Below are 72,089 nucleotides of genomic sequence, written 5' to 3'. Positions count from 1 at the left end.
AAAAGTCAGGACGCGAAGAAAGACTCCAGAGGATCCATGAGTTATCCTCATAAACCAATAACTAACAGTGCACACAATAGCATTGTAGGAGAAATTCAAAACCGTTCGGCTCATCTGTTAGCAGTAAGCATTGCATTTAATTGTGTTAACGAACTTTCAAAATTGTTCTGTTAGTCAATGAGTGAGGGCTGATAAGACTGACCATTGTTTCTAGATAAGGTTGGACATTCAAACAAAAGGAGAGTTCATTAATGAGCTTATTAAAAAGGTGGTTGACGCAGCCTATGTCGATATTGAAGACGTCCTCAAGTTTGTTGATTGGCTTGATGGTGAACTATCTACTTTGGTAAGTTTCTGCCAAAGTTATTTATTGGTGGGCCATTGATGCAATCAATTCGCGTCTTCACTCTTCATAAGATAGATAGTTTTGAAAAGTTTCTTATATCTAGTTTTTATACAATAAAAGATAAGATCCTTTTCTAATTAAATACCGTTTTCTGAGTATAACTATGCATTTGACATTGTACATAAACGATAAGATGTATTGTGCAGGCTGATGAGCGCGCGGTCTTGAAGCATTTTAAGTGGCCTGAGAAGAAAGCCGATGCGATGCGTGAGGCTGCAGTTGAGTATCGCGAGCTTAAAATGTTGGAACAAGAGATTTCATCGTACAAGGATGATCCTGACATTCCATGTGTAGCTAGTTTGAAAAGGATGGCAAGTCTATTAGACAAGTAAGATTATTGTGACAATGATTCTATTTATGAACTATAGATAATTAGATATGATAGATTTACCGGTGGGAGAGGCTAATTCTGTTCCGCGTTGTGGTAGGTCTGAGCGGAGCATACAGAAGCTAGTCGTGCTGCGAAATTCTGCCATATGTTCGTATCAAGTTTACAATATTCCAACTGCATGGATGCTTGATTCAGGAATAACGAGCAAGGTATAAACAGTCACTCGGTACCCCGATTGGCCTTTGAAAAGGCTTATTAGAACTTGAGTTGATTAAAAATTCACCATTTACGCAGATAAAGCAGGCTTCTATGACTCTGGTGAAGATGTACATGAAAAGATTGACAATGGAGCTCGAATCCATTCGAAATTCAGACAGAGAATCCAGTCAAGATTCTCTTCTACTTCAGGGTGTACATTTTGCTTACAGAGCCCATCAGGTAATTCTTTAGCAACTTCTAAGGGAAGTAAATGAAATCTGTAACCTGAAATTGTTCAGAAAAACGAGATTTGGACGTATCCTATATTGAAGCCTTAAATCCGAACCGTGTTTTATTTGCTGTTTTGAAGTTTGCTGGAGGTTTGGACTCAGAAACATTGTGTGCATTTGAAGAGATAAGGCAACGTGTACCAGGAAACCTAGCAGGGTCTAGAGAACTTTTGGCTGGCATAGCATCATCATGAGAAGTCACTGATTTTTAACACTACTGCTAATGGTTACAAAATGTTGGCTACTAAACATTTGTTATTATTCTTAAAATATCTTTTCCAATGCTCAATGCTTACTACTAGTATGAAGTGTGAAGTCCCTCACTCAGAAGATTTTGTGAAGAAAGTACACTCCAGTCAATAGATGTTTCTGCTATGAAATTGTAACAACCTGTCTCACAATGTAGGAATAGGATCTTCAGTTATGAGTTGTTGATTTCAGTAGTGAATTTTTTTGAGATAGTTCTCTCTAATGTTGTAACTTTGCTGTGTGTAGCTGCATACATATATTTAACAATTTACAAAGTTAGTTTAATAATGTAATATACTCATGTTTCATGTCAAGTGTAGTGTTTTGTCCAATACATATTGAAGCTGTCTATACTGTGCAAGATTTGGATCCGGTATCTTTAATTTCCGGGATTGTTCTTCCCATTCTTAGCGGTGAAGAGTCACCCTTAAAAAAATAAAAAATGTCTTTGAAATAATACGGAAGTTAACGTTTGGATACCTTCAAAACATTTCGCATGCGGGATGACATCGGTTCGAAGAAATGTGAGTGTCCTTTTAAGTTGCATGAGTACTTGTTCGCATGTGTTTTTAAAGAACAATCACGAGTTTAATTAGTTTGTGAGATTAACTCAAAAAATCTTATAATCAATTTTTGTATAAAACACGTGAACAAGAAAATATGTGCGAAGTGACTATGAATGTCAACACGCAGACGAAGCGAAGACAGACTTTAATAATTTAAGAACTTGAACTAAAGCAAATGAAAATCAATAAATAGAATTAAACAAACGCAATAAATAACAAGAATAAAAGAGTCTTTCAATTAAGGAAATATAAAGACAACGAAAGAAAAGGACGTAAACTCATACATGTTGTTAGTGCGTGAAACATTTTTAGTGAGGAGAGAAAAAGATTATGAAAATAAAGATTATATTCTTGAAGAATGATTGTATTGCAAATTGATTTACATATGTATGTATTTATATACAAAGTTACTTGACTACTAAATAACAAATATAACAAATTAAATAACAAACCCTAAACCCTAATCAGCTTTGGGTTTTGGCCACACACAATTTGGATTATATCTTATATCTCAACATATCCCCCTATAATCCAAATTGTCGAACATATGTTAATCATAGTCGATCTGAATTATTTCTAATTTCTTTCTCAAACTCAAGAATTTGTCGATCTTCAATTCTTTGGTGAAAATGTCGACCAACTGTGCTTCACTTAAGCAATGTTTCACTTCAAATTCACCTTGATTTATCTTCTCCCTAAGGAAATGAAATCTAGCTTCAATGTGCTTACTCCTTCCATACAAAACTGAATTCTTCGCAAGATTTATGGTTGACTTGTTGTCGATATGCAGCACCAGAGATTTCTTCACTTCGACCTCCATTTCTTCAAGCACATATCTGATCCAAATTGCTTCACACGCAACATAGGATCCTGCTATATATTCAACTTCCCACGATGACAATGCCACCACATGTTGCTTTCTCGAGTACCATGATATTGGGGCGCCAAATACTTGAAAGAAAAAATTAGTTGTGCTTCTTCGATCTTCCTTATCTCCACACCAATCAGCATTTGAATAGCAAGTAACCATAACTTCTTTGTTTTCAGAGTCTCGTCGAAATAAATTTGCATAATTTATCGATCCTTTTAAGTATCTCAGGATTCTTTTTGCAACCTTCATGTGTGACACTTTTAGTTCACTCATGCATTTATCTGACTAAGAAACTTATATCAGGTCGACTGTTGTACATATATCTCAAAGATTCGAAAATTTATTTGAACAAAGTTGCATCGACTTTGTCTTCCTCTCCATGCTTCTCCAACTTCAAGTTTGGTTCAACAAGTGAAGATGTAAGGGTCGAATCATCCATTCGGAATCTATTGAGTATCTATTTTACATACTTTCTTTGATCTAACACCATATCTTGCTTCGACATTTGAAACTCTATGTCTAGAAAATAAGACAAGTTTTCCAGATCCAACATTTCAAATTCCCTCATCATCAGCTATTGGAACCTCGACAAGTTCTCCAAGCTACTTCCAGTTACTAACAAGTCATTGGCATATAAGCAGATGATTGTTATCTCTTGTTCCACAACCTTAACATAAACACCATACTAAGACTTACATTTAATGAATCCCAATTTGACCAAGTATGAGTCGATCTTCTTATTTCATGCTTTAGGTGCCTACTTGAGACCATATGGCGTTTTGTGCAGCTTGTATAATTTCCTTGTTTCCTCCTGAATCAAAAATCCAGGAGGTTGTGTGACATATACCTATTCATCTAGAGGACCATTCAAAAAAGTTTATTTCACATCTAAGTGAAATGTCAACCAACTTTGCTTACATGCCAAGGCGACTACTAGTCGAACAATCTCCAATCTTGCTATAGGTGCATATACTTCAGAGTAGTCGACTCCTGCTCTCTGAAGAAAACCTCGAGCTACCAATCTTACCTTATGTCTTGCTATTGACTCATCAACATTGTGCTTCACTTTGAACACCCACTTCACTTTGATAGCTTTTGTATGTGCTGGAAATTCGACTAACTCCCATGAGTTGTTTCTTTCGATTGCTTGTAACTCTTCGACCATAGTTAACTTCCACTTGTTATCGTGTAAGGTTTCACTATAATTTATTGGTTCAGCGCCTACAAGTAAGGAGAAATGAACTAATTCTCCATCTGGTGTGACTTCATCATCACTAGTCACTTCATAGTCTTGTTGGACGAGCTCTAGTTCTTTGAGGTCTTTGACTAGCTACACCATCTTCGACTTCGACTGTGTCGGGCATGTCAGCAACTTCTTCAACGTCGACAAGAATATTGATAATATCTTCGATTTTGACATCTTTACTTGCTTCGTCGAAATCACAACTCATTAATGGCTTGTCAATTGAATTATTATTCTAATCTCAGGAAGAATTTTCATCAATCACAATATCTCGACTCATCATAATCTTCTGATTAATTGGATTGGACAACTTGTATGCACCTATTTTATGATATCCTACCAGAATCATAGGTTCACTCTTGTCATCAAGCTTCCTTATTCTAGCATGAGGAACATGCTTGTAACAAATAGAGTCAAACACCTTCTGATGACTCACTGATGGTCGTTTTCCACTCTAAATTTCTCCAGGAACCTTGTTCTTCAACTTCTTGGTACGATATTTGTTCATAATATAAACAGTAATAGACCCCATAAGAATTGTTTGGCAAATTCTTCTGCTTCAGCGTGCATCTCGCCATGTATAATATGATTCTATTTCTTCTTTTTTCTATTCCATTATGTTGTAGCGTGAAAGGATTAGTTACCTCATGATCAATACCCTGTTCTACACAAAATTCTTCAAACATCTTGGATGTGTATTCTCCACCTCCATCTGTTCGCAGAACTTTGATCTTCTTCCCACTCTGGTTTTCGAAAAGCATCTTGAATCTCTTAAAGATTTCAAATACTTCATTCTTTCGCTTGATCACATAGTTCCACAACTTTTGACTAAATTCATCGATAAACGAAACAAAATACATGTTTCCACCAATGGTATGCTCCTCAAAAGGGCCACATATATCTGAATGTACAACTTCGAGTATGCGGGAGGATATCATTGGCATAGTCGAAACGAAAGACTTTATGGATTGCTTTTTGACTAGACAACCTTCATAGAGTTTGTTTGGCATATCAAGACTTAGTTTACCAATTACCATATCTTGAGTAATAAGTTGATTGAGTGATCGAAACTTCAAATGTCCAAACCTCAAATGTCATAACCAACTATTCTTATGGTCGACCAATAGTTTTTAGACATTGTACTGCAGACGAACTGATCATGGTCTTAAATGTCATGTTCTTCGACATAGGAGATTTTAAGACCAACTCGTTTTGGGTGTCAAACAATTCTAAGGCTCCATCTTTCTGAGAAACCTTTTTCGACCAGTTGTACAACAATTAATAGGTTGCACTCCATTCCAGATACACATAGTACATCTTTGATCATATCTTTTCCTCATTGCCCCTTTGAAAAACTATGTCGTTAATACCTTCTGTTTGTAATGTGCTATTATCAGCAAATTTGACCTTGCTCTTCTTCGATGATTCGCAATCTTCTAACCATACTTTTCGACCTGTCATGTGATTCGAGTATCCCGAGTCGAGGAACCAGATCTTGGATTCGACATGGTCATCTGCAACTGCAGCCATAACCACCATATCTTCATAATCATCTAAATCTTAGTGTGCAAGTGTCGCTCCTTCTTCATTGCTTTTGGTTGATCCCTTGTCTTTATTGTACCAACAATTCTTGGCCACGTGACCCCATTTTTCACAGTTATACAACTGCACACCTTTTTTCTCTTTGTCTATCTGATAGGAGTTTCCTCCTTCTCTTTTCGAGGATTCATAAGCCATATCATCGACCTTGTGCTTTTAAGGGTTCAACCAAGACTTCTTGCTCTGAGTCTTACCTCATTTGCCTTTTAACTTGTCAGAACCACCACGTTTCTTCCAAGCCTAAGCATGCAGTGCTTGTATAGAATCTTGAACCCATTTCCTTTCGACAATCCTAATCTCATGCGCCTCAAACGAACCAACCAAATCTTCCAGTTTCATGGTTTCAAATTTGTTGGATTCTTGAATAGCTACGATAATGTGATCAAAGTTAGAGGTCAACATAAACATTACCATATCAACTATTGTCATACCCCAAAATTTGCCCGTTGATATTACAAGGCATCTTTCGAGGCATCCCGACTTATTCTGCAAGGCGCTGATCTTAAAGGAACAAAAGCCCAGCTCACAACGGACCCAACCCAGAAGAGGCCCAAACTAGCTTGCTCGCTAGGCGAGCAACTCCTTCGCCTAGCGAAGCTCGCAAGTACCAGAATGGTTGGGCTTCATTCTGAGCCCATTAGATCATAAACTGCATGCTCGCTAGGCGAGCAAATCCTTCGCCTAGCGAACCTTCGCTACAGGCTCGCCTAGCGAAGCTTGCGAATGTTATAATTTTCGGGCTTCAGTCTGAGCCCATTAGGTCACCACTACCACTATAAATACCAGCTCTTCAGCCACGAAAATGGGGACACAAACAGAGAGACCAAGACAGACATAGAAGGACAGAAACCCTGCTAACCCGGAGAATTCAGAGTAAGGAAACCCTGAAGGAAGCTCGTCCGCACCGAAGCTACCGCCGCCCTACTCAAGCCGACATCCAGAGTGATCAGTCCCTTTCAACATCGCAATTGCACACAGGTTTGCGTATCACCACTGTTTTATGTTTCCAATCGACATTCTTTACATACATGATGCATTACGATTAAAGTTTTGATATGTAATTTGATTTCACATGTGAATCCAAGTATGTCTGAACATCCTGTATAATTGTCTATGCTATGCCTGTAATCCAATGCCATGAAAGTTCAGGTTTCCGGAGATCATGCTGCCATCAAATCCAAAACCCGTGGCCACTCGCTAGCACATCGCTAAGCGAGCCTGCAGCGAGCATTCGCTGAGCCTTCGCTAGGCGAGGCAGGAGCGAACGAAACAGTGGCTGTTTTGCTTCTTTGCTGCGGTGCCTTATGTTTGTTCGATCAATATTCATGATAATTCTGTATTATTTGGTCTGATTTAGGGACTGTTATGTTGTGGTGCAATTTCCAATTGTACTTTACTTCGGTACTCTAACCCGTGTGTTGAATTGTGTAAAGGCTACAGATTCTCGAAGAAACGGCTGGCCAAGTGTTCCACCCTATGTGTGGGATACCCTTATGGAAATTCACTCTGGATTACTCAATTAACTTTAATGTAGTGCTTTTAATGTATTATTGTTAATGTATTGATTTTAATGTGGAGATTCATCCTAATTACCTAATTAACTTTAAAATATGGACTTTAAATAAATGACATCGGACCTCTCTTTGTTACCCCACGATTACGTAATATGGTCATGTCCCGCGAATATGGGGATACCCTTAGCAAAGACCCTTCGGTTAAATCATCATAAAACAAATCATGGCCCCTCGGATGTTGCCTTCGAAAATACGATTTTGTCCCTCGATGACCCTTCGGTGTAGCCTATGGCTGAATGATGATAGTCCCTTCGAATGCTAAGGTATCCTCACAACTGTTGCCTTCAATGACCAATCGATGACCCTACGATGACCCTTTCACATCCAAAGGATAAAAATACTTACTTCTCAATAGTAAGGACAGTTTTACCCTCATAAGGATAGGAAATGCCCGGAAAGACCTCGGATAGGTATAACTCTTAATTGCTTATTCACAATTTAAAACTACTTTTCACACCTTACACCTTTCAAAACCTCCATTAGAAAATCACCACTTGACATACATTCGCACTAGAATCATTGCCAAGTTATATTTTTTCTAAACTATTTTCAAAACTAAAACGAGATAACCACTTTGTATACGTTCATACAAGAATCATTACAAAGTTAAATTCTCCTTTTCAAAACACTTCCTACACATCTCTCAAACACTTTTTCAAACTAGAAAAACATAAATGATTGAGCAATTAAGAGCCCATGGATAACCATGGATACAAAGGGTGCTAACACCTTCCCTTTGTATAATGTACCTCCCGAACCTAAGAATCTAAATTAAGGTCTTTCCTGTTCTTTTCCACCTTTCCTTATTGGATAAAAGAAAAGTCGGTGGCGACTCTTGCTAACCGCGACATTGCGATTAAAAACACAATAAAGTCAGTTCACCGTATGACAGAACTGGCGACTCTGCTGGGGAATTACAAAGAGAGGTCACCTTAAAAATCATTTATGTTTTAAACTGTTCCTTCTTTTGAGGGTATTTTATGCTTGAGTGAAAGATCCTACACCCGGATCTAGTGTACCTTAGGTAAGTAGCAATAGATCATCGCGACTATCCGGCGTATACTGGAATGGTTAAAATGATGGCTACGGTTAATGTGACACTTTGGATGTCCTGATGTTCCTCATGTTTACTTGAGGAAAAATTTGGCATTCGCGTGGTGTCATCAAAGCATTAACCAGACCTTTAGAACCCTAATTGACTCATCCTAGCCATTAGAAAGTAGTGAGATAACTGACTTCGGTTCCGACTGGGGTTGGTTGAGACTCGATACTACACTCTTTGAGATTGGACTTTAGGGAAGCTTTGGTCAACCACTTGGCGTTGCACTGAAGTGGACTTAAAGAAAGGTCGATGATCTGAGATCCTTCTAGAACCCGGTTACTATTCTAGGACAGGTTGAACCAACCAAACTTCAGTGGGGAGGGTACTTACCTATGGAACTCATGCAAGCCTTAAAACCTAGGAATGATTGTTGTGTGACTTGCTTGTGCTTGTTATTTCCATAACATCATAACATCATAACATCATTGTACTAACCATTTCAAGGACTTAGGAATTTAGCTTTGCTCTGTTGCACAGGTTATGGCTTCCAGGAAGACTATCCGGATCAATCTTGTAGCAATCTCTCCTCAACTCAAGGATTTGGTGTCAGAACTTCCCGATCATGCTCAGTTCAACAAGAGACATGGTTCTCTTCTCACTCTAGTTACCACTGGTTTCAAAGAAGATATGATGAGAGTCCTATTCCAGTTCTTCGACCCTAAACATCATTGCTTCACATTCCCAGATTATCAGTTGGTACCCACATTGGAAGAATTCTCCAGACTGCTTGGGATACCTATCCTTGATCAAATACCTTTCAGTGGTTTAGAAAAGGTTCCGAAGTCTGAAGAAGTTGCCGCAGCTTTACACATGACGAAGTCCGACATTGAAGCTAATTGGGTAACAAGGAGTGGAGTTAAGGGTTTACTTGCCAAGTTTCTGATAAATAAGGCCCGAGGATTCTTAAAAGTTATGAATGTCCGTGCTTTCGAAGACATCCTGGCATTGCTAATCTATGGCTTGGTGTTATTCCCTAATCCGGACCAATTCATAGACATGAATGCTATTAAGATATTTCTCACTCATAACCCTGTGCCTACCTTGCTGGGAGATGTCTTGCATTCCCTTCACACTCGTACTATGAAGAGGCAAGGGACTCTCATGTGCTGCGTACCTTTGTTGTCTAGGTGGTTTATTTCACACCTTCCTCAAGCGGTCTTGAAGGAGGATCAAAATTTGAAATGGTCTCAAAGGATAATGGCACTCTCCCATTCAGACATCCAGTGGTGTTCTAACCTTAGAGAAAATGTTATCATTATCGACCGTTGTGGAGAATTCCCTAATGTACCACTCATGGGGATAAGAGGAGGTATTACTTATAATCCTGCCTTAGCCCTACGTCAGTTTGGGTATGCTCGAAGAGATGGGCCACATGAAATGATTATCCAAGGTATAGTGTTTGACTATGACAATGACTCTCAAGGTCTCCGTCAAAGGTTTATACGAGCTTGGGGCATGGTGAAAAGAAGCACTTTAGGACAGAAAAATTCTATTCCTATGGAGCCTTATCTCAGATGGGTACGCGCCAGAGCTCGTGAACTTGTCATGCCATATCTTGCAGTCGGACCATCGATTGTTGAATCAGAGGTCGAAGGAGGTACTTCCCAGATCATTTCTTACCCAGATATGCCTACCGATGTTGAGGAATTGAAAAGATCCTGGACCCAGTTGAGAGAGGAGAGAGATACTTTCGAAGCTCGGTTCAATGCGGAAAGGAAGAAAGTATTAGAGCTCACCAGCCAGCTTAATGAGGAACGAAGACTCAATGCATATCTTCGCCCAAAAAGAAGTCGCCCCTGGGAGACTTGAGCTTTCATTATTATTCCTTTTGTAATGAACATTGATCAAAAAAAATTTAGCAATAAACATTTCTCTCTTGTTGGTGATTTACGCAAAGTTAAATTCCACAAGTCCTTGAAAACATTTCATACATTGCATCGCATAACATAACATTGCATAACAGGTATTCTAAAGGACCATATTCTCACGGTCTGCCTCTTACACAGAAAAATGGATCTCGAACAAACCGTCAAAGATCTCCAGACTCAGAATGCTCAATTCAAGGAGATGATGCTAAGCTTATCCAAGGGGCAGGAGGAACTGAAGGCTCTTTTGGTCGAAAAGAAGAAAGACAAGAAAGCTGTGAGTTTCATTAACCCGGGAAGAAGGCGTAAAGGACAGGCTACGGGAATCAAATTTGGAATCCCGAATGGCCCAGAAGAGGGGGCGGAGAATGATTCAGAGGAAGAGAATGCTGATTTCTCCAACCCTGAGGATGATGATGAAGATTATGAAAATGAACAGTACTCTCCAAGAGATGATAAGTACAGATTGCTGGAAGAACGCATGCTAGCCATGGAGGGTCAGAAGGCACCTGGTCTGGATTTCGAAAGTTTGGGGCTGGTCTCCGATGTGACCATTCCTCGCAAATTCAAAATCCCCACTTTCACTAAGTACGATGGTGCGTCCTGTCCTCAGATGCATCTAAGGGCTTATGTGAGAAAGATTCAGCCGCATACCACTGATAGGAAGCTATGGATCCATTTCTTCCAAGAGAGCCTGTCTGGCACACAGTTGGAATGGTATTATCAGCTCGAGAGCTCTGACATCCGCACCTGGACTGATTTAGCGACAGCTTTCTATAAGCAGTACCAGTATAATTCTGAGCTAGCGCCTACTCGGTTACAGTTACAGAATATGGCTATGGGATCTAAAGAAAGCTTCAAAGAGTATGCTCAGAAATGGAGAGATTTGGCCGGCAGGGTTAAACCCCCTATGACTGACCGAGAATTAGTAGACCTGTTCATGGGTACCCTGACTGGCCCATTCTACAGCCACCTACTGGGGAGTTCTTCATCAGGTTTCACTGAACTTATACTGACAGGTGAACGGGTGGAGAGCGGCATTCGAAGTGGAAAGATACAGGCAGCTACCTCTACAAGCAGCAAAAAGTCTTACCATAGGAAGAATGAATCGAATGCTGTGTATGGTCAAAAGAATCATAATAAGAAAAATGGTGACCACGCCGTTGGAGCAGTGACAATCGCAGCCCCGCCAGCTCAAAACTTCCAGCAAAGACAAGACAGACCAAGAAGGCAGTTTACCAAGCTCAATATGACTTTAGCACAAGCACTGCAAAGTATGCTAAAGGCAAACTTAATCACTCTCAGAGGTCCTCCTGCGAATGTCAACACTGCTTCGCCTCGTTATAATCCCAATGCCAGGTGTGCATATCACTCTGATAGCCCCGGGCATGATACAAACGACTGTTGGTTGTTGAAGAACAAAATTCAGGATATGATCGACGCTGGGGAAATTGAATTCGAGCCTCCGGAGACTCCTAATGTCATCACTGCCCCTATGCCTAATCATGACAAGGCTGTTAATGCTCTCGATGACGATTCTCTCATCACTACTGTAGCGGACTTAACATCTTCTCTCCTGATCATCAAGAAGAAGTTGTTGCAAGCTGGTTTATTTCCAGGTTGTGCGGAAAATTGCGATCTCTGTCTATTCCGACCCGATGGTTGCCTGAAATTGGGGAATGGTGTTCAACGGCTGATGGACGATCGTACAATTCTCTTTGAAAGGGTTCCTAAGGCGGAAAACCCTATGGAAGAAATATCTGTGATTGCAAGGTCCAAGGTTCTAGTGAAGATTACTGCTCCCAGAGTACCTGTGAAGATTATGGCTGAGCCCAAGGTAGCCCCCCTAATCATTACCGCACCGGGCCCAGTACCGTATTCTTCAAGTAAAGCCATTCCGTGGAATTATGGAGGCGATGTCTACATCCATGGTGTAAAGCAAGTTGGCGATTCTGTTAATCCTAATGACATTGTTGGGACTAGTAAAGTCACTCGAAGCGGAAGGATCTTCTCTCCAGAAATCTCACCTCCAGTTCCTGAAAACCGAGGAAAGGAACCAGTCAACCCTTCTCAGTCAGAGATACCGATCGAAGCTACTACTGAGGACGTTGCCAAACGAGAGATGGAAGAAGTGCTGAAAATCATCCGCAAGAGCGATTTCGATGTGGTGGAACAGTTAGGGCATACTCCTTCTAAAATCTCGATGTTGTCCTTGTTGTTATCTTCTGAATCTCATGCCAATGCCTTGATAAAATTCTTGAAGACTGCCCATGTACCTCAGGAGACCTCCGTCGATCAGTTTGAAAACTATGTTGCTAATCTGACTGTTGACAATGGGCTAGGCTTTTCCGATGCTGACCTGACACCAGCGGGAAAGAATCACAATAAAGCTCTGCATATCTCCATTGAGTGTAAAGGGATCACCTTGTCTCATGTGTTGATCGATAATGGCTCTTCTTTGAACGTGCTACCAAAAGCCGTGCTCGATAAACTTGACTGTAAAAGCCTTGAACTGAAACCTAGTGACATTGAGGTGCGTGCTTACGATGGTGCGAAGAGTGTTGTCCGTGGTGAAGTGGTTCTCCCTATCAAGATAGGACCTCAGGTTTTCGACACTACCTTGCACGTAATGAACATTCGCCCCGCTTATTCCTGCTTGCTGGGTCGCCCTTGGATTCATGGGGCAGGTGCCGTAGCTTCGTCTCTCCATCAAAAGCTGAGATATCCAATAGAGGGTAAGATTGCCATTGTGTGTGGGGAAGAAGAATACATTATCAGTAGTGTGCACACCTTCAGATACATTGAGATGGATGGTGAATTCTTCGAGACTCCGTCTTAATCATTTGAAGTGGTTCCTCCGCCCAGTCCTGTCCTTAAGCCAACTCCCTTTGTGCCCGAGGTTGTTAGAGCTCCTCCTGCCATGGTTTCCCTGAAGGACGCTCAAGCTGTGGTTGAAGATAGTGGCTGTACTGGCTGGGGTCAACTGATCAACATACCCTACAAGTCTGATAAATCTGGTCTGGGATTTAGCTCTGAAAAGATGGTCAAAGATCAAATCAATGCTGTAGAAGATGCTGACAGTGATTGCGACCTGGATAGCTGGATTTTCCCAACAATTGGTGACGGACTCAATAATTGGAAGGCTGAAGACACTATCCCGATCTCCTTTAGTCAGGAGTAATTGTTATTGTCCATTTAGTATTGCAAATTTTTAATTTTTCAATTGAACTTCTTAAAGCATTGTGTCTACGCCCGAAGCACAATAGCTAATTTGTTAAGGGTTTTGTCATTTCATAAGCATATTCATATTCAATAAATCAATGGACTTTGTTGCATTCAAATATTGCGCTCTTTATCTTTCCTGTCGTCTTACAAACAAGCTATGCTTTCTTACACACACTCACGTAATAAATTGCAGATCCGTATCCACTCTGGATCCTATTGATAATAATTCCGCTACTGTTCATTATGACTTTGAAAATCCGATCTACCAAGCCGAGGATGGAAGTGAGGAAGATTGTGAAGTACCTGGAGAGCTTGCCAGACTATTACTGCAAGAGGAAAGGACTATACAGCCGCATGAAGAGTCACTCGAAATCGTAAATCTAGGTACTAAAGTGGACAGAAAAGAAGTCAAAATAGGAGCAGGCTTGGAAAACAGTGTCAAAGAAAGATTGATTCAGATGTTACATGATTATGTAGAGGTTTTCGCTTGGTCTTATGAAGACATGCCCGGATTGGATACTGGTATAGTGGTGCATCGGCTGCCGATGAAGGAAGATTGTCGTCCTGTTAAGCAGAAGGTTCGCCGCATGCGTCCTGAAATGTCTGAGAAAATCAAAGCTGAGGTTATGAAACAATTCAATGCCGGTTTTCTAGCCGTTACTTCTTATCCTCAATGGGTTGCTAATGTGGTACCAGTGCCGAAGAAGGATGGTAAGGTGCGAATGTGCGTAGATTACAGAGATTTGAATAAAGCGAGTCCCAAAGATGACTTTCCACTCCCGCACATTGATGTTCTGGTGGACAATACCGCTCAACACAAAGTATTCTCCTTCATGGATGGATTCTCAGGTTATAATCAAATTAAAATGGCACCTGAGGACATGGAGAAAACTACGTTTGTGACGCAATGGGGCACTTTCTGTTACAAAGTAATGCCATTCGGTTTAAAGAACGTCGGGGCAACGTACCAGCGTGCTATGGTGGTTTTGTTCCATGATATGATTCATCATGAAATAGAAGTATACGTGGATGACATGATAGCCAGATCTCATACTGAAAAAGAACATCTCGACCATTTATACAAACTGTTCGAGAGGTTGAAGAAGTACAAGTTGAGATTGAATCCGAACAAATGCGCCTTTGGAGTAAGATCCGGTAAACTCTTGGGCTTTATTGTCAGTGGTAAAGGAATTGAGGTTGACCCGGCTAAAGTGAGAGCTATTCAAGAAATGCCAGCTCCCCGTACGGAGAAAGAAGTCAGAGGTTTCTTGGGACGCTTGAACTACATTGCCCGATTTATCTCCCATTTGACCGCTACCTGCAAACCCATCTTCAAATTACTGAGGAAGAATCAAGAGATGATGTGGAATGACGACTGTCAAGAGGCTTTTGACAAAATCAAGAAATATCTCCGGGAACCTCCAATTCTGATACCACCAGTTGAAGGAAGACCTCTTATCATGTATTTGACCGTGTTAGAAAGTTCAATGGGGTGCGTGTTGGGGCAACATGACGAGTCTGGTCGAAAAGAGCATGCCATATACTACCTGAGCAAAAAGTTTACCGACTGTGAAACAAGATACTCACTGCTCGAGAGAACTTGTTGTGCTTTGGCCTGGGCTGCTCGCCGACTAAGACAGTATATGTTGAATCATACCACTTTGTTGATTTCTAGGATGGATCCCATCAAATACATGTTCGAGAGACCTGCCCTCTCCGGAAGAATAGCGAGATGGCAGATGATCTTAACGGAGTACGACATCCAGTATACTACCCAGAAAGCCATCAAAGGAAGCGTGCTCGCTGATCATTTGGCTCATCAAGCGGTGGACGATTATCAATCTATGAATTTTGAGTTCCCAGATGAGGATGTCATGCTTGTTACTGATTACGAAAAACCTATACCAGATGAAGGACCCGAATTGGGATCCCGATGGACTATGGTCTTTGATGGATCTTCCAATGCATTGGGCCACGGTGTTGGGGTTGTAATCATTTCTCCCGGAGGTTACCATACACCTTTCACTGCTAGACTGTGCTTTCGGTGTACCAATAATATGGCTGAGTATGAAGCATGTATTTTGGGACTCAAGGCTGCTATAGATCGGCGAATCAAGTTTTTGAGAGTGTACGGAGATTCGGCCTTGGTAATCAGTCAGATCAAAGGAGAATGGGATACTAAACATCCAAATCTCATCCCTTATCGAGAGCGGGTAATGACATTAATCCCATACTTTGAAGAGATTGCATTTGAACATATTCCACGAGAGGAGAATCAGTTGGCAGACGCATTGGCTACCATGTCATCTATGTTCAGAGTCAGATGGGGCAGCGAAGCTCCCATGATCACCATTGAACGATTAGATGAACCAGCATACTGTTATGAACTTAATGCTGATGAAGTAGAAGAGAAACCTTGGTTCCACGAAGTAAAGAGATATTTAGAAACTCAGGAATACCCTGAAGGGGCATCCATCAATGACAGAAAATTTCTGAGGAAGTTTTCCGCTAAATTCCTTTTGAGTAATGGAGTATTATACAAACGTAATCACGATTCGACTTTGCTTCGCTGTGTGGATAAAAAGGAAGCAGAAAAGATTATGGAAGAAATGCATGACGGTATTTTTGGGACTCACTCTAGTGGACATACAATGGCCAAGAAGATTCTGAGATCAGGGTATTATTGGTCTACCATGGAAGCTGATTGCCACCATCACTCCAGAACCTGTCACAAGTGTCAGATCTATGCGGACAAAGTACATGTGCCTCCTGCTCCATTGAACGTATTGACAGCACCTTGGCCCTTTGCAATGTGGGGCATCGATATGATTGGAGAGATTAAACCCACAGCTTCTAATGGACATCGCTTCATTCTCGTCGCTATTGATTACTTTACGAAGTGGGTAGAGGCAGCCTCATTCGCTTCTGTCACCAAGAACGCGGTGGCACGGTTCATCAAGAATAGCCTTATTTGTCGATACGGCATCCCTGAAAGAATTATCACTGACAATGGTACTAATTTGAACAACAAGATGATTACTGAACTCTGCACGCAGTTCAAAATTAAACACCATAACTCTTCTCCGTACCGGCCAAAGATGAATGGCGTCGTAAAGGCTGTTAATAAGAACATCAAGAAGATCATACAAAAGATGACAGTAACGTACAAAGACTGGCATGAGATGTTACCGTTTGCTCTCCATGGTTATCGCACTTCAGTACGCACTTCGACAGGGGCAACTCCTTTCTCTTTAGTCTACGGAACGGAAGCCGTTTTACCAGTGGAAGTTCAGATTCCCTCTCTAAGGATCATGAAAGAGGCGGGTTTAGGCGAGGATGAATGGATTCAGACTCGGCTCGATCAGATAAATTTGATTGATGAGAAGAGACTTGCGGCTGTTTGTCACGGGCAGATATATCAGAAGCGCATGACCCAGGCATTTAACAAAAGAGTCAAGAGACAGATGTATCAAATTGGCGACTTGGTGATCAAGCGTATCATTCTACCACAAGGGGATCCCAGAGGCAAGTGGACTCCCACATACGAAGGGTCATTTGTGGTTAAGAAGGTATTCTCCGGTGGAGCCATGATACTTGCTACAATGGATGGCGAAGACTTCCCGCATCCTGTGAACGCGGACATAGTTAAAAAATACTACGCATAAAAGAGACCCGCTAGGTCGACGTACCTAGGCAAAAGTAAGGGCATCCCGGCGAACCAAAAGGGTTCGGGCAAAAATTAGGGATAAATATATAAAGACGTACACCCGGCAAGTCGAAAACCTGAAAAGGCGGCTTGGGCAAAAAAGGGTATCCCGGTGGACTGAAAACCTGAAAAGGCGGTCCAGGCAAAAATTAGGGATTAAAGCGTATGACTACATCCCGTTCTCTGTCAGCTTCAACCAAGTTCAAGGGACTGAACAAGCCAATCACCTCTATCCGACAGCAGGAGATGAGATGCTTGAAGACATAATGACAGTAGTGAAATCAGAATCGATAGGACTTTCTCTACATAGCTTTCTCTCTGTTTTCCTGGCAATGTCCTCTTACTAGGATGTCTGTCTCCTTGTACATAAATTGCCTATTTGTAGGCCCTCTGTCAAAATCAATCCAATTTTATTTCCAAAAGATGCTTTTGTTTTACTTCCTCTGTTTTGATTGCATAAACGTCCATTGATTTAATTTGAATTGATTTATGCATTTGAATATGATCAATGTTTACAAAAATACATGCCTAAAATAGAAATAGCAATTACTACGAGACTTCAGGACCAAAGAAAAGGTCTAACCACGCTTTCCAATGAATCCGTTGCTAATCCTATTCCCCGGCAAAGCCAGTCATTCCCAGAGGAGAGTGGCATTACTAGACAAATGGGTCATCTCTTCCACCCCCAGTCAGGCTTCTGTTGAACATTTCTACCATCAGACAGAAATCAAGCATCCCCGGCTAAGAAAGGGTCATCAATACAAATATCTCCGACCAGAAGAGGAGATTTATTTCCCCAGTAGAGTTCCCTGGAAGAATGTTCAGACGCATGGTGCATTCATTACATCATTTCATATTACATACCTGCATACAATGCTCACATTTACTTCATTCCGCATCATATACTTTACATCATTTCATAGCATGTATATGCATGCCAGGTTCGCAAGCATAAAGCATCTCATGCATCATGACATTGCATGAAACTAACTTTATTTTTCAGGCTAATTATCCTCCTGATCACATTCAAGATTCGAATACAGCTCTCAGATGTAATCCATCTGACGAACGTTCTGACATCCTCCCAATGGTGGCATCTCTAAGCCCATCCCAGATATTCACTACAAATACAACAAATATTATCAGATACAGCCTAACGTACGGTTCATTCTGATTCAGCCCAACATATGACTCCTTCAGCTCAGATACGGTCTAACGTACGATCCATTCTGACTTTCAACAACTCCAATACGGTCTAACGTACGACCCATTTGGATACTCAAATCCTCAGATACTGCCTAGCGTACGGTACATTCCGGGGTGTAGTCTAGCGTATGACTACTTTCTTCAGATACAGCCTAACGTACGGCTCATTCTGCAACTCCAATACGGTCTAACGTACGACCCATTTGGACCTTCAGCTCAGATACGGTCTAACGTACGATCCATTCTGACTTTCAACAACTCCAATACGGTCTAACGTACGACCCATTTGGACCTTCAGCTCAGATACGGTCTAACGTACGATCCATTCTGACTTTCAACAACTCCAATACGGTCTAACGTACGACCCATTTGGATACTCAAATCCTCAGATACTGCCTAGCGTACGGTACATTCCGGGGTGTAGTCTAGCGTACGACTACTTTCTTCTTCAGATACAGCCTAACGTACGGCTCATTCTGCAACTCCAATACGGTCTAACGTACGACCCATTTGGATACTCAAATCCTCAGATGCTGCCTAGCGTACGGTACATTCCGGGGTGTAGTCTAGTGTACGACTACTTTCTTCGTCAGATACAGCCTAGTGTACGGCTCATTCTGCAACTCAGATACGATCTAGCGTACGATCCCTTCTGATCTTTCATCCCCAGTAAAGCCATCCGCCTAATGAACAACTCACTCTGGTATTCAGACACGGTCTAACGTACGATCCATTCTGATCCCTTATCCCCAGCAGTATATAGCACACTCTGACTCCCCAGCGAAGTCAACAGCATAATGGATGACTCACTATACGGTCTAGCGTATGACCCAGTATGACACCCATGTCTCCAGGTATCGTCTAACGTACGACGCAATCTGGAGCCCTCATCATCAAACTACCTGGATGGCATCTTTAAGCCCATCTCCATCAAGACTAATTGACAGGTGCAAATTTTTGGGGCATTCTAGTGTTCAATAATCTTTCACCTCTAGACCACGAACGGCACATACCATTCTACTCTCTCGGTTCAAGAATATTGAACAGGGGCAGCTGTCATACCCCAAAATTTGCCCGTTGATATTACAAGGCATCTTTCGAGGCATCCCGACTTATTCTGCAAGGCGCTGATCTTAAAGGAACAAAAGCCCAGCTCACAACGGACCCAACCCAGAAGAGGCCCAAACTAGCTTGCTCGCTAGGCGAGCAACTCCTTCGCCTAGCGAAGCTCGCAAGTACCAGAATGGTTGGGCTTCATTCTTAGCCCATTAGGTCATAAACTGCATGCTCGCTAGGCGAGCAAATCCTTCGCCTAGCGAACCTTCGCTACAGGCTCGCCTAGCGAAGCTTGCGAATGTTATAATTTTCGGGCTTCAGTCTGAGCCCATTAGGTCACCACTACCACTATAAATACCAGCTCTTCAGCCACGAAAATGGGGACACAAACAGAGAGACCAAGACGGACAAAGAAGGACAGAAACCCTGCTAACCCGGAGAATTCAGAGTAAGGAAACCCTGAAGGCAGCTCGTCCGCACCGAAGCTACCGCCGCCCTACTCAAGCCGACATCCAGAGTGATCAGTCCCTTTCAACATCGCAATTGCACACAGGTTTGCGTATCACCACTGTTTTATGTTTCCAATCGACATTCTTTACATACATGATGCATTACGATTAAAGTTTTGATATGTAATTTGATTTCACATGTGAATCCAAGTATGTCTGAACATCCTGTATAATTGTCTATGCTATGCCTGTAATCCAATGCCATGAAAGTTCAGGTTTCCGGAGATCATGCTGCCATCAAATCCAAAACCTGTGGCCACTCGCTAGCACATCGCTAAGCGAGCCTGCAGCGAGCATTCGCTGAGCCTTCGCTAGGCGAGGCAGGAGCGAACGAAACAGTGGCTGTTTTGCTTCTTTGCTGCGGTGCCTTATGTTTGTTCAATCAATATTCATGATAATTCTGCATTATTTGGTCTGATTTAGGGACTGTTATGTTGTGGTGCAATTTCTAATTGTACTTTACTTCGGTACTCTAACCCGTGTGTTGAATTGTGTAAAGGCTACAGATTCTCGAAGAAACGGCTGGCCAAGTGTTCCACCCTATGTGTGGGATACCCTTATGGAAATTCACTCTGGATTACTCAATTAACTTTAATGTAGTGCTTTTAATGTATTATTGTTAATGTATTGATTTTAATGTGGAGATTCATCCTAATTACCTAATTAACTTTAAAATATGGACTTTAAATAAATGACATCGGACCTCTCTTTGTTACCCCACGATTACGTAATATGGTCATGTCCCGCGAATATGGGGATACCCTTAGCAAAGACCCTTCGGTTAAATCATCATAAAACAAATCATGGCCCCTCAGATGTTGCCTTCGAAAATACGATTTTGTCCCTCGATGACCCTTCGGTGTAGCCTATGGCTGAATGATGATAGTCCCTTCGAATGCTAAGGTATCCTCACAACTGTTGCCTTCAATGACCAATCGATGACCATACGATGACCCTTTCACATCCAAAGGATAAAAATACTTACTTCTCAATAGTAAGGACAGTTTTACCCTCATAAGGATAGGAAATGCCCGGAAAGACCTCGGATAGGTATAACTCTTAATTGCTTATTCACAATTTAAAACTACTTTTCACACCTTACACCTTTCAAAACCTCCATTAGAAAATCACCACTTGGCATACATTCGCACTAGAATCATTGCCAAGTTATATTTTTTCTAAACTATTTTCAAAACTAAAACGAGATAACCACTTTGTATACGTTCATACAAGAATCATTACAAAGTTAAATTCTCCTTTTCAAAACACTTCCTACACATCTCTCAAACACTTTTTCAAACTAGAAAAACATAAATGATTGAGCAATTAAGAGCCCATGGATAACCATGGATACAAAGGGTGCTAACACCTTCCCTTTGTATAATGTACCTCCCGAACCTAAGAATCTAAATTAAGGTCTTTCCTGTTCTTTTCCACCTTTCCTTATTGGATAAAAGAAAAGTCGGTGGCGACTCTTGCTAACCGCGACATTGCGATTAAAAACACAATAAAGTCAGTTCACCGTATGACAACTATCATCTTATCAGTTAGGGTTTCACCATAACCCTTCATGAGATGGACAAGATTATGCACCTTTGACACATAGCCTATAATCTTTTCATCTTCTCCCATCTACAGTAATTCATATTGTCGTCGCAAAGTCTGCAATTTGACGACTTTTACTTTCTCACCTCGTTCATAATACTTGACAAGAATATACAATGCCTCCTTCGCCGATTCAGCATGAGAGATCTTGTCGAAATTCCCTGAATCTAACGCCGATTAAATGCAATACGCGGCCTTGTAATCTTTCTTCTTCGCCTCTTTGTGGGTGACTCTCTGAGCACCGGTTGCATTCTCAGCAAACTTATGGACGTCATTAGTAACCACTTCTTGGATTTCATGAAAGCCGAACAAGGAATGCATTTGTTTCTTCCATCAAATCCAATTCTTTCCGTCAAGAATTGTAAGAGAATTCGAAATGTCGTTGGTGTCATTCATCTTTATAGAAACGCGATTAACAACCCACAATCCCGAGAATACAATCATTGACGTGTGATTCTTGAAAACACGATCAGGAATCTAATTGAAACTCTAGATACCAATTTGTTAGTGTGTGAGATACTTTTAGTGAGAAGAGAGAGAGAGAGAGAGAGAGAGAGAGAGAGAGAGAGAGAGAGAGAGAGAGAGAGAGAATATGAAAATAATGTTTCTATTATTAAAGAATGATTGTATTACAAACTGATTTACATATGCATGTATTTATATACAAAGTTACTTGACTACTAAGTAAAAAATATAACAAACCAAGTAACAAACCCTCAACCCTAATTAACTTTGGGCTTGGGCCACACACAACTTTGATCATATCTTATATCTCAACATATGTTACTCACAAATTATCTTGCTCTTTAACTCGGGTACTCCAGTTCTATAGAGAAGTATGTGAATTTTGCGGCCTTAATTATAATATATGAACATGTTATTTATACTAAACTAAAGATAAACGTCTCCAACAGCTTATTTCTAAAAAATAGACACGTATTGGAAGCATGCAACTTAGTCTTCTAAAGCACTACGACGTTGTTAGAACTTACAAACTGTTGAAAATTATCATCCCACATTCGTAACTGCTCCAAACATATAATTGCATGACTGTCGAAGGTAGTTTTATTGCTAAACTAACGTTGAGATAACCTTTCAAGTCTCCAAAATATTCTAAGTCTTTGATGTCTAACGAAAGCTTCGACCTCGACATGGTGTCGAGTATTTGGTTAGATCTACTATTGAGATTCTTCCAAGCCATTCTCAATATTGTTTACTGGGACTCTTTTAAACCATGTCCAACATGTTAGTCGAGGCGCTCCAGTTGATGTGTTTGACCTGTCAGTGCTGGTCCTTAATTGCTAACACTTAACATTCTTTCTATGTAGCCTTCTTTGTTGACTTTTCTCTAGCTTGAAATTTAAGGCTAACAGATGCCCTCAAAAAATGTTACTTTCGATCACGTGTCAGATGAAAGAAAGGTGGCGATTTTTTTAAACCTTCCACATTGTTCAACAAGTCTGTACACGTCACATCAACTAGACGTTTTACCATTATTTATTTTATTCATGGGTCATCATTACCACTTTCCGCCAAACCATAACTTAATGCACCAATAACATAAATGAAAAAAATTCATTTAATTTCTTATTTTTTCATGTTTCTCTATAACCTCTTGGTGTCAACTGTCGACCTGCATGTGCCATGTTTCCAAAAATTATTGGAGGGAAAAACTGATATATTTTCTCCTATTTGGTTATTTAAACATTTCTTTCTCAGTTTTTATCTTTCACCGTTTCCTTCTCTGAAAAAGAAACCCTAGAGAGATTTCAGGGATTTCTGTAATCTTTTCCATCACATTTCTTTCCAAACTTGAAAATCAATAATGGCTCCCAAAATTAGCCTTGCTCCACGTGCTCCCTTATCTGCTATCATTGAAGAACCTCTATTCATCAACGATCGTGCTTACATCCCTGAACCTCCCGTGGAAGATGGTAGAAGAAATGTCGGGTACGGTTATCCATTGATTCCCTACTCTATTTCAGATACCATTTTTGCTTTCATGGGTACCTTTCCTATACATATTAAGAAATACCATGTGCTGAGACATTTCTTTCCTAGCTACCCATCTTATGAGCCCTTAGTATTCATGGATGAACCCTTTGATTTTAGTTTATTCAAAAATAAAGTATCATGTTCATCTTCTCCAACTAAGGATGACTCTTACATTAAATGGTTGGATATGGTTCAATAAAAGAAGAAGCACTTTTAGAATGATTTAGGTACTTTCCACTTAGTCTTGTGATTGACTGGTATTAGAAGCAATCAAGTCTTCGGTGTTATCATGTATTATTTCACTTAGTCTAATTAATTGATATGCTTCTAAGAATTTTTGCATCCCGGAGGTAACCCTTAAGTTTAGTCACGTGAGCCACCAGGATAGAAGGGAATGCATTTACTTTCTCAACCTCTCGCAAAGAGTTAGCATCGTTAACTTCTTCCTGCAGTACAACTAGCTTCTCCTGAAGATTAATGCACTTTAGCTCCATGGCTTCGACCTTCCCTTTCAGATTATCCAACTTTTTTAAGGGACTACCTGAGTCCAAGACATCACCCCATACAGTAGAAATAAGAGATAAAAATAGAAGCAGCTTTGAACATGATGTGAGCGAGCTCAAAAGCCATTTCCATCTTATCCCCCTCAGGGAGATTTTGGACGAACGATAAATACAACATTGAGACAATAGAATCCTCCTCCTTATGAGTGAGTGGAAGTCAGGAAGAGAAAAATATACAGTATCTTTATGAAAGGAGTCACCTCTCAAGAAGCGTCATCCTGAGCAACCCGAATCCATTTTGGAGAACATTCAATCTGAGGAGATTGTTGTTCCACTTCTCGAGCCCTTTTGGTCAAAATCGGAGACGGAGTTAGTTACCCCACTATCAAAATGGTTATGGCTTCCTCAAGAAGACCCCCCTTGAGCACAAGAGTCGAATTTGTACATCCGGGGTAGGAGAAGGGGTTGAAGCCACTACTACAAAAAACACATGTAATGACACTTGCGAAACACATATAATGATAGTTGCACGTCCTTTGTTAGGTAGCGTGTGATTCTATATATGGTGGTTTCTACAACGGGCATATGGTCATGGTTATAAGCTAGGTGGTACGCTATCTATCACACGATTAGACTAAACAACCATTGTGATATATATGTAGGTTATAGGTTTGAACCCCAACAACAACAACAATTTATTTGGAATATAATTAATATTTCACCACGGTTACAAAAGATAATCGTTGTGAAAAGTAACTGAGCTTATTATAAAATATGTAAATTGATTATTTTTCCTCACACCTCATTAAACATATACAACCATTAAAAATAATGTAGAAGATACTAATTTGAAAAACTAAATTATTCTTGAAAAACAACTTAAATGAACCACTGTTTTTCAAATTGCATTCATAACGTAATTCGTCTCTTGCTTCTTAAATCTTAGTATTTGGTTCAATGCCCCAAATTCTTCAAAGCAACGATTTATTCCTAGTTTATTTTGCAAAGCATCAATATTTTGACTAATTCAGGATCATCATCGTCGATATCATCATCATTATTTTAATCAATGGTGAAGATTATTATGATGACAATGATGAAGATGATCCAATTTATCAATGAATTTGATGTTTTGCAATATAAATTTATAGAGAACGAACCGTTGCTTTGAAGAACATGAGGTAATAAACCAAGTTCTACGTGTTAAAGATCGATATAGATGAATTACGAGATTGATGCAATTCGAAAAACATGTTTGAATCTAAGTTGCATTTTAAATATAACTTAATTTTCTAATTATTAGTTTCTAAATCACTTTAAATAAATGCATGTTCATTGAAGGGTGGGTCAAACAAACAATCTACATACATTATAATAAACACAACAACAACATACCTTTTATTGAAAAGATTCGTGAAATGATCTGAAGTTTATCTACTTTGTATTGTTATGAAGAAAAAGTACAAGGCGGATGAAGCTTCCAAAATTGCTTCATACTTCTTGTATTGTTTCTCTATAGCAAAACAAACCATTTATGAACCACACTCATATTATGAGTTCTCTTGAACCAGATTTCGAAATATAAACAACTTTCTTAATGTTAACCTGTTTTGAAAACACAAAATAGAATTAACATTGTAACATAACAAACAACAATAACCGGCAGTATATTATTAACCTAAATAACAGTGCACTATAACATAAATAAGTAGTACACTGTAACATAACAAGCAACAACAACCATAATATAACTAGCATTAACATTGTAACATAACAAGCAACAATAACTAGCAATACATTGTTATCATAACAAGCAACAACAATAATAACCTACAACAAATCATGTAAAACATAACAAAGGCCTTCAATCTTCACGCCTAGTTGAATTCGTGCAGCTCTGAAGGTCTTCATCTGATTCAGAACCAATTACATCCAAATTCATTAGGTCATTCTTAATAGCTTATACCTTCTTCATCTTTTCAGGGTTAAGATTCTTGAAACAAATATTTTTATAGCCTGTTCCATCATACAGTTCAACAACAGTAATGTGATCCCTAACATATTCATTTTCATTGACTTTGTTTAACCATAACTCCATCATATCAATAACCTCTTTTGTAACCTGAATCTCGTGGATAAGTTTGTTGCTCTCACTATTCATGTTGAGAGAATGATCTTAAATCGGAACAAGAAAATAACAACATAAAACAATAACAACAACAACATACAATAAAAAAAACATAAACTCTCGAACAAGAAAAAATCATGTGAAACATAAAAATACATACAAGAAAAAGAAAGAACAAGAAAGAAGAAGAATACATTTATGTATGAATCAGAAGCTAATGACGAAGAAGAAGAGATAAAATGTGTACTAGGATTTTGTTGTGATAGATATAACGATACTGTCAAGAAGCGAGAGTTAATTCACTTATATTATATAAGAGTAAACAATTTCACCAGGGTTGTATTCAAAAACCGTGATGAAATATAATAACTTTCATAATGGTTGACATTAACAACCGTGATGATATATATTTTAATTTTAATTTATATATTATAATTATAAGGACAACAATAATTGTAACAAAAAAGTAGAAAGTTGTTGGAGATGTGATTCAAACCTTGTCACTCCATTAATGTATAATCACGGTTTATTAGTTTAAGCGTAGTGCAATGTATTTTCGTAGATATAAATAAATAAAGTGCGTCCATAAATGAGGTATTACCATGGTTGGCAGTCAAACCGTTGTAGTATAGTATGATAAAAGGTCTATTTTTTAGTGGGGATCAAGAGCGGGGGCAGAAAAAGAAATCCTAGTATTCGCCATAACCTGAATACCTTGAGCATAGGCAAAGTTGTAAAACACGTTCAACTTTCTTATTTTATCCATGCTATTTGCAAAGTGAAATCACACATCTTAAAAAAAAGCATTAAGACTTTTCTCTCACCAAAGATTTCCTTCCTCTCCTCAAAATCAATTTCACTCAAGATAACATGAGTATCAATTCTCATATTCCTCACATCAGAAAAAGGTACCTCACCAGGGTCGAACCCGTATTCATAGCCAAACGTATAAAACCATGATCGCATTTCCTCTTTCATTGTCACCTCATCTAGAGAAAGAGAATTTAGCTTGGTACATTAGGAGAAAACAAACTGGTTAAAGTGAAGCTTAGACCAACATTTCGAGTACCTAACTCGACTAGGGAGGGGAGGATCGACATGAATGTAAAAGAAAACATAGTGAGCCACGAAAGTGAGGGGCTTCACCAATACACAAAGGTCTAAGAGTATTTCCAAGTTGAACGATATTAAAATAGAATCAAATAAGAAAAGGTCAAAGAAGGAACCACCAATAAATTTAGGTAGTGATACGTGTTTTAATACATTTTAGTTTTAATCTAACAATGTAACTCATTTTTTTATGTAATGTTATCAATGATGTAATCTCGATACAATTGTGACATATGAATGTCTATTCTACTTTAGTGTTATAGAATTTAGGGGTAAATTTTGAACAATTACTGGACAATTTCTCTATTTCTAAATTATGCACTGTATATTATAGTAGTTCTATATAAAAAATGTTCTAGGTGAATCTGAAAACGCATCTTCGGACATATCCAATTTTAATTGTAAAAAAGACAAAACAAGGGATTTTACGGACGTGCATCTCTTGTAAACACACTTATCTTGTAAAAAAAAGGTTATGTTCTGATATGCATATCTGAAATATGTCATGATGAAATGAATGGTTTCTAAGGTTCAAATTGATCTAAAACTTGCATAAATAGGGACTCTCATTCCATTTTCTTTAGAAAAACTAGAATGAATACATATCTTCATCATGCATTTGTGTATTTCAACGTGCAAATCCCTCACTTTAATTTAGGGTCTCGGAGGACATACTTCTCGTCGTTTTGAAGCCCATATTGAATACTATCCTACGATATCTGGAAAATTAGAGTTGTCAAGTTCGAGTATTGTTCATCCTTGATTAACAATGAAGGGAATATTTGGTTCACCATGCTTGAACAGGAGACAAATGAGGATTTAAAGGTTATGTGGAGTATATTTTATTGTTACTCAACAAAGAGTCTGATTGAAGTGGATGCGACGATTGCAAGATCAACCAAAGATGTTATAAGGATGTTGCAACATCCTGAGCCACCTGTTTGTAATGAAATATAATGTTAAATTTATGTTAACGTTAACGGTTATCGATATAAGTTTTTTTTAATGTTATTTTTCCATTATTGTGCCACTGTTTCCGGTTTGACCTAACATGACATATTCCAAAGATGCATCTCGAAAACACTTACTTAATATTGAATTAAGGATTGTTACGGGGATGCATCTCCGGACTCACCCTAATGTGTATACGGAGATGTATCTCCGGACTAAATTTTAACAAAATAAGGGTGTCTCAACAATTTGATCTAACGTGTGTGTGAAAAGGATGCATCTGGAGATGCATCTTCGAATTCAAGGGGTAGTTGTGACTTTTCACCGTGGTGTGGAAGCATCTTATATGGTGGGATGAGTACTCCCCAATTTTTAAGCCCCGGGTATGCCTTCTTTAAATTCCTGATTAGCATGTTAGTCTACTTAAACTTCAATGTCCTTTAAACATGTATTAAACAAGCAATCCAATTCATGTATAAATAAACTAACTAACTAACTAAAAGTTTGTTTGTTAGTTATTATCCTAGGTCCTCTTTTCTTGAAGTTAATCTTGGTAACAACCTGAGTTTTGTGTGGATAAAAAGCTAGGAAAGCCTTAACCCTTTGTTGTAGGTGGAGTATAGAGGATAGGAGTAGGATTAAGGTTATGAATGTGTTATGGCTGAGGGGGGTTGAAGAAGGTTGCTTGGGAGGTCCTCAAGGGAAATGTGTGTACGATATTTCTGTTAATAATATTATGTTGCCAAATTTTAAACAATGAGATGTTCAAAAGATAAGAGATATGTTTATCCATGATGTGACCAACGATATCCTTAAGATACCGCTTGTGGAAGACATGTTCGAAGATAGTACGTTTTGGAAAGAAGAACAAAATGAAGTTTATAGTGTCAAATATGCCTATCGGTTGTTGAGGAGTGACCAAACTAATCGGTTAATCTGTAGAGAGTAGGGACATTGGGGAAGCTTATGGAACATTAAAGCACCACCTAGAGCCAAACATTTGTTGTGGAGGATTTATAGGGGTTTCCTTCCAACTCAGAAAAAGCTCCATCAACATTTTGTTAAGTGTACTCTAAATTGTCAATTCTGTGAGAACACCGGGGAGGACGAGTGGCATGTATTTTTTGGGTGTGGAACTACTAATCAAAGTTGGAGGGCAGCATGTTTGTATTATACTATTGAACCTCGTTTACAAAATTTTAGTGATGCAAAGACCCTTATTATTGATATTTGTATTAGAGAGGATATGAGAAATTCAAGTAGGCTTGCAGTTTTGATTTGGATGCTTTGGAATGATAAAAATAATGCGATTTGGAATAATGATAGAGAAGAGGCGTCAAAGTTAGGCATGCAAGCATATCATACTTGACATGATTGGTTTAAAGCTCAAGATAGTCATAGGGGTGATTATGATGCCCAACCCGTCCAAATTAGCTGGAGCCCGCCAAATGAAGGATGGGTAAAATGCAATGTGGATGCGGGTTTCAATAGACAAAGAGGAACTACAAACAAAGGTTAGTGTGTTAGAGACTAATTGGGTAGATTCATTATGGGTGGCACTTTGTGAGATTTTGGTTCTTTCTTGATCATAGACACATAAGTTATGGTCTTAAAAGAAACGGTCCAAACAACCATCCAGATGCAATTGGATTATGTGACTTTTGAAAGTGACTCTCAAATGGTGGTTCATGTTACTCATATCGACATTGGTGGAAACTCTGAATTTAGTATCATTATTAGATCAATTAAGAATTTATTACAATATATTCTCAACTATGAGGTAAAGTTTGTTAAGCGCCAAGCGAATTTTGTTGTCCACTTGTTAGCAAAAGCGGTCAATTCTTGATTTATGCGTAGTACTTTTAATTTCATTCCTCTGTGTATTGAATTTTAATTGATAAATGAATTTCATCAAGCTTGCTTGATTAAAAAATAGTTTTGAGAAATTATTTGTTCGGGAAAACTTACGAAAAATAACCAACTTACTTTATAAGTTTGTTAATATCACTAAACTTAAACTTAATGTTTTATTTAATTTGACGTTTTATAAAATCAGACTATATAAAATATTATATTTCAATTTTAGTTTATAGTAATCTGATCTAACATGTTTAAAAAACTTTTTTTGGTCTATGACCTAACCATTTTAATTAAATAAATTTTTTAAAAATTTAGATCTTTTCTATTTTATATAAAAACTTAATTGAAATACATTTACTGTTTAAAAAGAATTTACACCGTCAATTAATCTGAAACGTTAGATGTTACAAAATATTTGACTTTTATTTCAATCATTTATAAAGTAATATAAATGAAAGATGGTGATGAATAATCGATATAAATTTTTTAACACTAAAAATAAATATTAACTAATCTCTTTATAAAAAATCAGATCCAACATAAAATTGCATAAATTCAATCGCATGACTCTCGTATTCTAAATTCAACCGATGTTCGGTGTCAAAATGCAAATTTACTCAAAATTATTTATTTTGGATTTAATTATTTTGTACTTGCTCGCACTATAATTAAATCGATTAGCTCCTTGCACACATCATCATTAGTCACAAATACTAATACTATTTAAAAAATTTAACACAAGTTTTTAATTAGCTTTCTATAAATAAATAAATAAATAAATAAATACTCATGTATTTCCAAATATGAGACGCGTTTTCTTCTACATATACCTTTGTTTCGACACGTCAACAAAAGCCTTACACGTGTCGCCACTTGTCCTTCCTCGCAACCACACGATGCATCTAAACTTCCACGAACGGCAGATATCAAACCAATTCGTAACCCCGCCACGCGAATACCGAAATCTGCCACACGCCCGCCATATTCAAACGCAAACCCCTCGCCACGTCATCAGCATCCACTCAAAAATCGCCACGTAGTTATTATATTTCAAAAAGACGATTTCGATAACACAGATAATAACAACCACCGATAACAAAAAGGAATAGAAAAAAACCTCTTTCAAGTTTCAACTTCAACCACACTCACCGCCACCGTCAGACATGGAGGTTTCCGGCACTGTTCTCCGTCAGTTAACCTGCATCTCCGGCGCTGGATGTAACGCCAATCGCCGTGGCGTGGTTCCACGGAGAGACGTCGGTAGAGTGAGAATGTCGATGGGGACTGATTTCCGTGACGAGGGTCACTTGCAGTATTACCAGGACTTGATGAACAGAGGACCTGTTAAAAGCAACAAGAAGAAGTTGAAATTGCTCAAACGATTATCTGAAAACGTTTCATCTTTCCCTCAATTAGGGTTTGCTTCTGATCCAAATCAACCTAATCTCTTCGATCATCTTCAACAAAACCTCATCACGGTACTTTTTTTTAAATTCTATTTATCTGTATCTAAATTTTACATGTTTCATGTTCTGAATTAATCCTTTTTGCTTTGATTTAAAAATCTGTTTTTTATTTTGTTTTTTTAGTTTTTTTTTTCCTTTTATACCACAAATTCTAATGATGAAGATGGTTTTTTTAATAGTTATGACAACTTTTCTTTTATTTAAAAATCTGTTTTTTTAATTTTATTTTTGTAGGGTTTTTTCCTTTTTTACCACAGATTATTATGACGAAGATGGTAACTATAAAGGCAATAATTGAATTGATGTTTTGGTAACTTGAATGAATACAGGATGGTGGTGAGGAATTACTTAGAGAGCTAGAGAAAATTAGAGCAGAGAAGAAGGAAATGAAGAAAAAAATGAAACAAGAGAAGAAAAAGGCTAAACTTAAACCCTCCAAGATGAAAACTTGTGATAAATCTGAATCTTCATCGTCATCTTCGTCCTCCGAGTCGAGTGATAGCGACTGTGATAAAGTGGTTGACATGAACACCTTCAGAGGTGTTGGCGTCGATGTTGCTACAAAGCCAGTGGATGGTTTAAAATTGCAGACCATTATTGATGTTGAAACTTCCACTCCACATCATCATGTCATGGATTTATGCTCTACAAATGATGCTTCTGTTGTTGTTGGGTTTAAAAAAGAGAGTAATGTGGTTATCCCTGCTGCTCAGAAGAGAATTGAGGTTTGCATGGGTAACAAATGCAAGAAATTAGGGGCTGCTGCATTGATGCAAGAGTTTGAGAAGGTGGTGGGAGTTGAAGGTGTTGGGTCTGTTGTTGGGTGCAAGTGTATGGGGAAGTGTAAAAGTGGTCCTAATGTGAGAATTCAGAATTCTGTGGATCATGGCATGGTTCATGGAGTTGATGATTCTGTTAAGGTTCCTAGTAACCCTCTATGTATTGGAGTTGGTTTGGAGGATGTTGATACTATTGTGGCTAGATTTTTAGGGGAGAATCACAATGGCATGAGTATGGCTGCTTCAACATAATCTTAGTGAAAAAAAGCTGTATCAATGTGTTGATTGTACATAAACTTCATTTTGAATAAATATTAGTTATCATGCATTCTGGTTTTTATTCCTCTTGTACAACTTGCACTTGGGTTTATTACCTTATGTACAGAATGTGAACTTATAATGTCATTCTCTTCAGTCTAGTTTTGTTTTTGTAATTATTTTGAAAGATGTATTATGCAGGTTCACTCATATCACTATTTGGCTAGATAATTGGTGGTGTTCCTATTGCTGGCCTGGTTGTTGTTTTTGTTTGTTGCACCCAAACAAAGAGGAAAAGCCAAGAAAAAAAAGCCCCAACCAAAGGAAGAGCTAAATTAACCTATCCGTTTTCAAAAAATAAATCTCAAAAAAGTTTTTTTTTTAAATAATCATATTTTTCAATTAAAATTCTAAAATAATCTCTCTTTCAAAATATTTATGGATTATTTCATTAAGCATGCGCATCTAATTTTCTAATGAACATGCATGCATATACTATTTTATGTCTAGTTATATTGGCGCATGCATACACTTATATGTCAATGCATGTGGTACATCCTCTCTCTCTATATATTTTTAATTTTTTAATTTTTAATTTTATATTTATAAATAATTAAATTAAAACGTAATCAAAAATAATGATTAATATTATAATATAAAGTTAAAATACATAACAATTGACAAAAATTAATGAGCTGTCTGATTGAAATGTCCCCCTGTTCCGCATTCATGTGCGTTAGTCTCTCTTCGAGGTCTCCCACGATTTCTGTGCGGTGTTTGGGGTCTTTGAGTGTTGATATGATGCAATGGTGGCTGATGTGAAGGTCCGGTGGAAGGTTCAGTGGTATTTGATAGATTTGTCATCATTTCTCTTTAATAGTTGGGGGGATTGTCGCCAACTACGCTTCCTTAATTGAGTTCAGTGTCCATGTTGTCGTAGTTGGGTCGTTGTGGTTGAGTGGTTTTTGGACGGTATGGTTGCCCGAATTATGACATTGAATCGTTTTTGAAACAAAGCAATGGTTCATGTGGTGTACTAAAGTCAAACAATGGTTGAGTGTTATGGCGATGAGATGTTTGGGTGTTCATCAGTGGGGCTACGATGGCATGAAGTTGAATCCTGTGAATCATCCGGGCTATAGATTTGTTGTAGTGGTTGCGTATGATTGTTGGTGGTTAGGGTTTGATTCCTGGTTTTGAGTTTGGGTGTGTGATATGAATTGGTTGCAAGATTGGGTGTATATGGTAGGGTGATGGTGTGAGGTTGGTCGTTGGGTTTGGGTGGGTTGACATTGTTGTGCGGGGATTTGTTGTTGGGTCTTCGTTGACGTGGATCAATCAAATACATTGACTCATACATAAAGTATGACATTGTAACCGACCTAAACCATGCCATATAATGTTGAGTTGGTCTGGCACCATGTATGACTGGTTCGTTTAAGATGTGTTGTCGTCGATTCCTCCAATGACGACACATCTCTTTTGTGAAGCCTCTCCAATTGGAATAATCCCATTGGTCATCGACTCTTTGTTGATGCTAATCTCCTAAACACGTCGGAGGTCCTGTAATTTGTTGTTGCATGCCGAACTGCAGTTTTACATGGTCACTCTGGTGCATCTCCACAGTAGTGAATCAGATGATTGGTGTTTTTGTTGTCCAAACTGCATCATCATAATCATGGTTAACCTGATGATCAAGACCCATATACGGCCTCTAGATAAACTATATAAGAATTTGACATATTAGAGGATATGTAATTGAATAGTTTTTTTAAATCAAATGTAAAGTTGTTTAGTAGTAATACATCATCTGGTCCAATGTGGTCTAAAAGATTGCGATAGACTACTATAACGTGTTTGAGACACCTATTATAGTTCATCCCTTAATTGATCACCTAGATCAAAAAGATTATAAATTCTAATAAATTAGAAGATTTAATATAAATTTACTTTGTTGCATAGGGGAATGTGAATGGCTTCTTGTTGACCGGAGCGAGTGACGACAGTCTTGACCAACCTCATGTTTGTAGCAAATATGCGCAAGAATAAAATGCTCAAGTATTTTTTTGGCCATTTTTACACAACGAACTATATAGATGAGACAAAACATCTGAACCCCAACTATATGTGCCTATTTTATTTATGTTTTGTAACAACGACAAATACATAATATTTACCGTATTACCAGTACTTTCAGGAAATAAAAAATTACCAAATAGAATCATAATATAACACCGAGCTTTAATTATTTTTTCATACTCGGTAGATTCTTCGTTTAATGTTATACTTGAATAATATTGTTCACGGTATTTTAAATTAATACCTTGACCCCTAGGTTGACCCGAAGTATGTCTCATAGTTGTATCTTCACGCAAAGAGGCACCCAACAATTCCTTGCATATATAGTTGTTTTGGTTAACTCTACCATTTACGGTCTTACCATCGATAGGTAGAACTAACAACATGTAGACGTCCTCAAGTGTGATAGTACACTCACCGAAAGGAAGGTGAAATGTGTGGGTCTCGGGTCTCCATCTTTCTAACAAAGCAAGAATAAATCTATAGTCAACTGAGTATGAGATTATGTTGAGTAGATTACCAAAACCGCATCCTCGAAGATATGGTTCTATAAAAGGATCGTGTGGTACATATTCATGTACACGACATCGAAATCTCTTTGGGTCCTAATAAAACATAATTAAGAAATAAGTAAGAATAAGTAATAAACAATAGAGACATTTTGTTAGGAAATAAGAATGAGTACTAAATAATATAAATTAAGTAATAACATACAAATATCGCAATATTATCGATTGTTCCTCGATGTTCATCACCCATGGTCAATAGAGACATATTATTGCAAATATGTAGAGTGTTGCAGATAAGTTGAGTTTTGCAGAGAGGATGAGTGTTGCAAAGATGTTGAGTGTTGCAGAGAGGATGAGTATTGTAAAGATATTGAGTGTTATAGTATTTATAGATGAGAAAGTAACTTGAAAGTAAGTTGAGTGTAAGTTTGATGGTAAGTTGCATTCACGGGAGAATGTATTTTGCATGTGATGTATGTGAAGGCGCCATCGGTAAGGGCGCATGCCTTATATTTTTGCATGCATGTGAGTATGCGCCATTGGTAAGGGTGCATGAGTGGGTTTATGCATTTGAACATGCGTCATTGGTAAGAGCGCATGCCTTGTCTTGTTAGGGCAGAGGAATCTTACAGAGAATCATGCGGGCGCATGCGTTGTCTTGTTAGGGCAGAGGAATCTTGCAGGCGCCATTGGCAAGGGCGCAAGCCTTGTCTTATCTCCTGCATGCAGGAATCAAGGCAGATTCTTAAAAAAGTTGATACGTGATAAGTGCACTTGCCTTGTATTTTGCATGTGTTGCCTTCACCATCTACCATATTTAACTGCATGCTAAAACGTGATCAATGCACTCACCATCAAACACTAAACTTACATCTTAAAAAAATATCTTCAACACCACATTACATGATCAATGTCCATACCGATGGTGAAATATTTGAGTGTCACGTATTCGGTTTTTATTTTCGCAACACAGAAGTAACCCAGCTTATAATAAATAGACGATCAAATTTTTCACATTTGAAACAAAGAATAAAAAAGAATTTTTAGTGTAGTCAGGTGAGATAAATCATCTACAGAAATCCAGTCTTTTTTGCAGACAACCAAGTAAAGTTTTATCAGTTAAAGACTCGAGATGATGACAATGTTCAGCATATGTTTATCAGTCATGAACAATCTAGATACAATGATATAGAGTTATATATATTAACACAACAAAATTAAGTGTCTCAGTTCGTTGATTTATCATAAGTGTTTTATGAAACTGATGACGATGAACAAGCTGAAGTCGATGTTGTTGACGACGAAGAAGAAGAAGCTGAGTTATTGTTTAATGAAATGGTGAATGATGAAGATGAAGAAGATCCATTACCAACTAGTCATGTATATTGTACATCTCAAAACATGACAAGCTTGAATTTAGGTACAGATGAACCTTCATTAGATATATTTTACAATCCTTATGTGCAAATTCAAGGATCATTGAAAGAAAGAGACAAATTTCGCACAAAAGAAGATTGTGTCAGAGCCATTAAAAAGTATCACATGGAATTATCAACTGATTATAAGGTTGATCGGACTAATGCAATGAGGTATAATATTTATTATCGAAATGAGCTATGCATGCTTCGGTTGTCAGCATCTTACCGGAAGAGGAATGATTCTTGGGAGATAGGTTATATGGGTCCAGTTCACACATGCTTAATCACGAACCTAATGCAAGACCATTACAAACTCAACTCTCAGTTAATATGCGATGAAATTTTATTTGTCATTAGCGAGAATCCATCGTTAAAGATGAATAGAATAATCTCGCATATTTTTATACAATAAAATTATACTCCATCATACAGTAAGACATGGATAGATAGGACTAAGGAAGTTGAAAAAGTGTTTGGCAATTGGGAGGATTCATACAAAGAACTTCCAAAATACTTGGTGACTCTTAAATATTATGCTCCATGGACTATTGTCAATTTGGAAATGTTGTCGGCATATACCCCAGACGGGACTTGTGCTATTGGTAATGAAATATTCCACCGACTCTTCTGGGCGTATCAACCATGCATCAAAGGTTTTGCTTTTTGTAAACCTATTATACAAATTGATGGTACATGATTGTACAGGAAATATAAAGGAACGATACTGATGGCAGTGACACAAGATGCCAACAACAATATTTTTCCAATCGCCTTTGCCCTAGTTGAAGGGGAGACTGCTGGGGATGGAGTTTTTTCCCTAAAAAATCTCCGATTGCACGTTTCTCCTCATCCTAACTTATGTTTGATCTCAGACCGACACCCTTAAATAGTGAGTGCCTACAAAACATTGATAATGGCTGGTAGGATCCTCCTTCGATGCATGCCTAATGCATTAGACATATAGCTCAAAATTTCATACAGGAGATCAAAGATAAAACATTGCGGAAGAAAGTTATCAACGTAGGGTATGCATTAACCGAACCTTCTTTCAAAGACTACCGCAAGACATCAGATTCTCAAACGCATATGTAGTAAGGTGGGTCGACAATATTCCATTGGAGAAGTGGACTAGGGCATATGACAACGGTCAACGATGGGGCCACATGATAATAAATATTGTGGAATCAATGAATTTTGTCTTTAAAGGAATTTGAAACCTACCTATAACCGTTTTAGTGCAAGCAACCTATTTCTGGCAAGGGGCGCTATTTGAGATCAGACGTTTCAAATGGAGTTCCGTGTTACAATCTGGGCAGTTGTTTAGTGATGCTTCAATGAAATTCATTAAAGAGGAAGCTACCAAAGCTAACACATATGTGGTCACAGTGTTTGACCGTACTAAAGGTTGGTACAGTGTTGTTGAGTCAATGGATCACAATGAAGGCATACCGAGGGGACATTATCGAGTGGAACCAGATGGAGGTTGGTGCGACTGCAGAAAGTTTCAAGCCTTTCGTATCCTCTGCTTCCATGTCATATCGGCATATTCAAAGGTTCGACGGGATCCTTCCAACTTAGTATCCGACATTTACAAAGTCATAAACCTTTGCAATATTTACAAAATTAGCTTTTCAGTGGTAGCAAAAGAGGATTATTGACTTGCATATCAAGGGGACATTCTATGGAACAATGAAATAATGCGAAGAAATAAAAAAAGGCCGTTCAAACAGCACCCGTATTCGAACTGAAATGGATACGACGAACAAAATGGTTAGATTATGTAGTTCATATCGCTAACCCGAACATAATCGTACTAACTGTCTCAGTGTTGGAACAAGCACAACAAGATAATTTTAATTATAACTTTTTTATTTTATATTAAAAACATCATTCATTTCATATGATAATTTTGTGAGGAAATACCATCACAAACAAATACAACACATAAACAACACATAAACAACAACACAAGAAACTACAACAAATAAAATACCATCACAAACAAATACAACACATAAACAACATAATTATGTGATTACAACCATCAAAACAATTTTGTGAGGAGTATACATCATCTTGTGAACGTCTCTGTCAGTTTTAATATCCACCTAGAAATGAACTTCTCCATTTTGGTTGAACATGGTATCAAGCCATTGAAATCTTCTGATCCTTTCACCATCTGCAAAGTTTTCATCTAACCAACGGTTCAAGGTACTGTTAAGATGTTCGAATGTATCTACATTCCAAAGTCGGATCTTCATCGGAGGTTGCACTGCTGAAAAGATTAAATCGGCATTTCTCTTATGAATGTATAGACACAAGTATGAATATGCAAACATTTTAAAGAAAATTGAAGGAGATTGAAGGAAAATGGAATGAGAGGGTAAGAAGTTGTGTGAAAAATTATGGGAGACATGTTGTATATATACTAGATGATTGGTGGAGCATTGACGTACACACATGGCTACTTGCATGCGCCATTGCATGTGGCGTCTTCACATGCATGTGACATTGCATGTGGGCCAGTGCATACAATATTTCAATGCATGCGCCCAAACCATTGGCGCCTCTGTTCAATGAAAAATAGATGTGTCGGTCCAACTGACACATGCTTAATGAAACGTGGTTATTTCTGTAAATATTTTTAAAAATAGGTTATTTTAGAATTTTAATTGAAAAATAGGGTTATTTTAAATAAAAAATGATTCATTTTAATTTACAATGCAATTTTTTTTTCTTTTCAGTTCTACTTTTTAATTATTACTATTTTCATATTCTTGATAATGAATATTTTGATAAAAAATGTATTTTTTCTTTTTATTTATTCATGTAAAAATTATATGGGATGGAGGAAACGACTTAGGAGTGTATTGGAAAGAAATAACTTAGCTTTTGATATATCATTAAGAATTCAATAATGTTTTCAAGAGGAAAGCAAAATGAATTTAAATATTATTGATATATTGTGATGTTATTTTTCACTTCATAAAATATGTAATTAAATGAGGGACTACTTGTACATCTTATCTTATGGAGTGCGATGCATCTCTGAACGTATTTATATTACAAATACTCAATGCTTTTGTGAGAGATTTATCCCATGTTGTCAAAAAATGTATCTGAAGATGTATCTCCGTAATTATATTATTTTTAAAAGTCAGTGAGTTTTACAAAGTTGTATCTCTGAAATACTCTATGTTAGCTCAAATCACAAATCAATAACAAACATAAATAACATAAAATATGTAATAGTACATAGATAATCGTTAGTATAAATCAAACATTACATTTCATCAAGACGATGCAACATTATTAGAATATTTTTGGTTGTTCTTGCAACCGCCGAATCCACTTCAACCGGACCATTTGTTTCATAAATGTACTCCACGTAGCCCTTAAATCTTCATTCGTCTTCAGCTCAAATTTGTTGAACTGAATTTTTCCTTCGTTGTCAATCGAGTGTGAACGATACTCGAGCTTCACAATATTTTGATTGTCCGAGTATTGTATGAGATTCTCTAGTATGGATTTCAGATCTACATGAGAGGTGTACTTTATGACACTAAATTCAAGTGAGGGTTTCGTGCTGTTGAAGTAGACAAATATGACATGTCAATATATGCTCATTATTGTGTGATGTGACTTTGTTAAAAATATGAGATGAAAGACCACATACTTATACAATTTTTAGATTAATATGGATCTTAGAAACTCAATCATGTTGCAGATGATGTTCTGGAGATGCATCTTCGGATACACCATTAGTTTTCCAAAAAATTGATGGCTACGAAGATGCATCTTCGTATCATTCCTTGTTAAGTAATTTTTTGAAATAAAATTGGGTGAGTTCGTAGATGCATCTCCTGAGCCTCCCCAAGTTGTTATTGTTCATATAAAACCTTATATGTAGGAAAATAAATATTTGCTTTAAAATTGAATATTTTCTTGTTAGTGTTCTAAACCCAAATTTATATAATTAATGTTGAATATACATTACATTTGTATTCATATTACATCATTGGCAACATTGCATTCAAAAAAACGAGTGTCACCATCTAAATGTATTGCAAGATAAAAACTAAAATGCGTCAAAATATGTGTCACCGTCTAAATATTTTATATGGATGGTTTCGCCTTTGACTTTTACCGATTTGATTCTCTTTCAATCTCGCTCAATTTAGTGAAGTCTTTCATCTTTTCCAAAAAGTTACCAGACTACGTTTCAACTTCTTTTATGGAATGAGATGTCCATTCCAGTGATGTATGTGGAATATGACAACCCAGATTCAAATAAGCTTGAATAAAACATAGAGATTTTTAAAGCCATCTGATACACATAATGTGTCCGGATGAATTTTGAGGTAAGCCACTCCGAAGTGGAAAAAATATTTTTGAAAAAACATATCTTTTAAGATCAATACACAACAAGTACTTTCTATAAGATGATCCATTTTAGGGAAGAACATCCATTTTGACTCTAGTGTCAGACCGCTAATACAAGGAATAAAAGATATATAAATTGCATCAAAATGTTCTTTTTTTCTCGTACAGTGTTGTGTATGATTCCTTATGTGTCTGTAACACTTTTAGAAGTTATTGGCAGACAAGGGTATAATTATCCTCTCCTTTACCGAGCAATGTTGAAACAACACGATAACTGCAGTTACTATAACCCTTAACATCTACAATTTGCTAAATGTATTTGTGCATAAAAAGTGACATCTCTTTTATGTGGATGATTTTTGGTAACGGTGGCGAAGGAGATGGTTTACTAATATGAGCACCATGGAAGAATTTATAACACCATCCCAGACATCCATTATGTTTTTCAATACCACACCACCTGTGACCATTTTCCAATCTTCATCCTTGGTTTTTTGGTCCCACTACAGGTTTAAATCCGTTTCTCGTATTTTTGGTTATGTGATATATACAAAGTAATGTATATGATATAGAAAACACATTTGTAACCAAATTCATCAGTGTGGTTCCACGATCGGTGACAATGATCGTTGGCTTATTTTCTTGGTCCTTCAACAAACTCTGACACATATCGAAAGCTCATGTAACATTCCCTTCTTCTCTTTTCAAAAATTCAAAACCACTGAAAAAGTAATCTTCGTAAAAGTAACACAAAATTTCAAAAGTGGAAGTCTGCACTTGCTAGTCTTATATGTTGAATGAAATATGAGCTTAGTGGCAAATGTATTGAACAACTTAATGAAATCATGATGAGTTCAAAATATATCTTGAGTGGTGACTCCATCATCACACACTTTGTACCTAGAAATATAGTGATCATTATTCAAAAGGTTCAACAGTTGTTGTATTTCCACTCGTGGTCCTCTTATCTCATTTTTGTTTACAACATGAACATTGTATATTTGCTTGATATTTGAGCATTTTGAGGTCTTTTCCATTTTAAAGTTGCAAGTATGTTTTTCAGCTGCACCATGTTTAATGTCATGTCAAAAACAAGTTCCTTTTACTCAGGATTAAAGAGACATACAAATGGATGGTCGGCTAACTTGTAACAAAAGTCATGATTATGTTTACCAGAAACCACATTAAATTTCCATGCACTATTCGCCTTACGATATCCACATACCTTAAAAGGACACCCACATTTTCTCATTATGGTGTCATCCCGTTTTAACTTTAGAGTAGGTTTTGTGTACTTGCCACTTTTTTCGTATCTCATTGTCACAAATGCATGTCTTATATCAGAACCATTATCAGGCCTCCCAATTACAATCTTGAACCCAAATTTGGTGACCTCCATGCGGATCTATTGGAGTATATGTTCATGATTATTGAACACATGTTTAGTTGTGAATTATTCATAAACATCTACCTCGACAACAATTAATTTAACATCCACCTCGATATCAACCGATTTAGCATAATCTTCGACATCATCCTCCATTTCATCCAGTTTAACATTCATATACACAATAGCTTTGGGGAAAATATCATATTGCACCATGCCTAACATCAAGCATAACAGAAAAACATATTTAATATTGAAATTCAAATTTTAAAACAATCTATATATGCATATTCAAATAACATGCAACCTACTCCGGAAATGCACCTCTAGACATAACGTTCATTTTTACACAGTTGAAACCAGATTAATGCAAGCAATGAAGAAAGAAATACATGTACATTACCTTAAATTTCAGCTTCTTTTGCTCTTTTTGATGTGATAAACACAATAATGTTATTTTTGGAGTGCAAAAGTTGATTGAAAATAAAAGATTTTTTAAGGGTTATGAGAGAACATTGGTGTTTGATTATGCAAAAGAAGAACATGCAAAGTGGTGTTATATTCAATTTCTCACTTTTACATTTCCAAAGATGCATCTTCGGAAATGTCAAAGAGTTGTTAAATAAACTAGCTCAATTAACTAAATACATCATTAATGACATCCAATGGTTATTCTGGAGATTCTTCTCAGATATTATCACTTAGTCGTTAAATAAACTAGCTCAGTAAATAAATATATCATCAATGGAATTCAAAGATTATTCCAAAGATACATCTCCGAATTAGTTTTTGGCATAAATAAGGCGTGTCTCACTTGCAACACATTTTTCTGTGTGTTGGATGCGTTTGAATATACATCTCTAAAATATAGAAAGAACAAAATTGGATTTTCAGTGTGTTCACCTGATGGCACTCGGTCATTGCATGTTTTCTGTCGAAGAAACAAAGAGAAACAAATCGAAGATGATCAAATTTGATGACTAATGGCCAAAGAACGGAGCAAAAATTACCAAGTATGAAGAATTTGGGACTTAGAGAAATTTGGCTGAAAAAGGAGAAAAATTGAGCAAGTCACTGGAATAATTACGTGTTGCATCACGCGTTATCTTGCGTGTTATAAATAAGAAGAAAAGTGGTATCGCGTGAGTGGAATAACAGTCAGCACAACATTGCACACGCGATGCAGTCAATTGCGTGCGTGATGGGCCTTTTTCCTGGGAAATTTCTGACACGTTGTGGTAGGATTTGATGGCTACAAAAAGGTAGAATTTGGACTTTTTAGGGGTTTTGTGATTGGAGATTGGATTGTATGATTTACAACACTGGAAGTGAGTTTTGGAGCGCATTCAAAGCCATTGGAGGATCTTCAAGGAATTCTTATGCAATCTTATTCTTATCAATTGATTTTATAATTTTATCAGTATGAGTAGCTAAACACTTTTAGGTTAGGTTTTGTCTAATGAACCTGTTTCGAACCTGCTGGGCATATGTTTAATTTGATGTTGCATGAACTATCTTAGTTATATTTCTATTTAATTGCTTATTTTACTTAAAGCATATTATTTGAGATACTATGTTAATGTGATTACGGGCGTATAGAGAATAATAACCCTTAGCTTATGCGTCTGATCTAGAGAAATTATCGTACTTACGTTGGTTGAATAAGGATATGAGACCTCGAGTAATGGCCTTAGAGTTAACGTATTGTATCATCGTATGATTTCACTTACGCCGGTTGAATAAGGATAAGACACTTCTAGTAGGAATCAGTAAGTTATACACCAAGGGGTTAAGTATAATGGTCTTGTTAACTCGTTGTGGAAATATAACGACGTTTGATTTATGTAATTCATTAGACGTCAACATGGGAGAAATAGGGGATTCTAGGAAAAATTTGACCATTTTCTCTAAATTGTCATAACACTTCTTTTATTTTTAACTTCAAATTTGACCCCCCCCCCCCCCCCCCACCACCACCACCACCACCAATTACTATATTTTATACTTGCACAACTATTACTCTATTAAATAGTAGCCCATGCGGATTCTATACTCTTTTTATTACTGCGACATTATCGATACACTTGTTGAGAAGTCATCAAGTTTTTGGCGTCGTTGTTGGGGACTATTGATAATTTCAACAAGGCAGTGCTTGTTTAATTATAGTGCTACTGAGGTCTTCTTGTTTGTATATGTGCAACTCAGGATCAAAATAGACACCGCTTGATCCCGAAATTGAAAGGATTGCATGTGCCATCAGGAGAACGTTTAGAGAAGTGACTCTAACTCAAAGGACGTTAGTAGAAGACAATTCACTGGTCTCTTCAGACTCCAAAGAGGAAATCATCATGGAATACGTACCGCCACCACCCTCTATGTGGGACTACTATAAAAGAACTGATGAAGGAAAAATTTCTAGAGGGTTTGTACCGGCAAACCCCGCTAACTTTGACATAAAAAATTTATGCTTTCATATTTGAGAGATAATTCGTTCGACAGGAACGCAACTCGAGACCCGTGGGAGCACCTTGCTCGCTTCTACGAAACAACCTCAATGTGCAGGCCAATTGATGTCATTGAAGACCAAGTCAAGTTGAGGTTGTTTAGTTTCTCGCTAATTGGAATAACTAAAGATTGGTTGCTTTTCCTTCCAAATGGAACTATACGGACATGGAAAGAGCTGGAGGGAAAATTCTTTGAGAGATTTTTCACCACCACTCAATTTGCTGAACGAAAAGTTGGAATCACCAACTTTGAGCAACAACAAACTGAATCGTTGTATGACTCATTGGAAAGGTTTAAAAATTTATTATGTAGGTGCCCAAATCATAACATGAATAACATGAAGCAAATGCATAATTTTATTAAAGGTATCAATGGTCAAACACACATGTTTCTAGATGATTCCTTGGGAGGCACAATAAAAAATATGACATAACCACTTGTTAAAGACTTAATTTAAAAGATGCGCTTAAATGAATATCGTTCAAAGAGTGAAAGATCAGTGAAAACTAAAACTGCATGCACACCAAAAGGTATGTTAGCTATTGACACTCATACTACAATTTTACCTCAAATTGAATTATTGAGTAAAAAGCTAGCCGAAAATAACTTGATTCAAGCTAACGTGAGTCAGGCACAAGCACTGAATTGTGATTTCTATGGAGAGGGACATGCAAATGGAATGTGCTATTTGGAAGGGTCAAGTGAAGAAGCTCAATTTGCAAATTTCCAGAGCAATAATTTGTATTCTAACACCTACAATCCCGGATGGAAGGATCACCCAAACTTCAGATGGAGCAATAATCAGAATACAAGTACTAATCGGGGTGTTCATCAAAATGAATAGGCTCCAACCCAAAGTAAACCTTCACCCCTTAATGAGACCCTTAAAACATTTAGCCAGACCACTCATAGTAGTTTTGAACAGGTAAATAAACAACATGAAACAATGAGAAAGAACCATGATGCATATATAAAAAATTTGGGGATGCGAATTGGTCATCTATCTCGGCAAATTGCGGCTTTACCTAGTTCTAGTGGAGGATCTATAGGTAACAATATGGATAATCCTAAATATGAGACATGCCAGGCTTTAGAAGCAGGTTTTGAGGTAATCACCAACATAGGTGGGGATGAAGTAGTGGAAGGGGTCTTGATTGAAGAGGACAAAATATGGTCTGAGAAAGAGGAGAGTGAAAACCATAGTGATCAAGTTGAGAAGGGGGTCATCGTTGAGAAATTAATAGATAAAGACTCCCCTTGGAGAAGGACTACGAAACAAATTCTTAATGACCATAACCCAGAGTTACATGATTACGTAAAACTGCCATATTTATTCATTAAAAAGAAACCACAACAGGGAGATGTGGTAGGGTTGTTTACCAGGTTTAAAGAGATGTTAACCAAGCTTCAAGTAAGTATTTCTTTTCATGAAGTTTTAGAGCTAATGACAAAATTTGCTAAATTTATGAAGGTGTTATTAACTCTTACAAAGCAGGAGTTGGATAAAGAGCAGATAAATATGATTGAGAAATGTGATACGCCATTGCTCCAAACAATGCCAACAAAACTGAAGGATTCGGGTAAGTTTACCATCTCTTGCACTATTGATAGGGTAGAGATCCCACATGCTCTCTGTGATTTAAGGCCAAGTATCAATTTATTGCATCTTAAAAAGGCGAAAGATTTAAATTTGGGAGAGATCATACATAGTAATATAACTCTCACCCTAGTTGATTTATCTGTTACTCATCATCATGGTGTTTTACAAGATGTGTTCGTACATGTCGACGGTCTAGTATTTCCTGCAGATTTTATGGTAGTATATATGAAGGGAGACACAGGTGGTTCAGTTATTCTCGGACACCCATTCTTGGAGACTGATAAAATGTTAATAGATTTGGAAACAGACGAACTTAGCTTGAAGTTCAATAATGAAAAAGTAGTGTTTAATGCTTATGAATGGACATTGTATGTAGATGATCTGGAAACATGTTACCAGATTGAAGACATATGTATCAAGGACGACAAAGGAAGGAATAAAGGATAATTATTCGACGTGAGGGTATCCCTTGCGTCTGACGTGTCTTAGGCATGGATCGTCAAGCTAATGACGGTAAAGAAGTGTTGGGTGGAAGGCAACCCATCAATAAGTGTTTTTTTAAAATTTTGATTTGATTTTATTTTATTAAAACATGTCGAGTTTTGTATGTTATCTAAAAAGAAAAGAACGTAGGTGAAAAATAAAGTAGAGAAGAGACAGGCAAAAGGAAAAGAAGAAAGGAAAAAAAGGAAATCCCCTGGAAAAGTCACGCAGCCTATCGCACGCGTGACATGCCTATATCGCACGCGCGATGGCTTCATAACATGCATGATAGAGACGTTGGAGAATATGGGATCCGTAAGTATCGTGTGTGATAGTTGCATGACGCACGTAATAGATACGTTGGAAGAACCGTTAGCATCGCACACGTGATGGACACATGACGCGCGCGATGAGAACGGAAATTTTCCTATAAATAGAGATTTTCAAATCTCTTATCCTCACAACCCTTTTTTGTAATATCTCTTACCCCTAAATCTCTTCTAATCACTGTCTTCTACTCAATATTTTCTCTGTGCAGTTGTTATTTTTATGTGTTATTGCAGGCATAATGGGTCAAAAAAGAGGCAGAGTTGAAAGAGGTTCATCATCATGCGCTACTCCCGCACCAAATGCCCCAACTTTTCCAAATTTGAAGTTTCTTTCTGAAACAGATGTTGAAAAATATTTAAAGTTTGTGGACTACCATATCGTGAGAGAAAGAGCTTTTTCATGCGATGATCTGAGGGGTTTCGAAGAAGTGGTAGAAATGTTGCAACAGTGATAATGGGTAAGTTTTAATGATTTAATTCAGAAACCCTACAAAACCATTGTCCTCGAGTTTTATGCAAATGTTGCTTTTAGTGATGTGGACTCTTATACTTCATATGTGTGAGGTAAGTAGATCGACTACTCTGATAGTGTTATTAATTCTATTTTGAATCTTCAACCTCCTCCAGTATGTGCTCTTAGGACTTATAGAAATGAGCATCATGTTATAAACGAAACCATGGCCCAAGAAATGCTTGATGCTTTTTGTAGACCTGAAGATGAATGGGTGATTGAGTGTGGCTTAGCGTTGCGGCTTAGAACCTCTTAATTTTTCCAAATTCTTAGGGCATGGGCCTCATTTTTTGTGCAAACTCTAGAAGCCGCTTCTAATTAGTCACAATTTATTGTGAAGCAGTGCTTAGGACTTTTGGCTCTTTTAAGGGGTGAGCCTATTAATGTAGGGTATAATTTCTGAAAATGTAAAAAAAAATATGGCTAATGTTGCACAACGAGCTTGTGGGCATTTGTGTGTTATTAATTAATTGTGCAGTAGAGCCGGTGTACCCACCTACCTAATGACGAGATGATAGGTCCAAAAGCACCTATAACCCAACAGGAGCTACTTAACAAGATCAAGAGGATAACCAAGTTGGAAGCAAAAAAGAATTCCACCAACCTCAGGTGCAGCAGCAAGCAGCGCAAGTTCAAGAAAATCAACAAGCATCAGAATTTCAGAGAAGGATAAAAGCTCGTGCAATGGGAGTAACAAGGTGGATAATAGAAGTTTCACCCACCTTGTATGTTGAACCCCCAAGATTCGCACTAGTATTCAAAGACTTCTACAACCAACAAGAAGACCACATGTCTGCCCAAAGTTTTAGAGCACGTTTTGCAAGTGCCGAAGAAATGGAGAATTATTTTAGAAATCAAGATCAAGAGCAAGAAATAAGAAGAGAGAACATGAGAGCATAATGGACCCGATAAAATAATGATTTCAACAACACTATAAATGACATGCATGATCTTTTTAGCAGTGATAACATGTGAAAAGACATGTAGCAAGTTTTAAATTCCTAGAAGTTTTTTTTTCTAATGTATGCCCAACGAAAAGTAATAGCACGTATAAGTACTCTTCCTCATTGTATAATTTTAATCATGTTTGTCTTTAATGAATGAGTTTGCTACTGCTATTTCTTTCAGATTTACAAAAAATGCAACTTAAGCATTGAACAAATGAACCAAAAGCACCATCAGATGAAACTTTATCATCAGGAAAATGACTTATAAATTGAAAGTAAAGGATGAAAAAGGAATTGACAGACTTGTACTCAACCTTCAGATACTTCAACTAGTAAGGCTTGAGGCAAATTATTTATAGTATTCTCTATTCCTTTCATTGAGTGCATCCATACATTATTGCTTTATCAGGTTTGAACTATTTTCGATTCAATTTTTTGGTTTGATTTACACACATAGAGGCAGTTGTTTGCTATGAACTCTGAGCCTTTTTAAAATCACCATGTAGTAATAGGTCAAGTCCTTTGCTAACCACTTTGAGCTTAACCCTTCTTTCGATGACTTAGCCATATTTATCAGCCATATGACTTGAAAGATTACATCTTTTCAACCTCTCTTTAGAGTTAGGTAGAAATTTTTAGTTTTGAAGTTGTATGAAAAAAAATAAGTTTGAGGTTTCTCTTGGAAGTGAGCAAGGTTTAAGTTTGGTCTAATTTTTTGAGAAAATAAGAAGTGAGTAATGTTTAAATTTGAGAAAATAAGAAGTTAAAAATAACTTCTTAAAAAAAAGATAAAAAGAATACAAAATGAATATTGAGGACCACAATAGCGATATCTTTAGTACCGTTAATCGGGAAAAGAATTGATTTAAACCTACTCTTCCCAAAATATGTCATACTCGAACATAAGCCACGTTACAACCGAAAAAAGCCCTCAAGTGTGTGTGTTTTGATTTCTTTGAAGAATTCTATTAGAAAATGATCAAACTCAGTATAAACTATTTTGAGTGTTGATTGAGAGACTACCCTATCAATTGAGTGAGTCATGATGAGATAAGAGACATGTTGAGTATTTGTCAAAGATTTAGGATGCTTTCTGAATTTTCCGCATTGCAGTTAGAATCTAGAATGGTGGTCAGGTAAAACAAATTTCATATGGTGATGTTCACTTGTTATTGTCGCAACTTGTTTTTTTGTTTGGCATTTGCAGTGCAGGAGAGTTACTTGAGGATAAGCAACAGTTCAAGTTTAGGATTGTGATGACACTCGGTCATTACATGTTTTCAATCAAAGAAACAAATAAAAACAAGTTGAAGATGATCAAATTTGATGAATAATAGCCAAAGAATAGAGCAAAAATGACCAAGTATGAAGAATTGGGGACTTAGAGAAATTTGACTGAGAAAGAAGCAAAAGTGAGGAAGCCACTGGAATAAAAGTGGTATCACGCGGTATCGCGCGCGTGGAAGAGCAGCCAACGCATCATCGCGCGTGCGATGCAATTTATTACGCGCGATGAGCCCTTTTCTGGACTACTTCTAACGCGTTCTTGTACGATTTGATGGCTATAAAAAGCAGACTTTGGACTTTTTTAGGAGTTCTGCGATCGGAGACTGGTGAGTACGATTTACAACACTAGAAGTGAGTCGTGGAGCACATTCGAAGCCATTGGAGGTCAAATCTTCAAGGAATTCTTATGCAATCTTATTCTTATTTAATATTGTAATTTATCAGTACGAGTAGCTAAACACTTTTAGGTTAGGTTTTGTCTGATGATCTTGTTTTGAACCTGTTGGACATTTCTTTAATTTGATGTTGTATGAATTATCTTAGTTATTTCTTTTTAATTGCTTCTTTTACTTAAAGCACATTATTTGATATACTTCGTTAATGTGATTATGGACGTACATGAAATACTGACTCTTAGCCTATGCGTCTGGTCTAGGGAAATTATCGTACTTACGTCGGGTGAATAGGGATAAGAGACCTTGAGTAATGACCTTAGAGTTAACGTATTATATCATCGTCTGATTTCAATTACGTTGGTTGAATAGGGATATGAGATCTCTAATAGGAATGAGTGAGATATACACCAAGGGATTGAGTATAATGGTCTTGTTAACTTGTCGTGGAAATATAACTGACACTTGATTTATATAATACATTAAAAATCAACAGGGAAGAAATAAGGGATTCTAGACAAAATCTGACCACTTTTTCTAAATTGTCAGAACACTTATTTTATTTACAATTACAAACTTGAAACCCCCACCTCTCAATTATTACTTTTTATACTTACACAATTATTATTTTGATAAATAAATGTGGATTTAATACTCTTTTTATTACTGCAAAAATATCGATACACTTATCAAGAAATCATCATCACCCTTATTCAATTAGGTGAATAAAATATTCCCCTTAAATGATTGAGCTGAAACAGCTAATAAATTTGTGTTATAATGATACTTTTGACTATATAAAATAGGATAATATTAATTTATGCCCTTTAAACAAAAGATAACAAACTCACTTATAAAAAAAAGTATTTAAAATAAAATAAAAATAATAATTTTATTTTTATTAAAGTCAATATACAAGTTTTTTATTTTAGTTTTATTTTAGTTTCTTCTGAAAACAATTGGATTAACATAAAAAAAAATATACTTTCTAATTCATAAACACTTATCTTTTACTTTTTAAAATGCGTATCATCCTCTTGATGATCAGAGAATCTTTTTTCTTGAGGTTAAATAAACACAACAAATTATAAATCATAATTAACACATTCTTTCTACGAATTTCTCCCATGCGAGCACTGAGAAAAAATAATTAACATCGAAGAGAATATAAAATTTTACATTTTCATCAAAAAATGTATTCTCTAGTCCTATTTATAAGAGAAAATTGACTTTTTAAATTCATTGAATAATCAATATCTCTGATGCATTATAGAGTCTAGATACATTGATTATACAATCTAGATACATCAGATTATAAATAGGACCAGAGATAGAACTATGTACAAGTCCCACACACAACTATAGGGGGGACAAGTTGTTAAGCCATACAACCAAAATCTGTTGGCTAAGACTTCACATAGCCATTGTCATACCAGCAGCATCGTTTAGAGTTGCTACTTGCAATTCTAGCTGTGCTGACCACCTATTTTAGCTACTATGTCTTTCCCACTGAGCGAGTATCAGTGTCAACATGCGATCATATTCCACTATGAGAACCTGTTGTTATGTCAAAATTCCAAAGTAATATTATAGGGAAGCTTCTAAACAATAAATATTGCTGCAGCATTCTACATGTTCTCCGAGTAGAGGTGAGCATATGCTTGCAGATATACAGCAGTTACGGATTTACTTACCATTTCACAGAACTTATGGGTCAGTACCGGGGACGTTTGGGGGATGACTGATGTTCCAATCCACTCGTGCTGTTGTCACATCTCCTGACGAAATGATCAAGAGTTTTCTGCTTTGCAGGGCTTCTCGATGGCGGTTGATCATCCGAGACCTTTAAGGTGTTCTCATGACCATCAAGCATCTGATTTTTTTTCAATAACTAAAGTTCAGAATTCGTCTTAAAAACATAAAACCCACATTACTAAAAACTACTTGAGTATAAATCTTCTCTAAAAGATATAGACACAAAAGCAGAACTGAACCTCTTAGCACCATACTGTGCAGAAACTGTTTTTACAATTACTTTCAAATTGCACTAGATGTGACAGAGTTCCCAAACAAAATAGAGATATACCTGTCCTAAATTGTCCAGTTTGCTTTGCACTACGTCCCTGTGATGTGGAAAATTATAAGATCATCAATGCATCAAAGATGTCAGGTCAATTAGAGGACTGCTAAAAAACACAACCTACCACATGATATCATCAACTGTGTCATTTGCAAGCAAGTAGTATATATTTACTGAAGACACCTGAAAACAAAAGCGAGAAAGTCATAATCATTACATCACAGATTGTCGTTGAAACTGAACTACCTATCAGCTAAGCTTAGCAATGACATATTTTCATTTAAGAGATGTTTTCTTTAAAGAGATAATCTATCACAAATTTTAGGATATCACCACAATTTCTAAAGCAATACCGTGCTTGTACTCTCTTACTGTTGATGCTGATTTTTATTTAAACTACAACACAGCATTTAAGATCACTCTTTTCCTTTCTTTTCAACTTAACAGCAACCATGTTTGAAAATATACCTGTCCAATTCTATGAACACGGTCTTCGGCCTGAATTAGATCACCAGGAGTCCAAGACAATTCTGCAAAGAGGACGGTGCTGGCAGCAGTCAATGTTAACCCGACACCTCCAGCTTTGATAGATAGCTGCAGGACAACAAAATCAACAGGAAATTATCATCTCTAAATTGAACCACATTTTACACCAGAACTATAGTCCAAACTAAACAGATCAAACAGAAAAATGATTACAACAAAACATAGGAATCAAATTGCAATACCACTGCTGCCTTGATAGAATCTTTTTCCTGAAACTCTGTAACCAACTGTTGCCTTGATCCAGAAGGTGTACCTCCATCAATCCGGATACAACCAACCTTTTTTTTCTGGAAATTTTGAACAGTTCTCGTAAGTGTTTATCATCACTTATTTATGAAATGTTTAAAATTTAAGGGGCCTTACAAGAAGAAACTCGTGTATCGCATCAATCATTGATAGATGGTGTGCAAATATAAGAAACTTGCAACCTGCCTGCGGCAATCATTACATACATAGAATTACCACATGTTATGGTGATCAACAGCTTGGTTGAAAGTATTAATCTTCAATTGCTTTAAAGAGAAGAAGCTGCAGCATACCTCGATTACAGTTCCAAGATAATCAAGAACAGCTGGAATCTTGGCTTCAGCAGAATCAGTATAAATCTGGAATTGAATGAATCAGAGGTTCAATGTTAAATCACACAACAGTCATAATGTTTAGATTTGCTGGCATACATAAGGGATATGAGCAGGCATTGCAGTTAACTATAAACCTTTTCAAGTTCTAGGAAATAGTAACAATCTCTAAAACAAGTTGTGCACTTAATCTATGAGCACAACTGCTTCCATTAATACCTTGTTAATAAGATTCTTTTCGGCAAACTTGAGTGATTCAACCTCCTCTTGTGAGCTAGCTGCCTTAATTTTGAGTTTTACCCTCTCCAACTGCAAAACAAAAATCAATACAGGTCAGCTTTACCACCTTAAACTGCTGTGCACAACAAAAATATTACTGTTTTTAAAATAACATATTCTTGGTAAAAAAAACAATTAAAGCCACGTTTCTAGATAAAAATGCCTAAAAGCCCATTCCAAACCATTTCAGAAGTAAAAAAATCCAGTCATCTCTTCATCTCTCACAAGGCTAAACTACAATTCATTTATTAACAAAAACAAGTTAAATAAAATACGTGTGATATGAATACCAACCAAACATTCCAGACAAAGTAAACTTACTCGTTTGAACATTGAAATTCAACAATCCTATGACAAATGCTAGACGCAATAAAATAAGCTAAAAGAATATTGCAAGGAATAAAGACACATAGAAACTGCATTTCATAACTAGTTTGAGTTATAACCTAACAGAACTGAATGATACAATCCTCATCTCAAGATGAATAACAAATATGTTGAGTTACCTCGCGAAATAGAATATTAATTTGCTTCATGTCCTTGTCAGCCAAGTCTAGGAAGACCTAAAAATCAATTATAAAACAAATACAATAAAGAACTTTGAAGTTGCACCATAAGCTACACGCGTTGAAAAAAACATGGTCAAAGCGTGCACTATATAAACCGATTGCAAAGAAAAATGGGGATGATGAATGTACGCACTTGTTGCCTACGCTTAACAGGAAGTTCAGAAAGAACATCCTTTTTAAGCCTTCGAATCATCGATGTGGCCTTCATCAAATTGTGCAATTCTTCATGATTACTTGCCCCTTGATAAAGTCCAAAAACTCCCTGGAAAATCCATGCAAACGACAAGCTGGAATACTTATCCAGTAAAAGCAAAAGGAGAGTGGCTAATTTAAAAATCATACATGTAACAAAGATGAGATTACTTACACCCTTGCAATACCGGTTACCATATTCATGAACATTCTTATACACATCAGGATACAAAGCTTCCAGCTATAACAAAGTTTCAAAGAGATTATCAAAATGTAGATTCCTCCATCAATGTTGAGCATTAGTGAGGTATTAGACTTACTAGACATGAATAACTTACCTGTTTGAATAGTTCAATTGGTCGGGATAAAGCAGGAGTTCCACTAAGCAATATTGCATATTTAGCTTTCTGAAATGGGCGCATAAACTTTAGTTTTTAAGTGATGAAAGCATGAGAGAATTGAATAGGTATTATTCAGGAGCTATGCAATCTCTACAAATTGAATAATAACAAAGCTAAAATACTATCCAATCAAAATGTTTCACATTTAGCACCAGACTTCCTTTTGGGGAAGAGGGGAAGGTAATCAGGGTTCAGAGGACAGGCCCTTGGCACGTGCTTTGCACACACCAGACACCACAGATTTTTTTGTTTGTATTCCTTTTCTTTTTTGGTTAAATATCTTTCTGATTCTCAGTCTTCCTCTTTTATCTTTTGTTATGTGTTTGTTTTCTACGTTTTATAATACATGTACTCGCTTTAGACCCGAGTATAAGAGACTAGAAGCAAGCATGTGATTATGGCTTTCAAGAATGAGTACCTTTATAACTGGAAGAGAAGTAGTTGTCCTCTTTGCCTGAGCATTTTTCAGAAAGTGTGACTCGTCAGCAATTACAACCTGCATAAAAATAGTTTGAAGCTAAGAGTGTGATTTATAAGCATCAATTAGTGAAGTACATGCACACAGGTAGATAGAGACGCGGTCATCTTTTCAGGGAAAATATCTGATGGTAAAGTACATATAACCCAATAATAATAAATCCTCCACCTAATATGTACTCTGTAGCCTTCAACAATCTTTACAACATTTTCACAATTCATTTTTCAGCGAACACGTTTTTAACAGCCCTAGCATAATGCACCATTGTCTGTTGAACATAACGACACTAATTTACAAACAAAAAGTACTTTATCAACTTTCATATATTTAAACACTTTTAGTCATAATATATAGACGACTTACTTCATTCATTGTACTCACTGCCTACGATTGAAGACTAACAGCATATACTGACATATGGTTAAAGTCGGAACTTAGGAACTACAATGAAGTTAGAAAACTAAGAAAACTGGCAGCACTAACCTTAAAATCAGACTCCATAAGCGTATTTTGTAGCTTTGCCACCATATCATATGAGATAATGTTGAATAGTCCATCCAGATGAATGCTGTTTTTGACACTTGGAGGAGATACTACATTGAAACCCCCTCTATTTGACCCACCACTTTGAGATAAGACAACCTAATCATGATGATTGGGTAGTGTAAGAGAACTTACAAATGGTAAACTTAATCAGAACGGGAACATACAGAACCAAAAATAAATCTCTGAAAGTTTTAAATACCAACCAATAAGGAATAAACAAAAAGAATAAAAGTCAATGAAGGGATTGTGGAAAACATACAAGTATATCTGATGAAGGAATATTCAGCCATTGTTGAATCATCTAAATCAAAGCAAAACAATAAGGACATATGTTACCAAGTGTGTTACAAAAAATTATGAAAATATAGAAATAAAACCCTTACAGAAGCCCATTGCAAGCGTAATGCAGATGGCGTAAGAACAAGAACAGGCCATGAATCCTGAACACATGCAGCTACAGCAATGGCCTGCAAAAACCAATAGAAACTATACATGTAACTCTTCTGTAATATGGTACTCCAACAGAATAAACATTGCCAAATTTTCTTTTAGAATGAAGAACAGAAAGACAGACGAGGCCACCCAAACCACAAGTTAACTAACAATAAACAGAATTCCTTCCACCATAAGCCTACTTTCCTCTTCTCCCACACAAGCATAAAAAGCCCATAATGTTTATTTTACTTATCTAGTTTAGGGATTTCCGATCATTATATGGGATGGGACTTTGGTAGTGTCAACAGTTGATGTTAAGATGCATGTAAATTGAAGTATCTGTAAAATATGCTTTATTTCAAAACTGATGTTGACTCCTATGAAATAGAATGGGTAATTCTGGCAAGGAACAAGTACTTAGCCTGCCCAGTCATCGAAGTCAGAATAAATAATAGCTAGCAATTTATTCAAAGATGATCTGATGGACTAAAAAAGCTTACATTTAGCAATATAAACAATTGCCAAGTGTGCAAGAAAATTATTATATCAATGACAGACAAACAAATGCATGGCAGATATGTATTACTGCATTGCCTTGAGAGTTGAGACAACTAAAGTGTTACAAGAGTAATCTACACGAGAGAACTGGGCAGGCAATATAATTTTTGCTTAATGCGCACCTGCATTGATTGTGCAGGGGTAGTATGAACTGTAAACATAATTTTACTTTTCACCCTTACTAAAAGGCAGTTGCAGTCATAGCAAAGTAACAACCTAAGAAATGAAGATCATAACTCCAACATATTACACCGCTGGAGTTACAAAAGAGAATTATACTCAATTCGTGGATGCTACTGTGGCTATAATGTGATTCTTGTGTACTAATTGTGAATTAAGTTATACTGTCAAGTATCAAGTCTGATTTCTACCATAACTTAATTAACATTGAAGATACTGAATACTCATTTTGTAAATGCAGAAGGTAGGAGAAAAAAGATAATCAACAAAAGTTGCATGTTTGTTGAACTGCTATAAAACACATAAAACAGTTGAAACTTGAATGTATGGAAATAATTTAGTTTTAGACAGTGAATTGCCTGCAAAGTTTTCCCCAGTCCCATTTCATCCGCTAAAAAAGCACGACATCCATGCTGCAATATGAACCTGAAAACAAACAAAAAATAACTAAAATCAATGCAAAGTAAAAGAACAAATTGCCGAGGAAAAAATGAACATTCCATATAATATGAGACTGATGAGAAAAATATGAGCAAGCCAGTGCATACCTTATACCGTCTCGCTGAAATGGCAAAAGCTTTGTTTCAACATAGTCAGGGATCTTATCATATCGATCTATCAGTAAAGATAAAAACTAGAAACTTCAGAAATTTTTAGGGAATAACCAATATATACATAAATCTTTTGCTGATATAGAAAGGAGAGAACAGAAAAACTGATAGTCAGAACATTCGGCTTATACCTCGAAGATCAGGGACAGAAGTGGCAGCAGCAATAGCACGCTGCACTAAGGGATCTAAGTTCTCCACCTGTAAAATAATTTGCATAAATGTAGGGAGAAGGCTAGAACATATAGAAATTAAGGACCACAATCATATCAGATAAAAATCACAAAATATGGCAAACATCGTTACTAGTCCTCACTCTAAGATTGCAGATTATAATATGAATGATTCAATGAACAATACATTTATTGAATTAGTGACCCCAACTCAATACCCAATTCTATTATTCACATATGATGCTTTACTTCCGTGATAACCTATCTCTCTCATTAGAAGTTTAGAACATCAATGAGTGCACATACAGCGTGGAGGCAAAAAAAAAAAAAGAACTTAAAAGCATGTAGGAAATTAAATATCTCTACCGTAGAGATTTGAAGTTCATGAACCACATAAACGGAAGAATTTATTACCTGAACATTATAACCAGATATTTCTCTAAGAACCTTTTCAGCTTCTGACAAAGAAGATAGAGGGAAAACCCATAACCTACAGACTCAAGTTTTCATAAGCTAAAACAACAACACAGACGACAAATCCAGATAAACAATCCACTCGCCACTGGCACGCACACGCGACATACCTTTCCTTGGCATTCCAAATAGATTTAGGGATTCTTCTAAAAGCAGCAACTATTACCTAACACAAACATTACAAAAGCCTAAAGCATTAGCCACAAACCTCTTCATCGGCTCGTGCACAAGGTCAATCATAATAAAATTATAAAACCTAATTTGTGTAAATAAACAGTGAACAAAAGAAACCTGGTCATATTGAAACTTTGCCGCAATATTTCCACTTGAATGGAGAAAAAATTTGACAGAAGCTTTAATCAATTCTTTAGAATGTTCATCTGCTTATAAATAATAAATAAATGTAATAAATCCCAACATAGAAAAAAAAAACATAAATAATGATGAAAAAACAAGCATAAATACTCTTGTTAGTGTTGTTTGTCACTGGCTTCAATGAAGGGGGTAGTGTTCTAGCACCTTGAGGCAAAGCATCAACCTAAAATGAGATAGATTATGGTAATGAATGAGTGATCCAAAAAATGATGGAAAAGAAAAACTGAAAAAGAATGTAACTTTACTCTTTGAAAACGTGAAGCGGGAGGAGGGTTTGAAGAATGAGGAGGAGGGTGGTGGGAACGGAGTTGAGCAATCTTCTGATAAGCGTCTCTTTCAAGGGAATCGAGGTCTACGGCGCTCAAATCCCAGTCTTCTGGTTCCATGCTTTCGAATTTTGAATTCAATTTCAAACGGTTTTGGGGTTTTCTTTCTTTTGAATTTCGTCAATTCGTTGCTTTCTTTGTTTTTTCTTTATTTTTTCGGTTTTTATTTTCTCTTACCGTCTATTTGCTATATTGGTAGGTTAGAGATGTTACAATTACAAATTGGTGAGGAGAGAAAAGATGTTTTGAAATATTGTGTTGGTATTTAGTTATCATTTTTAAAGTTTGAGATGATATTAATTAATAATTTATTAATAATATATTTAATTGTTTTTTATAGAAAAAAATGGATAAACTATAATGAAAATACTGAATTTTTTTTTTAAATAACCAAAAAAAAATCGAAAATAATCAATAATTCAAAAAAAAATACCAAAATAATCAGTTTTTGAAGAGGATGCGTCAGATGAATTGGCGCACCCCTAATGCATTAAGAGGATGCGTCAATAGCATTGCCGCATGCATTTGGGCTCCTCATGAGGAGGCGCCAATGTTATTGGCGCATGCATTGGTCCTCATGAGAAGGCGTCAATGCTCCTGGCGCCTAGGTGCAATGGATGGTGTATGCGCCAATTCATCTGTCGCATACACCCCTTGTATTTTTATTTTTATTTTTTTAATTTTTAATTTTGTTTATTTAATAAATAAAAAATAGTAATAGAAAAAAAAAATTTATTGATGATGTAATAATTAGTTACATTAGACTGACAATAAACTAATGACCGACCCGATTATAACGTCTTCATGTTCCACATCCAGGTGCGTTAGTTTGTCTCTGAGGTCTCCCACGATTTTCTTGAGGTGTTTGAGGTCTTTGTGTGTTGACCTGATCGAGCGATAGCTGGTGGAAAGGTCCGGCGGAAGTTCCAGCGGTATTTGACAGATGTGTCATCATTTGTTCGCAATATCCGGAGGGGCTCTGGCCAACGGCGCTTCCGTAATAGAGTCCGGTGCCCATGTCATCGTAGTTAGGTCGTTGGGGTTGGGTGAATTGGGGACGGTATAGTTGCCTAAATTGGGCCATTGAGTCGTTTTGGAAACGAAGCAATGGTTCTTGGGACGTACTATAGTTAAATAATGGTTTGGTGTTATGTTGATGGGATGTTTGGGTGGTCATTGGTGGGGGGCTACGATGAAGTAACCCATATGAATCATCTGGGCTATAGACGGTTGTGGTTGCGGGGTTTGATTCTTGGTATTGTGTTTGGGTGGGTGGTATGAATGGATTGCGGCGTTGGATGGTTGGTTATTGGGTGGATGGCATGAACGGGTTGCGAGGTTGGGTGTTTGGTTGTTGTGTGTATGTGGTAGGTTGATGTTGTGTGGTTGGTTGTTGGGTTTGTGTCGGTTCACATTGGTGTTGGGTGGGGAATTGTTGTGGGGCGTACGATGACGAAGCAAGTTGGCGTGGATCCATCAAATACCGCGGCTCAGATACAAATTGTTGAGTTGTTACCGACCTAAACCATGTCATATATTGTTGAGTCGGTCTTGCACCATGGATGACTGGTTCGTTTAAGATGTGTTGTCGTCAATTCCTCCATTGACGACACATCTCTTTTGTAAAGTTTCTCTAGTCAGAATAATCTCATTATGCATCAACCCTTTTTTGATGTTAATTCCCCAAACACGTGGGAGATTCTGGAATCTGTTGTAGCATGTCGAACTGCAGTTTGACCCGGTTACTCTGGTGCATTTCCACCATAGTGAATCGGATAATCGGTGTCTTCGATGTCCAAACTGCAGCATCGTCATGGTTCACATCATGATCCAGACCCAGATATGGCCTTCAGATAAACTATAAAACAATACGAAACGATTAGATGGAAAATAATTTTATAAGTATTTTTAAATTAAAATATAGTTATGTAGGATTATTACATCGTCATGTCCAATGTGGTCCAATAGATTGCGATAGACTACAATAGCGTGTTTCAGACACCTATTGTAGTTCATCCCCCTTACTGACCACCTTAGATTAAAAAAAAGTGAAAAATATTATTTACTGTTAATTATAATATAAAATATAATTAACTAAATGGTAAATGGTAAATGGTAAAGTGTTAGACTTACTTGGTTGCAAACGGAAACACGAATGGACGCTCATTTATCGAGGCGAGCGACGGAATTCTTGACCAACCCCGAGCATGAAGCAAATACGTACATGAAAAAAAAGTGCAGGTATTCTTTTTTTGCAGTTTTACACATTGCACTATATATATGGGCCAACACAGCTGGACCCTAACTATAAGTGTTTACCTTATTAATGTTTTGTAGTAAAGGTAAATACATTATATTTACATAATTACCTGTACTTTTTGGAAACAAAAAATTACCAAATAAAATCATAATACAACACCGAGCTTTTATTATTTTCTCGTACTCGGTTGAATCTTCGGACAATACTATATTGGCATAATATTGTTTAAGGTATTTTAAATTTATACCTTGCCCCCTTGCTTGACCGGATGTCTCTCCCTCAATTTTGTCGTCTAACAAAGGGGCATCCAATAATTCATTACATATAGAGTTGTCTTGGTTAACTATACCATTCACGGCCTTTCCATCTATACAGAGACCCAACAACATGTACATGTCCTCAAGTGTGATGGTACACTCACTAATCAGAATGTGAAATGTGTGGCTCTCAGGTCTCCACCTCTCCAACAAAGCAAGAATGAACTTGTAGTCCACCGAGTACGAAACAATGTTGAGTAGATTTCTAAATCCATATCCTCTAATATATGGTTCTATTAAAGGATCGTGGGGTACATATTCATGTACACGACATCTAAAACGCTTCGGATCCTAATAACAAAAAAGTAAGAAATGCAATAAGAAGAAGAAATACATAATCAACAAAGACAACTCTATAAGAAGTAAGAAAAACATAGATAACAAAGGTATAAGACTAAAAACGAAATAAGTAAAAAAAGAGAGATAACATACAAATTCCGAGATATTCTCGAGTGTGCCTCTGTGTTCATCGCTTATAGTCAACAAAGACATGATTTGATGTTGCAGAGCTTGAGTGTGGTAGAGAAATAGCGTGACAAAGAAGAATATAGATGAGTATTGATGAAGATGATTTGATATTGTTGATATGAAAGGTTGTTTATAGATGAATGAGTGAGTAGGCTTGCAACCTAAGAAGAATGGGATTGGTTGCATGCAATGGCAAAAGAAGACAATGGTATGACAAAATGCAGAATCCACATGTGAAGAATCCTTTGTCTTTGTCCTAGGCGCATGTGAAGAATCCACATGCAAAGGAAGATGTGCCCTTCCTCTTGGCGTATGCATGTGATTCTTCACATGCAAGGAATAGGCGTTCTTCCTCTTGGCGCCTTAGTGTAGGGCAATGGGAAGGGGTGCTCTTCCTAGTGGCGCCTTAGTTCAATTGATGTGAAGGGGCGCCCTTCCTCTTGGCGCCCAAGTTGCTTTATGGCGTCTAGGGAATAGGCACCAGTTAGGGAATATTAGGGCTCAGAGATTCCTTGCTTCAGAGATTCCTGGATTCCCTGGGCGCATGTGTGTTCTTGTCACTCTTGTCATTGCATGTGGATTCTTTTTACTGCATGCATGGTCAAGTCTGTATAGACAAACCAAGTGATCAATGCAATGCTATTTATGTTATGCAGATGAACAACTTAGTAAGCCATTCAATTCCAGTAAAGAAACTTACATTTTTAATATTTGAACAAAATGTCTTCCACATGACATTACATGATCCATGCCCATGTCGAAGGTGAAATATTTGATCATCAGTTGTTCAGTTTTTGTTTTCGAAACACAGAGGTAACTCGGTTTACAATAAATCGATGATCAAATTTTTCACATCTGAAACAAATAATAGAAAAGAAATTGCAGTGCATTAATGTGGGCCAAATCATCTATAAAAATCCGGTTTGGTTTACAGAAAACCAGGTAAAATTTTATCAGAAGAAGATTCGAGATGATGACGATGTTCAGCATATGTTTGTCAGTCACGAACAATCTGGTTACAACGATATAAAGTTGTATATATTACCACATCAACAACAGGTGTCTTAGTTCATTGATCAGTCACAAGTGTTTTGTGAGACTGATGATGAACAAGCTCAGGTGAATGTTCCAAATGACGAAGAAGAAGAAGTCGAGATCATGGTTGATTCAATGGTGAACGTTGACGAGGAAGAGGAGCCAATACCAGCAAGTCATGTATACTGCCCACCCCAACACATGACAAGGTTGAATTTGGGTTCAGATGAACCTTCAGCAGATGTATGGTACAATCCTTACGTGCAGATGCAAGGATCTTTGAAACAAGGAGACACATTTCACACAAAAAAGGAGTGTGTAAAAGCCATTAAGAAATTCCACATGCAACTATCAGCTGATTTCAGAGTTGACAGAACTGACGCATCGAGTTATAAAGTTTATTGTCCGAATGAGCACTCCCTTTTTAGGTTGTCAGGTTCGTACCGGAAGAGGAGCGAGTCTTGGGAGATTGGATTAATGGGTCCATATCACACATGCATGCTGACAAACCCATTGCAGGATCATCGTAAATTAAGCTCTCAGCTAATATGCGATGAAATATTGTCTGTCATTGGCGGCAATCCGTCGTTAAAGGTGAGTACAATAATCTCGCATATTAGGGTAGAGTACGAGTACACTCCATCATATAGAAAGGCATGGATAGCTAGGATAAAGGTTGTTGAAAAAGTGTTTGGCAATTGAGAGGAGTCTTACAAACAACTTCCAAAATACATGTTGGCTCTAAAACAATATGCTCCCGGGACTATTGTCAAGTTGGAAACATTGCCCGCGTATACACCAGATGGTACGTGTGCTGTTGCAAATGGAATATTTCATCGTCTCTTCTGGGCGTGTCAACCATGCATCATAGGTTTTTCTTTCTATAAACCAATTATACAAATTGATGGTACATGGTTGTACGGAAAATACAAATGAACGTTACTGATGGCAGTGGCACAAGATGGGAACAACAACATTTTTCCAATCGCCTTTGCCCTAGTTGAAGGGGAGACTACTGAGGGATGGAGTTTTTTCCTAAGAAATCTCTGATTGCACGTTGCACCTCTGCCTAACTTATGTTTGATCTCCGACATACACTCTTCAATCATCAGTGCATATAATAACATTGATAACGGCTGGCAAAATCCTCCTTCGACGCATGTGTTCTGTATTAGACATATTGTTCAGAATTTCATGCGGGAAATCAAAGATAAGACGTCACGGAAGAAGGTTGTCAATGCAGGTTACGCATTATCAGAACCTTCTTTCAAACACTACCGCAAGGAAATAAGATTGTCAAATGAAGATGCAGTATGATAGATCGATAGTATTCCATTGGAGAAGTGGACTAGGGCATACGACAACGGTCAGCGTTGGGGCCACATGACAATAAATATTGTGGAATCAATGAACTCTGTCTTTAAAGGCATTTGTAACCTACATATAACCGCTTTGGTGCATGCAACATATTTTAGGCTAGGGGCGCTGTTTGAAACCAGACGCTCAAAATGGAGTTCAGTGTTGTAATCTGGACAGTTGTTCAGTGATGCTTCAATGAAATTCATCAGACATGAAGATGCCAAAGCAAACACACACGTGGTTACGGTCTTTGACCGAACTAAAGGTTGGTGTAGTGTTGTCGAGTCCATGGATCACAATGAGGGCGTGTCGATGGGATAGTACAGAGTCGAACTAGATAGAGGTTGGTGCGACTGCGGAAAGTTCCAAGCCTTTCGTACCCCCTGCTCCCATGTAATTGCGGCATGCTCAAAGGATCGAAGAGACTCATCCTACTTGCTATCTGAAGTTTACAAAGTCTCCAGCCTTTCAAATGTTTATAAAATTAGTTTTCCCGTAGTGGCAAAAGAGGATTATTGGCCAGAATATCAAGGGGACATCGTCTGGCACAACGAAGTTATGTGAAGGAAGAAAAAGGGTCGCCCAAACAGCACCCGGATTCGAACCGAAATGGATACGACGAACAAAATGGTTAGACTATATAGTTCATGGCATCAGTCAGGTCACAATCGTAATAACTGTCCTAGTGTTGGAACGAGCACAACCAGATAAATTTACATGTACCTCTATTGCAATATATGAAAAACTAAATTTATTTCATATTAGACGTCTGTGACGAAAGTACCATTACATAAACAGTAACACAAATAATTATAACAAATACAATACAAGAACTATGCGATTACAACCATCAAAACAATTTTGAACATGTAATGCATCATCCTACGAGCATCTTGGTCGGTCTTAATATCCACTCATTCGCGCACTTCTCCGTTTTGGTTGAACGTGGACACAAGCCATTCTATTCTTCTAATCCTTTCACCCTCTCCAATTTCTCCCTCTAACCAACTGTACAACGTCCGATTAAGACGTTCAAACGTATCTGTGTTCCAAAGTCGAATCTATATTGGAGTCGCAATGGCGGAAAATATTACATCCGCATTTCGTTTCTGAATGTGATGGTGGTTGAACTAGACAAATTATGGTATTAGGAGATGATTTTGAATGAAAAATATTGCATCCAAGGCGTGGTATTTATAGAGACGGGACATCAATTCTACATAACATGCAGGCGCCTGAGGGATTGGCGCCCACATGAAAGAACATGCAGGCACCAGATGAATTGACGCCTACACTACAAAAAGCACATAGGCGCCAATAGCATTGGCGCCTCCTCATGAGGAGCCCAATGTATGTGTCAATGCTATTGGCGCCTCCTCTTAATGCATTGGGGGTGCGCCAACTCATCTGGCGCATCCTCTTCAAAACCTGGTTATTTTGGTTTTTTTTGAATTATTGGTTATTTTCGGAAAAAAATTGAAAAACATGGTTATTTAAAAAAAAATCGAAAATACTTAAATACACTTTTAGTTTAATATTTTGATTTTTTACTTTCTAGTCCTTAAAAGAAAAGGTAAAATTATATTATTTAATTTTTTTTTAAATTGGTTATTTAAGTTTTTTTTTTAATAATTTGATTCTTTAGGGTGATTTCTATATTTTTTTCCTCACATTTTAAATATTTAGAAATATATGACGGTTGTATTTCTAATTGCACTTCATGATTCTAGTTATGATTCTCGTATCACTTAAAATAATTGCATTTATAACTAGCACTTTCACTATGTTATAAAAAGGTAACGGTGAACGAATTTTTTACTCAAATACCCCAGATTTTAAAAAAAAAAACTCAAAATAATCCAGTTTCAAACTAATTCTCAATCTACCCCAGTTTCAAAAAAACATAGTAACGCAATATAATGTGCATTTTTTTTTATATAAATAGAGATGTTGTGTGATTCATTTTTTCACATCTCTTTTCATCATATTGCAAACATGTTTGGTGTTTGTCGCTGCTATGGAAAAGTGATTTATTCGAGAGACAAGCCTCCGATGGTGATACTCTTCTAGAACATCTGTTGTTTCAATCAACTAAAGAGGGTGTTGGTTCGTTGGTTAGATGGAAAAATACCAGAAGGAGAAAAAATTAGAAGTATTGAGAGACTCGATAGTATATTTGATTGGGTGCGAGTAAAAACTGATAAGGATGCTAGGGAAATGATGTTTTGACCAAATGACATCAGTTTGATTATTGTAATCAGTTAGAAATGTTGTTTTTAAATATTGTGGTTAAGTATTATTATATGTATTCGATATTTGTTATTTGTGTTATTTATTTAGACTTGTTCAATGTGCTTATGTTGGAGTGATGTTTGTTGTTAACCTTGTTGTAACGAAAAGTTATTAATATATAAAAAACCAAGGTTACAAAATTTGAAATGAGGTATTAAATTATGACGCAGAGGTTGCTCCTAGATTGGGGCATTTGTTCTTATTGCATCCGGGTTGACGACATATACTACATAATCTTATCATTTTATCAGTCATATCCATTTCTGTTCTAATACGCGTGTTGTTTGGCTGTTATTTTTTCTTTCTTCGCATCTCATTATTGTGTCAAACTATATCCCCTTCATATGGAGGCCAGTATTCCTCCATTGCTAGCACTGAGAAGCTTTCGTTATACACATTCATGATGGTAATGGCCTTGTAAACATAGGATAGATGGTCGTAAGCGTCCTAGCGAGTATGCACGCATGCCACAATAACATGGGAGCAAGGAATACGAAAAATCTGGAACTTTCCATAGTCGCGCCAACTTCTCTTTAGTCTGACAGCATATGATAAATTTGGCTTCCCCTCATTGTGGTCCATTGTTTCCTGTACACTGAAATTTTTCCTAATATATGTTCACATTTTAGTTCATTTGGCGTCCACATCTAAACTTGGATCATGACCATGAAATCAACGAACAAGACGCAATCGTTTGGACTGCATGCACACCGACCATAAGATTCACCACTGTGGAGATGCACAATAGTGATCATGTTAAATTATAGTCCAGTATGCTTCAACACGTCACAGATCCCCCGACAAACCTCGGAGAATGACATTTACGAAAAGTTAACGACCGATGGAACTTTAACCCTTGGCAAAGCTTCGCTAGATCTGAATGTAGAAAATGGAAGCACCGCTAAGACCATGTCTTAACTAAAGTTATGATGCCAATCGAAGAAAAACCAAGTCGTAATTATATGGCTTGGTACAAATCAGTTGGATTTGAGTTCATCGCCAAGGATATGTCCCTATATAACCCACACCAAGCAACTTACACACAAGAAGGTTCAACATCTAACCCCTAACAACATTGTCAGACCGATTACTCACAACCCCCTATCCATCAAAATTTCTGAACCACAAACACACAAACCTACGACCATAGCATGCCAAACACCTAACCACAATACCAAGAGCATACCCTGTACCACCACCAACAAGTAGATCCTTACCAAGACACTCAACATCGCTATGCACCCAACACATCACCCTACCATAGTCGTCTTAGCCAAAAAACCTAACGATCATTTAACACCAACCGTCATTCCTCCTACTACAACCAAGAAGCCCAAACATCACAAAACAAAAACACACAACAACAATATGGCTACCAAACACCACAACAATCATTTCAACCTTTCCTCGATGCTTCATTCACACCAATGTCGCCCTTCAACCGTCCTAGTTGCCCTTCGATAACTCAAACACCGCCCAACTACTCTAGCATGGGTCATGAACTCAACTATGGTGGTAGCGTTTCAATGCATACACAAGACTATACAGATTTGTCTGAATATCTTAGGCAATCTTATATAGTTAGGGGTGATGTTCCTGGGCCCTCAGATACTCAAACACCTGAGGTGAATCATCAACGTGGGTTAGGGTCATGCGTTCGGGTAGCTAGGGGATGTGGGACCGAAGGTCGGTCATGTCATCTCGATTAACGACATTAGCCTTTTTGTGTAAACGCGTATTAATATTAATATCAATTGGCGCCTCCTTTTTAAATTAACACATAGGCGCCAATTGGATTGACAGCATTAGGTGCACTAGCCAATGCAATTTGCGCCACCTCTTTATGTTTAAGAGCAGACGTCAATTGGTTTGACGCCACCTATTTCAAAGTGGGGTATTTCAATTGGTTTGACGCCACCTCTTCAAATTAACACATAATCTAAAAAATGAATTTTTTTGGATTTTTTTTGAAATTTGGATTATTTAGGTAAAAAAATCACGATGAACATCTTTGTTAACTTAAAGGATCAAGTTCAGTAAACAAAACTTTAAAGAATCAATATGTTATAAAAAAATAACTTAAAGGACATTTGAAATAATTTTGCCTAAAAAAATAGTTTTTAATCCATTTTGTTTCATATTTATTGTTTGTTTTTTTACCCACGTCACATTGTATTTAAACTTTTGATATGGTAAGGTGAAATTGGCACCACAACATTAAAAAATTTGTTACATCATTTAAATCATTTTGTAAAAAATTATTTATTATTATTAATATTTTACTTAATTATAATTTATTTATTATTAATTATTAAATCAAAAAATATGTTGTCTTCTTCTTCTCAAATTCATCGTCTTCCTCCCCTTCTTTCATAAATCCTAAAAAATCTCTTCTGTCAAACCCAAATTCAAGTGTAAATTCAAATTTGGCCCAACTTACCTCTAACTTTTACTAACGAGACTTAAAGAAAATCACTCACTAAACAATATAACAACAACAATGATTTGCATAAAGAAAAAATGTAACACATGATGAAATAGTAAAAATGTAAAGAGAATAAGAAGAACTGTCAGCAGTTGATGCGGTGGTCGCGTGTGGTGTGGCGGTCGGAGGGAGAGTGACGCGGGGTATATGGAAGATGTTGCAGTGGGTCTATGACGATGAGCTTATTTTCGGTGGATTCCAAGTGCGGTGGTGGTCGGTTTCTGAGTCAAAACAAAGTTGGTGTCTTGAGCTTTTTCCGGTGATGGTGGTTATGAGTGCATGTGGATCTGCAGTAGAAATACTTCCCTCATCTTCTTTATTTTTTGTTTGGTTGTTATGTTGGGTTATCATGTTGTTGTGGTATATGTTATTGTTGGTTTAGTTATTATTTTCATGATGAATAAGGGATGAAAGGTTTTTTTTTTATTATTATTTTCCATTGAAAAATGATAAAAGCTTTTGAACTTTTGATCTTGTTTTGTTAGAGAATAATGGAGCTAATATTTGGAAGATTTGTGATGTCTTTTTTTATTAAAAAAAATCAGTCTCTACCTTCTATGAATTATGTTGTGTATTTATACTTCAAAGCTTTCTGGATTTAGATGAAGGCATGTATTGAAGGGGATAAAGATGAATGAGAAATGGCGAAGATTAGAATAAAAATTAATTATTTATTCTTTCAAATTAAGCTTTCTGGATTTATATATACAATTTTAAAATTTTGATCATTTAAATTAAGTTTTTTCTAGGTTGCATTTAATGATGTGGTAAATTTAATAGGTGGGGTCAATTTCAACGTGTCATGTCACAGTTTTGACTGTCATATGAAGGGAGACCATCAAAAAAATACAAAATATGATAAAGAGAGACCAAATAACTATTTTTTTTAAAGAGGGACTAAAAAGTTAGAAAAATTAAAATAAGAAGACTAAAACTGCATTTAAGTTTAATGAAATTTTTTAAAGATATTATAAGAGAAAGATAAATAATCGTATTAAAATTATCAAAATTTATGGATTTTCTTGATTATTAAAAAGTTTGTACTTACTAAAAGTTTTAGTAAAACAAATAGGGAATGGAAATTTTTTCATGTAGTGACAATAAAAGATTCTGATATGGGTCGGTCTTGTTAAGACCCAATTCATCTCAAATTTACTCTATTTGATTTAATGTATAAAAAAACAGTTCATGTGAAATACAAAATACATTCTCTAATCTTCATTTTTCACAATACTCATCTTGAATCTTAAACTGATTTGAGCGTTGGAGTGTTAACCATGCAGGTCCACCTTGCACCGTCATGACGAAGATCAATACTATCGTTTCAAGAACATCAGTTCTTCAACTACATTCATTTTTTGTTCTTGAACGGAACAATGGCGTCGTTTGTGGGAATCGAATTCTCGTTTCCATAAATTTCCATCATCAGATCAATCTCGGTCTCAAATTAGATATGTACTAGCAACAAAAAAAGCATAGAGGATAACTCTAGTAGCCATGTCTAAGATACTCAATACATTTATTGAATTAATTAATCATCAGATATCACCGATTGACAAATTCTATGATATCGCGTCATCTAGCACGTATCCTTCATCAAGTTGCTTTCTACATACAGTTCACATTGACATTCAGCAAAGTGAGGATCGATTGGAGTTAGGATTCTAGACCGCAAGAAGATCAATGGAACCCCAAACTTCGATTTGCCTTTGGTTCTTACAATCGCCATCGTTGATCGAAACCTAACTAGATTCCTTATAGATAGCGGTAGCTCTTTCAACGTCTTTTACGCATATACAATATATCTTTTAGGTATCCAGCCAACGAATTTGAGTCTCTATAGTGGGAGAGATATGTTATCATTCAACTATTCGGTAACTTGTCCTCAAGGAGTTATAGATCTGACACTAGCAATTGGAGAATGAGCGTAGGAAAGAAAGGTAATCCTCAACTTTTTTATAATACCGTGTCAGAGTACCTTTAGATGTATCCTAGGGAGATCCTTCCTAGCGATACTAGATGTAATGGCATCCCTGGTCCACGTGAAGTTAACTTATCATGGTGAAAAAGGAAGGTCAGGCACAGTGAGCACCAACATGGATGAGGCGAAGCAGATTAAGGAAATTATCCAAAAGGACATTTTAGCATCGACTCTAGCCTTAGAAGTAGAAGCAGAAGCAGAAAGAGATTTAAGGGTTCCCTTTGTATAATCCTGCCAGATCAGTAAAAATAGATATCAGGCTCCCCTTGAAAGTAAGAACCTCTCTGATTCATTGCCTATAGGAAAAGGATGGCCCTTTTATATAACCCCACGTGAGATGCCCGACATTGATCCTAGTGTAGCGTGTCATGATTCAAATGTGGAAGTTAACGCTTGTTACGTCTCTCAGCGTCACTGTTATACCCCAAAATTTGCCCGTTAATCTTTCAACACATTTTTCAAGACATTGATCTTAAAGGAACAAAGGCCCAGCACACAGGTGGCCCAATCCAGAAAAGGACTTAAACTGGCATGCTCGCTAGGCGAGCAAATCCTTCGCCTAGCGAAGCTTGCGAATACCAGAAATTTTGGGCTTCATTCTGAGCCCATCAGG

General features: G+C 37.1%; 4 protein-coding genes across 5 annotated transcripts in view; 2 read left to right on the top strand and 2 right to left on the bottom strand.

Annotated features, from left to right (window-relative positions):
* The window catches only part of LOC127138763 (uncharacterized), a 6,381-nt gene extending 4,593 nt beyond the window's left edge, over window positions 1-1,788 (top strand). For both annotated transcript variants that reach the window (XM_051065274.1, XM_051065275.1), the window contains 6 exons: window positions 1-123; window positions 215-346; window positions 553-734; window positions 835-946; window positions 1,032-1,175; window positions 1,306-1,788. The exon at window positions 1-123 is cut by the window's left edge and continues 312 nt beyond it. In XM_051065274.1, coding sequence (XP_050921231.1) covers window positions 1-123; window positions 215-346; window positions 553-734; window positions 835-946; window positions 1,032-1,175; window positions 1,306-1,419 — 807 coding nt within the window. In that variant the 3' untranslated portion in view covers window positions 1,420-1,788. The remainder of the gene's footprint in view (window positions 124-214; window positions 347-552; window positions 735-834; window positions 947-1,031; window positions 1,176-1,305) is intronic.
* A 29,437-nt stretch (window positions 1,789-31,225) lies between these two features.
* LOC127138762 (diacylglycerol O-acyltransferase 3) lies at window positions 31,226-32,733 on the top strand. Its single transcript, XM_051065273.1, has 2 exons — window positions 31,226-31,626; window positions 31,944-32,733. Exons 1-2 carry the CDS (start codon window positions 31,312-31,314, stop codon window positions 32,643-32,645), a joined length of 1,017 nt encoding a protein of 338 aa, XP_050921230.1. The 5' UTR covers window positions 31,226-31,311; the 3' UTR covers window positions 32,646-32,733.
* Window positions 32,734-42,142: 9,409 nt separating this feature from the next.
* Window positions 42,143-42,770, bottom strand: LOC127135911 (uncharacterized). Its single transcript, XM_051062535.1, has 3 exons — window positions 42,752-42,770; window positions 42,512-42,645; window positions 42,143-42,445 (listed from the first exon to the last, which is right to left on the bottom strand). Exons 1-3 carry the CDS (start codon window positions 42,768-42,770, stop codon window positions 42,143-42,145), a joined length of 456 nt encoding a protein of 151 aa, XP_050918492.1.
* Window positions 42,771-51,706: 8,936 nt separating this feature from the next.
* Window positions 51,707-59,499, bottom strand: LOC127138761 (uncharacterized). Its single transcript, XM_051065272.1, has 25 exons — window positions 59,199-59,499; window positions 59,044-59,116; window positions 58,870-58,958; window positions 58,689-58,744; window positions 58,519-58,594; window positions 58,066-58,132; window positions 57,872-57,938; window positions 57,683-57,749; window positions 56,534-56,617; window positions 56,410-56,451; window positions 56,088-56,246; window positions 55,545-55,622; window positions 55,064-55,132; window positions 54,901-54,966; window positions 54,667-54,795; window positions 54,471-54,527; window positions 53,905-53,994; window positions 53,647-53,712; window positions 53,471-53,539; window positions 53,290-53,394; window positions 53,030-53,155; window positions 52,686-52,744; window positions 52,568-52,604; window positions 52,176-52,354; window positions 51,707-52,038 (listed from the first exon to the last, which is right to left on the bottom strand). Exons 1-24 carry the CDS (start codon window positions 59,337-59,339, stop codon window positions 52,196-52,198), a joined length of 2,031 nt encoding a protein of 676 aa, XP_050921229.1. The 5' UTR covers window positions 59,340-59,499; the 3' UTR covers window positions 51,707-52,038; window positions 52,176-52,195.
* Between the last annotated feature and the right edge of the window lie 12,590 nt (window positions 59,500-72,089).

Source organism: Lathyrus oleraceus, chromosome 4, assembly GCF_024323335.1.
Source record: "Lathyrus oleraceus cultivar Zhongwan6 chromosome 4, CAAS_Psat_ZW6_1.0, whole genome shotgun sequence".
In the NCBI taxonomy this organism is placed as follows: Eukaryota; Viridiplantae; Streptophyta; class Magnoliopsida; order Fabales; family Fabaceae; genus Lathyrus; species Lathyrus oleraceus.
Note: the sequence above shows the minus strand (reverse complement) of the source record. Positions and strands in the feature narration are given on the sequence as shown.

Coding starts and splice junctions, on each gene's coding strand:
- LOC127138761 (XM_051065272.1), bottom strand. CDS start 59,339: ATGGAACCAGAAGACTGGGATTTGAGCGCCGTAGACCTCGATTCCCTT. Junction 58,133..58,518: donor TATCTGGTTATAATGTTCAG/GTAATAAATTCT, acceptor ATTATTTTACAG/GTGGAGAACTTAGATCCCTT. Junction 53,995..54,470: donor TTAATATTCTATTTCGCGAG/GTAACTCAACAT, acceptor TTTGTTTTGCAG/TTGGAGAGGGTAAAACTCAA.
- LOC127138762 (XM_051065273.1), top strand. CDS start 31,312: ATGGAGGTTTCCGGCACTGTTCTCCGTCAGTTAACCTGCATCTCCGGC. Junction 31,627..31,943: donor TTCAACAAAACCTCATCACG/GTACTTTTTTTT, acceptor GAATGAATACAG/GATGGTGGTGAGGAATTACT.
- LOC127135911 (XM_051062535.1), bottom strand. Junction 42,446..42,511: donor TTAAATTAATTGTTGTCGAG/GTAGATGTTTAT, acceptor ATACTCCAATAG/ATCCGCATGGAGGTCACCAA.